This window comes from Colobus angolensis, unplaced genomic scaffold, assembly GCF_000951035.1.
Source record: "Colobus angolensis palliatus isolate OR3802 unplaced genomic scaffold, Cang.pa_1.0 Scaffold150, whole genome shotgun sequence".
Lineage (NCBI taxonomy): Eukaryota > Metazoa > Chordata > Mammalia > Primates > Cercopithecidae > Colobus > Colobus angolensis.
The window spans coordinates 6,220,277-6,292,365 of record NW_012114600.1 but is presented as its reverse complement, the minus strand read 5'-3'; positions in this window follow the sequence as shown (position 1 = coordinate 6,292,365).

Below are 72,089 nucleotides of genomic sequence, written 5' to 3'. Positions count from 1 at the left end.
TCTTCAACCCCGTCTTAAGAAACAAGTTTTGCTACCCTGAAGGTGATATCAACCCCAATGAGAATGCATGCTTTAGAGACATTCTGCCAAATGCTAGAGATATAAAAGTGAATAGGATATGGTTCTCTTTCTAGATAAACTCAATGACTAATGGATAAGAGATGCAAGCAAACAAATCATTTCAATAGAGAGTAGTGAATGCAACAATAGAAGAATGCAGCAGGCACAGAATGCATAAGACATTGCCTTCCACTTTGGCTGAGAGCAGTCAGAGGAGACGTCACAAACTTCCTTAACAAACATACTGCATAACTGCATACTGCATAGCATACTTCATAAACATACTACATGGTTGGGCCTTGCAGTATGGGAATATCACTACTAGGTGGGTTAAAAGAGGACAGCATTGCAGACAGGCAAGAACAGCAGATTAAAAGGCAAAGGTGGTGAAGCAGCTTGGCCAGTTTTGGAGTCTGCAAAGAAGTTAGGAGAGGAGAGGCTGGGAGGTATTGGGCTCATGACATAAATTGTGAGAACAGACTTTGTCATGGATGCAGTAGAGGGGTGACATTATCAGTTTTGTGTTAGAAAAATCACTCGGGTGTTTTGCTTCCTATTCAAAGTGGCTGAGGAAAGCCAACACATTTCACTGTTTTCCCTCCTGCTAAAATGCTGTTGAACTTACACACATACAACAAATCTACTGGATCTTTGGAAATCTGGGTGGATGCCATTAGTAAACCAGAAACAGTGAGAAAACTTGGGAAGACTTGGGAAAACAAGTAGATTAAAACACTTAGAACGGTGCCAAACATGCAATAAGTACTATTAAGTGTTAATTACTTATCTCAATCAACTCAAGTGGCTCTAATAAAATACCATAGACTGGGTAGATTAAACAACTGACATGTATTTCTCACAATGCTGGAGGTAGGGAAGTCCAAGATCAAGCTGCCAGAAGATTCGGTATCTTGTGAGGGCTGCCTTGTAGGTGGGTCCTCATATGGCAAAGGTAGTGAGGGAGAGAGGTCTCTTCATCTTCTTATAAGGGCACTAACCCCACCATGGTCACTCCATCCCCAGGACCTCATCTAAACCTAATTACCTCCCAAAGGCCCTACCTCCAAATATCATCACATTGAAGATTAGGTCTTCAGCATATACATTTGTTTGGGGGGGACATGAGCATTGAATCAATAGCATTCTTCCCCTGGCCCCACAAAATTTGTGCCCTTCTCATTGTAAAATACATTTGTTCCATCCTGACAATGTTAAAACAAAGGTCTTACATTATTCCAGCATCAACTTTTAAGTCTAAAGTCCAGGATCTCATCTAAATATCATCTAAGTCATATATAGTTGAGGCTCAAGGTACAATTCCTTTGGAAGCAGAATTCCTCTCCAGCTATAAACCTGTGAAACTAGCAAGTCATGTGTTCCAAAAACACAATAGTGGGACACGTATAGTGTAGGCGTTCTCATTCCAAATGGGAAAAATCGAAAGGAAGAATGGGTCCCAGATAAACCTGAAACATAACAAGGCAAATTCCATGAGATCCTAAGGATTGAGGACAATCATTATTACAATACTTAACCCCCCAGGCCCACTAGGGTGGCAATATTGTCTCCACAGCTCAGGGAGCTACCCCTCAAGTGGTGGCTCTCTGTGGTGGTCCTGGCTATACCATGGCTCTGCTGGGCAGGGATTAAACCCTCATTGCTCCAGGTAGCCCTTCCCCCATGGCTTTGTCCAGAGACTGTTGGATCTGTTGAAACTGAGGTGGTGACCCTGATGATCTCTGAATTGCCTTTGGGGTCATTCTTTCCTTTTCTTGAAAAATAGCACAAATTTGAAGCTGAATATTTTTATTGCCCTGTACAATCAAAGAAGTCTGACAGCCATCCTTCCATTCCATCTCCCTCCATCCCCTTCAGTTCTAGCTGGCAATGTTTTGACTCGGGTGGGTGATTTGGTCCATAGTTCACAACTATACTAATCTTTGTATCCAACAGTCAGTCAGTCACACCCTTACTATTCTCTTCTGAGCATGCTTTCTCATTTTTTGCAATACAGATAGGCCGAGAATTCTCCAAATGTTTAAGTTCTGGTTCTTCTTTCTTAACAATTTCTTCTTCAATTCATTTCTCTCTTCTTGAGTTTTGCTAGAAGCAGTCAGGAGAAACCAAGCTACTCCTTCAACACTTTCACTCCCACGTTCTGCCTTCCACAAAACACTAGAACACAAAAACAATTCAGCCATGTTCTTTGCCTCCATATAATGAGGATCACCTTTTCTTCATTGTCCACTAAGATGCTCCTCATTTCCATCTGAGACCTCCTCAGAATGGCTTTTACCATTTACATTTCTACCAACATTCTGTACATGATTATTTTCATATTCCCTAATAGATGAAAGCTTTCTCTCCAGCTCTCTCTTTCCTTTCTGAGTCCTCATCAGAATCACCTTTAATAATCCCTTTATGGCAACCCTAACGTTTTCTATCATGCACCTTGAAATGAGTCTGTATTCATTACCTAGTTCCAAAGGTGCTTCAAGATTTTTTTCAGTATTTGTTACAGCAGCACCCTATTTCTCAGTACCAATTCCTATCTTATTCTGCTTGGGTGCCACAGCAAATACCATAGACTATGTGGCCTAAACAAAAGATACTTATTTCTCACAGGTCTGCATGCTGGGAAGTCTGAGATTAGGGTGACAGCATGGTTGAGTTCTGGTGGGGGCTCTCTTCCTGGCGTGCAGATGGCTGCCTTCTCGTTATATATCTGTACACTACCTCTTCCCATGACCTTTCTTTGGTGAGTGCTCAGGGCAAAAGATCTCTGTCTCTCTCTTGTTCTTCTTAAAGGGGACTAATCCCATCACAAGGGCCCTTCCTTCATGGCCTCATTGAAACCTAATTACCTTCCATAGTCCCCACCTCTGAATACCATCACGTTGGAGATTAGAGCTTCAACACAGGCATTTGAGAGGGACACAAATGTTCAGTCCACAGCACTATTGTTTAATGGGCATAGTTAAGAGGCCATAAGTAAAGCAAGAGATGAGGAGATCCTTACATGAGGAAGGACCTTTGGAAATCCAGACTTTTCTTTTTTTTTTTTTTTGGTAAACATTTATTTGTATTATACCATGGCAGTTTCACAAAATCCAGCTGTTTTTCTTATCACATTTCTTCCAGAACAATCTTTCCACTCTTGATTACATGTGAAATCCACTCTTGATTACATATGAAAACATATTTGGTCAATTTGAAATTGTAATACTTTACACATACTGGTACCTTGTGATATGTCAACCATTGGTATAATAGGTATGTTTTATAGGTATTATTTCATCTAATCTATACATCATTTATGTGAGATTATTGCTGTTATTTTGCCCACTTTATATATGGAACAATAAAACAACAACTTTATATATGGAAGAAAACGCAAAAACTAAAGCTTAGGTTAAGTACTTTTCTCAAGTACCTGCAGTTATTAAGTGGTTAAATTTAAAATCATGACTCCATAACCATAGTCTTTTAATATCTGTAATTCTGATTGATATATATATATATTATTATTTTCTAACATTCTAACATAAAAAAAATTTTACTTAAAAATTTATAATGTTTCTATATTATTTTCAGTTATTAACATTTTTCCCTTTATCTTTTATTAAGGTAAAACTAAAAACATACTTTTGGCTTCATGGATAATATACACGTTTTTGAGAAATGGAAAAGGTAAATGCATTAGTATTTATTGTCTGTCACTATGTACAAGACACAGCAGTGGACTCTTTCCTATATCCTCTCATTTAATTTTCACCTTGACTTGTGAAGTGACATTAAGGTCCTTAAATATCAGTTGAGGAACCTGAGATTTGAAGATGTATAATTCTCACTTTTTTATATCACATTATTCATATGTGTAAAACAATGTTTACCTTAGCATTCTATGTTTGAAAAAAGTGAGTCAGTTGTAAACTAGATTATAACACCAGAAGCAAGCAGTATCAGGAAGCAATACCAAAGATGAAATCCTGAGACAATCTCAAATTCCAAACTGAGCACTAGAAATAAATCTCATATTGTCAACTTGATTGTCTTTATAAATGGGAGAAAACAGATGTTTAGACAATGGCAAATGTCAAATAATACAAGAATATATTTATATCTGATTTTAAAAGCTTTGGGGTACATGTTTGTGTTCAAAAAGAGCATGTACTTATATTTGAATACTTAAGTGACAAATATTCTGGAAATTGTTTTTGAGGAAAAGAGTTTACCCAATGTAGTTAGATTCATATTGTTTGTTTTTATACTTTACACAGTATTCCAGGAGTAAAGAATACTATTCATTATTTTCTTCCTAAGAAACCATTATGCAGAATATGATTTATCACACTCATAAATATGTTTATAATAAAAATACCTCAATATATTTTATGTTCACATTTTCATTTGGGAGGAAAAGCTTATATTCCTATTCAAAACTATACATAAAAAAATTTCCAGAAGGATTAAAGACCCAAAATGAGAGACCTAGATTAAAGACCTACAATACTCCCCTCAAAAACAATACTATAAAAGAACTAGAAAATATAGGATCTGATGTTGCATATACTTTCAGCGGGGAAGGCCTTCCTAAGCACCACAAGAAACCTAACTTGAAACCTGAAAATTCTAAAAATAAAAGTAACCGTCTCAGTTGGTTTTATGTTTGCTATAAACAGAATACCATAGACTGGCTAATTTGTAATGATCAGAAATTTATTGACTCACAGTTCTGGAGGCTGGATAGTCTAAAACTGAGGAGCCAGTATCTTGTGAGGCTTTCTTGCTGTTTCATTCCATAGCAGAAGGACAAAGAGAGGGAAAGAAAAAGAGGGAGTGAGAGAAAGAGAAGGGGGCTGAACTTGCCCTTTTATAAGAAACCCTTAAAAAGTCTGTGATAATGGCATTAATTCATTCACTTCACCCTCATGGTCTAATCATCTCTCATCAGGCCCCACCTCCCAATATTGTTGTGTTGGGAAGTAGGTTTTCAACACATGCTTTTTTGGGAGACATAGTCAAACCAGTAACTATAAGTAATATTAAAATTAAAAATATGACTGTTAGAAGATATCTGCATGATAAATAACAGATAAAGTTAATGGCTCTGATATGTAAATACTTGATATAAATAAATAAATAAGAAAAAGTTAAACAATCCAATAGAAAATGAGGCACAGCTAGTAGCATCAGATAATACTGAATAATGGTAAAAAACATTTTTTAAAAATACTTTACACTAATGATCAAATAAATGGAAATTATTGGTTATCAGACTGACAAAAGTTAATAGAATACATACAATATCCAACATGGTTGTAGAAAGAAAAAGCAAGATATCTCTTTTCACTAGTTGAGAGACTGCACTGCATCCTGCTTTTTTTTTTTTTTTTTTTTTTGAGACAGTCTTACTCTGTCACCCAGGCTGGAGTGCAGTGGTGTGATCTCAGCTCACTGTAACCTCCCGGCTTCAAGCGACTCTTGTGTCTCAGCCTCCCGAGTAGCTAGGACTGCAGGGACATACCACCATATCTGTCTAATTTTTGTATTTTTAGTAGAAACAGGGTTTTGCCTTGTTAGCCAGGCTGGTCTTCAACTACTGGCCTCAAGCAATCCACCCACCTTGGCCTCCCAAAGTGCTGGGATTACAGGTGTGAGCCACCACATCTAGCCTTGTGAGGAACTTTCATTTTTGTTTGTATGTGTGTGCATATATTTAAAGTGTTACTAAAATTTGCACATTATCAATGTCCATTGGGGACTAAAAATAATAAAGTGATAGGTTTCACATGTTAACAATCTGTAGAATTTTCTAAAGATCATATCTCACTCATCCTCCCTTTTTTTTCACATTGTGACTTTCAGTATTAAAGAGCTCTATTCAGTTGCTCTTAACCCTTCCACACTCTCAAAGAGGATTTAGCCTGGATCACAGTTTCATTTGCAAGTGCTATCCTCCGGACCTAAGTACCTTATAATTGCATTGATGGTTCCATTATCACAGCTTGACCATGGTAGGCTTTATACTGTTGCTAAGTAATCAGTGTCAATTGTTGTTCTTGAGGATGAAGGACAAAATATTTCTTAAGATGAAAGGAAAGCTGTACAAAAAAGCAAAGGCTACTTTTATTTTTCCCCCACATTATCCTATTTCTAAAACACTACCATGTTGTAATATTTTATTCACGAGACAAATTCTTACAAATATTTTATCACTTTCTTTAGTAACTTTACCTTAGAATCCATTTACATTTAGAGCAAGTGGTTTTAACACACATAAAAGGGTTTTTTGTATGTTCGTAAAGTTCATATAGGATTAAGGGAAATACACAGATCTAAGAGTTAAATCTCATGAGCATATGAAAGTTCTACTACCAGCTTTCTCTGATCTAGAATGTAAATTAGGCCTCCTGCTAATAATGCATTTACTTCAGCATACATAACAACCATTTAAAAATCTTTTTCATATCTGCAAAACTCTTATTGCACCAAATCATCAAAAACAGATGAAAGCATTAAACAATTTGATTATCTTTGTCAACAATTTAGGATTCTATATAATTTTTCTCCCAAACTATCCCTCTGGTACCACATCATTATATAGATTCATTTGGTTTTAATAAATTGTTTAAAAACCACACCAGTCAATAAATATTTATATTGGGTATGATGTCTATGCTATAAGCAATGAGAATTTTTTTTTTTCAGAAAAAAAAAATCCCTGTTAAAGTCTTATATGGGGGAAATTATGCCTTTACCTATAAAAGTTAATCAGCAATGCACAATATAGGAGTTCAGAATGAGGCAGTACGATGTCACATGCTGGATTTTTCAGGATATACGAATACCCATTTCATATCAGTAAGTTCAGGTGGGCCTGAATATCTGTAATTTTAAAGGTCCACAAAGTGATTTTGCTATGTATACTGTGTTGAGAGCTACTGCATTCAGTAATGTTAAGACTGAGATATCAGGAATCATTGTGATGAAATTAGAATGAAAAATTATGTCGTTAGTACTTCAGAGACTTGACTTCCCAAATTTCTGCTTATTCTGACAGAACACAAAATGTCTTCATACAATGTCAAACTTCAGTTGATTATATTCAAATTTAAAAATACATATAAATCATTGACTGTTTTACTTGCTGTATGAGTTACTGATGCTCTGTAGAAACGAATACATTTATATCAGGTGTAAAAATGTGTGCATTTGACAGACTTGATAGGTATTATGTGACTTTTAAAAGAAAGCATGTTAGAAAATTATTACATGTATTACAAAAGAATGCTTAGCTTTATAAAAAAGTTATTGCAGTTTCTTTTAAACATAGTGCATATAAAAATATGTCACTTGAAAAAAAACTTTTTTCTTTTTAAAAATGACATTCTTCGCTGCCAATGATTTGGCATAGTACTTTTTATAGCTACCAGGCAGCTGAGTGAGAGGAAAGCTCGGGTTGCTTCTGCTGCTGAAATCATGTTTTTCTCAGTCAGTGCTAGGGTTCTTTTCCTACCATGCCCAAATACTAAAACTTAAATAGTATTACTTAAAATACATGTGCACACTGCATTCCATTTTGTCCAAAGTGATTTCATGATCATTATATTTCATTTAGGGTTTCTATTTTTTTCTGAGTATTTTTATATTTATGAGCAGCCTTCCCTCTTTGCCAAACTGCTTTTATGGGAAAGAAAAAACACATACACACACACACACACACATACACATTTCAAGTTTCTCTATAGCAAAAAGAGACTTCCAAAATCTTTCCACTGAACTTACAATGTGGCAAATGTTGGGTTTGTTCTTTTAATAAATCCAGGTCTTGTAGTATCTTCATTTGCTCACATGACTTTGCCTATCTGTACATACTCTGCCCCTAAGACTGGGCGTGTGGCCTCTGTATTAGTCTGTTCTCATGCTGCTAATAAAGACATACCCGAGACTGGGTAATTTATAAAGGAAAGAGGTTTAATGGACTCACAGTTCCACATGGCTGGGGAGGCTTCACAACTATGGTGGGAGATGAAGAGCAAAGGGGCGTCTAACATGGCAGCAGGCAAGAGAGAACATGTGCAGGGGAACTCCCCTTTATAAAACCATCAGATCTCGTGAGACTTATTCACTATCACGAGAACAGCATGGGAAAGTCCTGCCCCCCAGATTCAATTACTTCCCAGCAGGTCCTTCTCATGGCACATGGGGATTATTACAATTCAAGGTGAGATCTGGATGTGGACACAGAGCCAAACCATATCACCTTCTTTTCTTCTTTCCCTATGTTCTGTTCCTAGGCAATTTCATTCACTCCTACAGCCCCTAGAGGCTGGCAACTCCTGCGTCCATCATTGCCAAATCACACTGCCCTTCTTAGTGCTATGCCCAGAAATTCTGACTGTCCACCAGGCATCTCCATCTGAATGTCTCATAAGCAACATAAACTCAAGACACTTACTGCCTTATGTCCACACTCTTCATTCCCCCTGTATTATCCATCTATGTGAACCGGAGCATTATCATACTATCCTCCAAACCAGAAATACAAAAATTAGCCCATTGATTTAGAACCCCACTCTTAAATGCCTCTTAAATCACCCATCACATATTCAATACTTACTCCTAACCCTTTTGTATGATTTTATTATTTATTTACTCAAATTAAAGTGTGCCTTACTGCTTTGAAAAATGTTCAAACTCACGAGTTGCTCTTGCTGGCAAACCGAGCTTATCTCCAGTGTACTGGTACTATTGGGAAGACCCATGTGAGTCATTCTGCTGTACCTATGCTCATTTGCCCTGGTGCCAAGAAGGCCCCATCCGATTCACTCTCCCCAGCTTCCCTGAGAACTCCACTTTTCAATCTTCACTAATAGGCACCTCTGTTGAGATGCGTTTCCTGACTCTCCAAGAGAAGGAATTCTTCCTCCTCCTCATTGAGCCCCATCCATGGACATCAGCCATAGCATCTGTCCATCACATTGCTGTGTGAACTTGTCATAAGTCTATCCCTCCCATAGACCAGGTACAACTCAGAGGCAGGGCGGGAGGAAGTGCTACATCTACTTTTTGTTGCCAGGTACAAAGTCAGCATTTAGTGATTTTTGACACAATGAATGATTCTGAACACCTTTAATTTCATTCTACCACCTGTATTCTCCAAATCTTGGTCAATTTTGAAGAGAAAATTGTTGAAGGCTGTGTTTTGTGTGTATCTGTGTGTATAAACAGAGTAATGGGCTTCCAATGCCTTTTGTATTTATATCAGAAGATAAATGTTTATTCATTTTTATGTGTTAGAAAACAAATCCTTTGAGACCACCTATTACATCTTGCCTTGGAAATTACCACCTATTCTTAATAATTTGATGGCTGTATAATCGACAAGCTGCAGAAATGAATTTAGGTTTTATTATTATTGTAAGTATGAACAGCTTTTAGGTGAGGATAACCTGTAGTAAGTAATTGTATTTTCTCAATACCCTCCTCTTCTAGCAGCCCAGATGCTGTCAAGTTCTTTTCACAGGTGATCCCTATAAAGTTAATTTGGTTTTTCATCACAGCAAGTTAAGTTTCTGATCCTCCAACCCTATATTTTTCCCTCCCTTCCTTTCTCACTCACTGAGGATCAGCTAAGTATTAGGCACTCTCCTTAGTGCTCATGATATCAAGATTAGTTCACAGTCCCTATCATAGAGGTGGTCACAGAACAAATACTTTGAATATTACAATACACTGTGACTAGTACAATTTAAAGATGTAGAATATGCTGTGGTAGCATAGTACAAAAAGTGTCTGTAGAGGAGTCTAGAGCCTTCACCAAAGAGGCATTTTAACTGAGTCTTGAGTATTGAGTAGAAACATTGCAAAAGGAAGAAGGAAGAGGGCAATTTCATGCATGAATAAAAATGAAGACATCAAAAAGAATGTGGAACATTTGGGTGAGAGTGGAACATTTGTGTGGCTGAAATGTGAAGGTCTTGTCGTTTGGGTTTGTCTTATTTTGATTATTTATTTTCTTTCTGTAGGATTCTTTTTGCTTTTGTTTTTCCCATTCAGATATTCCCAATATGGAGATATCTAGACTGTTCACTATGTTTTTTTTTACTTTTCCAAGTTTTTTTTAAGTTTCCCTATGGTAAATATCCATTGCAAGTCTTTTTAAACAGAATAAAGAAAGTGCTTCTTGAGATTTCAGAATTCAAATATCCATGTAAAAACTAGATTTAAGTCATCAAGAATGGTAACTCGTGCAGGCAGAGGTCACCTAGGAGAAATTGTGACTCTAGGTGATCTGTTTGCGTGGTATACAGTGGTGTACACTAAGCCAAAACCATATTCCTAAAAGTTCAGGAAAATTCATCTGTCTGCATTTCTTACTGTTTCTGAATTCTACTCGGTTATATTATCCATATTTTCAGTCTGAAAGCTTATGAAGCCAAACCTACAGGAAACAAGTGAGAAGATATTTCATTGTGAAGTGACATTTTATGAACTCTACTTGTCCTTGTTCTCGCATGCCTACTTCATAACAATGAAAACCTCCTCTGCCGACCAGTATATAAAATTCAGTTTAGTTTATTATTTCTACTGTCATGATCACCATAGTGAAAAAGCCAACTGACATTTGATTTTTTTTCCCACTCTTGTTTATTATATTATAAAACTTTGATCCACACCATTGGCATTTGACCTTTGAATTAAATGAAGCTGCATATGAAAGGTATGAGAGCAAATAAACACTATGGCCCCTTTTTTGAGTAAAATATAAGCAATTAAATTAACATGAGCATAAAGATTCCAATATTATTTGTTATCAATATAGTTTGATTTGTAATCTTGGTTAGTCTAAAACAATAATTCTTGTGATTTTCTTTAATAAATTATAAATGACATTTTGATATAAATAAGCGTGTAACACTAGGAAAATGAGGAATGATCCAGCGATAGGATTTCCAACAGTATTATGCAGTACTTGTAAAGTACAGTGATTATTCTAGAACTATGTATAAGTACTATGTAGGTAAATTGCCCTGCCCTTATCCTAATTTATTATACTCGTTTAAATTGCATTGCAAGTTGTTTTTCTTTTGTTGTTGTTCTAGCTTTTTAAATTGGAAAGGTAGAAAGTCCTGGTCAGTACCTAAATTTGCAACCCAACATAAATCAAAGCTCCATTCTTCAGTCTGAAAGCTCCTGCCCCCACCTTCACTCTCAGTGACCCTGTGAATGTAATCTTTTCAGAGTGAACCTTGAAGCTGGTCTAGACAGCGTGTGACTTATGAAGTGAGGTAGGGTGAAGTGTCCAGGGAGAGAGGCAAATCCTTCAGAAATAAGTCTTAAAATAATGTATTTTCTTTCTTGGAACCCTAAAACAGGTAGAACTGTAACCCATTTTCTTTTTTTTAATAGGAAAGCTGTTGATTCCAACTTGAATGCTCTCTCTTCCTCTTGATATTTGTACCTAGTGATCATAATCTGTTATTACAATGTTTCTGTTTTTCATGTATTGACTCCTCTAGTTTAGAAGACATGCCAGTATAAATAAATAATCCTGAGTAAGAGGAAAGCATATATTAAAATCAAGATAGGGAAGCAGAGAGGAAGAGGATCTGCTTTTTTTTCTTAGCAATTGGAATGGTGCTTTCATTGTATGATTAGCATTCACCATGAAGAAATAATCTTGGAAGCATTTCTAATGAGCAGCTCTGCGATCAGTATGATTACTAGAGGAAAAAGGCAAATATGTGTATATGTGTGTGTGTGTGTGTGTGTGTGTGTGTAAAATAAAAAATGTAGCCCAGAACAAGGAATTTCCTACAAGTATAGACATAACTAAATATTTATTATAACCTATGAAAATAATACAAATGTCTATTTCAAGAAGATCCCAATACATGCTATCAATAGATGTTGTATCATGTGTTAGGTACATGTGTTTGTATGGCTTGTAAGATCACTAATAGTCTAACTTGTTAGTACCTTTAAGCAATTTAATCCAATTGCCTCCTATGAAAGAAATTGAAATCTTATTTTGTATGGCATTCATGAATCCAAATTTGATAATATCATTTTAAATTCTGACACTTTCAGTCATGCATTGAGGTTTGTCTAATGTTTGCCAGAAAACCTGGCCTCCACCTCATTGACTCCCCTCAATGTTTCTGTGAGTCTGTTTTCCTATCCATCACATAAAGGCTAAGGCAGGTACAGCAGCTTGCCTTGTAATGGTGGAAAAGCTTTTAATCATCAAGTACGCAATGCCACTTGCTCTTCTGGGGAGTAAGGGGGTGTTATACTGGGGTTCTCCAGAGAATCGTAATTTATATAAAGTGTGTGTGTGTGTATATATATATGTATATATATAATATGTTTGTATACTATATAGAGAATATATATATGAGAAGTATACACATATATTTGTATACTACATATATACGTGTGTGTGTGTATATATATATATATATATATAGAGAGAGAGAGAGAGAGAGAGAGAGAGAGAGAAATAAACATCAATCTACCTAGAAATAAAGAGATACAAATTTATTTTAAGGAATTGACTCACATGGTTGTGGGGCTGGCAAATTCAATATCTGCAGAGCAGGCCAGCATGCTGGAGATGCAAGGAAGAGTTGATGTTGCTCAAGTTGGAAGTCAGTCTGAAAGTAGAATTCTGTCTTCCTAAGGGAAGGTCAGTCTTTTTTCTCTGAAGAACTTCAACTGATTGGATGAGGTCCATCCACAGGGTGGAGAATAATCTGCTCTACTCAGAGTCTACTGATTTAAGTGTTCAGCTCATCTAAAAAATACCTTCAGAGATATCTAGACTGGTATAACCAAATATATGGGAACTGTGACTAGCCAAGTTGACCCATAAAATTAACCATCATGAGATTTTTTTCTTCCTTTGTGAAGCAAAAGCAAAACAAAGAAAGAAACCCTGTGGAGATTATTTTAACTCAAATTTTGCTCAATAATATTATAATTACTATTAATAATTATAAATTATAATGAACATTGTCCCTAGTGCACTAATAGAATTTTTTTCTACTATTTTCAATGTGACACTTTTGGACAGTTATACATGGAGTCTGGGTTCCACCTCCTCCACTGTTCTCCACCTTCACACACTGGGAGAATTGAACACATTAACATCAGGGTAGTAACTCACCACCAGAGTGATTTTCGATCGCTTTCCATTTTTAACCACTGATGTATCCAAATCTGAGAAAAGATAGTAGCAGGTGGTACAAAATGTTCGGGCAGGTTTTGTAAGTTGAAAAAACCACAGGCAGGTGATTTTGATGTTCCCCATGGAGGCATGTGTAGCCTTTCATTCTTCTCATTGCTGTATGCCTTAAACAATAGGTAGTTTACTGATTAATGTACTTTTCATGAAATTGCTTATTTATATTTATTGAATATCCCATTTTAAAAAACAACCCTAAAAGAGAACAGAGCTGCTGGAAAACTTTGTTGCTTAGATAGTTAATTATTACCTAGATTTGAGTCTTGGGATCAGTTTTCAGAAGATAATCAAAATGACCTGGGATTTAGCATATTTTCCTTCACTGTTTTTCCGAGAGACATTTTATTTAAGTACCTATATATAATTATATTTGCTACCTTCTCACTATGACTACCCAATCAAAATCATTTCCATACTATAATAATGCATTAAACTTCAAAATTAACTGAACCCTTAGAAACTACTTTTGTAATTGGAAATGATGCATGCTTATTGTAGAAAACTGGGAAAACAAAGAAGAAAATAAGAATTAACCACAATCCCAACACCCAGAGACCAATAACAAGTTATTAATACATGGTGGTGTCTCACCGAGCTTCTGCATATGCCAGGTCCTTGTGGTAAGTCAACGTGGTGAGATGTAGGGACTCGCTAGCCACATAACACCATCCACCATGCCCACTAGCTGATAGCATTTGTATCATGCTTTACTTTCTGCAGTTGTATAACGAAACCAGCAGATTTATTGGTTGTGCTTTTTAAAACTAAGCACACCAGATTCTAATGATTTTCTCTATCACCTCCCTTCCCTTCCCACTTCTGTTTGAGAAATCTAAGTGTAATGTGAGTGGGGACAGGAAAACAGGAGTAGGAAGTGTTCTCCTGTTCTGACTCTTTCACTTACAACTGTGTAATGATGGATAGATTATTACCTGTCTGAATCTTATTTCAGGGACATTAATAATTATCATTTTATAATTTGGAAAGTGGCCTGTCACAAGGATTAAAAGGAAAGATACATGTAAAGTTCCTTGTACCGTGTTTCTGGAAGAAATAAGTAACTTCTTCAAGCCAGGACCTACCTTAAACCCTATCATGTATGTTGTATAATTAATTTCTCAAAACATCTGTAACCTAAAACAAACATACAAATTTTCACATGCAACTTGAATGCTTCAGACCTCACTAGTACAAATGAGATCATGGTCACATTAATGCCTAAATTCTGACACTTATTTCAACAACAGAGACCTTAACCTCTCTTTGAAGTCTTCCTTGGCCTCCATAAAAGTTCACAGAGGGTTTTTGGAAGGTTTATTCATGTTCTGTTGCTTCAGCTGCCTTTGATGCACCCTGAAAACTGACTTAAGCCTCCAGTAGTGGCTGTAATGATGAATGCCCTGGGTACTGAAGCTGCGGGTGGACTGCTTTGCCGAGGTTGGGAGAGAAGTCTATCACCTGCTCTCACTCTGTCATGAGCTAGGTCATCGGCGGCCTGGGATCTCAGTGTTTGTGGCCAAAGTCTCACAGCCTTACATGAATACAGTTCCTTACTCATCATTCTGCACAAACTGCTTGCTTCAGAGACACTTAAAACCAGCCACCACTCCTCCTCAGTGCCACATCTGCTGTCTCTCCACAGCGCCTTGGCACAAATCTCTTTCCTCCTCCTGTCACTGAAAGGCAAAAGCTCTCAAGCACACAGGGACTCTCATGAATAACCTGCCCACCAATTCCAAAATCAGCCAGGGTTGAAATTTTTTCTTTTCCCAGATAGGACACCTTGGTTCTTTCAGATAATGTGACCGAGGTTGAAAGTCATTATTAAATGTTCCTAGAGGTAAAAAACAACAAAAACGATTTATCTCACCTGCAACCCTGTGGTTACACCCCAGGTGCAATACACCTGCAACCTTCGCAGAAGTATATTGCCTGCCGCCTGCTTTTTAAACACATGGTTGCCCTACCCTTTTCTGCAACAAGAGCCATTCCATCTCTGCTGATTGTCTCGGGCTGGCCCCCTCCTGTTGCTTCCCAGCTGCGGCAGCTGTGCAGCATGGCTTTAGACTGTGCTTCTGCATGTCTTTAGGCATTTATCCTGCCACCGCCGGGTCTTGCAGCTCCCTGCTTGGCCTGTCTTACAGCTGCTGTCCCGGTACCTGCTGTTACGCATCTTTCGCACAGTCCCACCTGGGGGCTGAGGTAGCGAGAACGTTTCAGCACTAGGGCCTTGACTGTGTTCCAGGTAATTGCTGACGGTCTTGCCATCCCACTTGACATTTCCTTGGCTTGGAGGGGTTTCTGAGAATGCTATTGGACTGTTGGACTCGCAGACCTGTGTGGGTGCTACCCGTTTCCTTAGATGGGTCCCGGGAGCAATATTAGATCCCGTGTTGATATTTCATCTCTCCTGATGTGTGCTGACTAGATAGACTCCACTTGTTTTCATTTTGTTTATCAATAAATGTTTGCATTTCTTGCTGCTGAGAACTCAGTTATGGCCATCGGTTTTATATCTTAATTTAGGAAGAGCTTTGTTATCTGGGATGTTGTTAGAACACAGGACAAAACCCTATTCACATTGCCTTGAGGTATCCTCTTATCAGTTCCTCCTTTCTGGCAGTGGACCTGTAACTGAATGGGGAGACTCCGGACACCTGGTCAGAAGGGAGACATGCTTATTTCCAGTTGACCTCAGGCTGTCCTACAATCAGAGACAAGCAGTTGTCAACAGTGAAACAGTTGACTCAGTATGGTTTTAAAAGTCTTAACATGTGAACATTTCGTTGAATGAAGTAGGAAATGACAATACAAAGAAGAAATCTAATCTCTCCTTTTGAATAACAATCTGTGAATTAAAATTCAGCAGAGTACATGAGTAAAGTTAATTAGAATAAATAATCTTATAACTATAAAAATTCAAGAAGAAATCACACCACAAAACTAACACCAGTTATCTCTAGGTGGTAACAATTTTATGTAATTTTTATTTTGTTCTTTTTGTTTGCTTGCACCTTCGAACATTTTCACAGAAGATATATATCACTTCTATAATAAAATATAATTATATATTACAACTTTTACAAGTTTGGATAATCATACCCCTGAAACATTTTAGTATAAAGTAAAATCTTCATTTTTCAGCATAAATTTCTAAAATTTTTCTCACATACTGGGAAGCCTAATAGTGAACTAAACAAAAACTTCTCATATGCACTTTTTAAAAATAAAGTGTCTGCTGTTTATGTCACAAAAGCTGGATTATGCAGATAAACAATAAATTGCCCTGTAGTGTTTTAGTTTTCCATCTGCTCTTTTACTAAATTAGGTCAGTCATGGGAAGTGGTGTGCCTGGACCACACTGCTTCAGTGGCACAGAAATGCCTTCATTGAGTTAAGATTTAGTGCTATATTCCCTGTTTCTAATATTAGGATCATTTGAACATTATTTCTGGGTCTGTTTTTAATGCTGTAATTTATAATATTGCCAAGATTTCATTGATCTTTACACAGAGCCTGACAGAGAAATTTCCTTTGTGACATTATTCCTAGTAAACAATGTGTTTCTATATACAGATTCTGTGTGCTCTCTCATGGAAGAATAAAAACTAACCCAATATAATTTCGTTTGCCTTAGTTCCTAGAAATTCAAGTCAACATCACTGTTCGTTTTGTTCGTAACCTATTTATTCAGTTCACTTGTAGCATCTACTCCTTTGCTTTGTTTGTTTGTTTTGGTTTTGGTTTTTTGGATGGAGTCTGATAGGTCTTAATCACTGTTTTTTAAATAAATAGGCTGTCTCATATTGCCTTAGGAAATGAAGACATGATAAGATGATGATCGCCTGTGTAAATGTGACAAACTAACCTTTAATTTCCTTGAACAGAGATGCTATCATCAAGGATATTTTGGAATTATTATAACTTTCTAATTTGAATAATTATATTTTGATTTACGGTTGGAAAACTTAGTGTTTTCTCCTTCATTTAGGTGGATATGTTTACAAACCAATCAAACTACCTATCCAGCCAGAAAGCGTATTAGAAATTATAGATTTAAAACTGGTTCTTAACACACCTCTGGGTGGGTCCACCTAAGATTTCCTCAATTTTTTTATTTTTTTTTTCTGAGATGCAGTCTTGCTCTTCACCCAGGCTGCAGTGCAATGGCGTGATTTTGGCTTACTGCAACCTCTGCCCCTGGGTTCAAGCAGTCCTCTTACCTCAACCTCCCAAGTAGCTGGGACTACAGGCACATGCCACCACACCCAGCTATTTTTTTTTGTTTTTACTAGAGTCAGGGTTTCACCATGTTGGCTAGGCTGGTCTCAAACTCCTGACCTCAGGCAATCCATCCACCTCGGCCTCCCAAGTGCTTGGATTATAGGCGTTAACCACTGTGCCCAGCTCCTCAAACTTTTTGTAGGCAGACTTTGAGAATTCCTACTGGGTAATTTTGGATCTCATACTAGGAAAGTACTCCAGACTGTATAGCTGGATCTCATTTTATACGATGAGTGTATTATGAAATGTTGTATAAAATGAACTCTGGAAACTTTGATTTTCTTAAAGTTATTGGAAATATCTTCATTTAAAGGAATCTGAATTATGATCTCTTTATTTGTTTCCTTTTTGTTTCTTTCTTTCATTTTCTTTTCTGTCTCATAAATCTTGAAAAAAAACAGATTGTTTTAAAATTTTGAAAATGGTGTCTACTGGATTGCTAGGATAATGAAAAATGTGGCAAGAGGGCAAATAAGGCCAGTCCAGTAAAGAAATGTGTTTACTCATCCCACACTGGCTGGCTGGTGATGAAGGCAGCTAGATTAGTGGTTGCATTACTTTTCTTTAGTACTTTCTGGATCTTATCAAAATATTGCATTTCCTTTACACCAAGCAGGATAAAGTTCTCTGCTTCACTCCTAAGGTTAACATCTCAGTTGCAGCTTCAAATTGACAGGAGGACTATGCTGGAACAGTACTATGGCAAGGACATGCCTTAAAGGAAATAGCTAAATAAAGTAATTATTCATGTGTATTGAAATGAAAGATCAAAGTCAGTTTTAAAAATACAAATATTTTAGCTTCTTAGTAATATATGAAAATATTGACCTCATTCTTACATTTACATGAGACCTTTAGTTGAATTTGATAGACATCTAAAAAAAAATAAAAGAATAATAAGATAGAATAAAGCACAAAAGCAATGAAGTTATTGAAACTGATTGCTTGCAAGATAAACAGAAGATGAAAAAGTAATATTTTTGCCAAATGAAAAGATTGATCTTCTTATTGTATTGTTCAGGCAAATAAAAGCAAAAATAATCATAACCAAGTTGTAGAATAAGAAGAGTATAATACATTTTATATAATTTGAAATACATGCTTTAAATCAGTCATAAAATTATTTATATTATCCAAAAAGTATGTCACTAATACAGTAACAAATGCCGTAGTTTGAACATCTAAATTTTTCTTTTCTAATAATGAATTATGAAACATCTAAACATTTTCTGCACATTTATATAGTAATACACATTAGTTTTATTTTATTAATAAGTCTGGTTATAAAATTTCTCATAGAGATGTGATTTATATTAATTTTTTAAAATGACAGGTTAACCTGAGTTAATATATTATTATTAAGCTCAAACAGAAAGCGTGTTATAAAGATATAATCAAAACTTTAGCTGTGTGGCCCTTGAAAATAAACAACTGTTTAGGTTTATTTCTTTCGAATTCTAGGTACTTAGCTATTATAAGACATTCATATTCTTACAATTGAACTTCCAAAACCCCAGTTGTAGTAATATATGAAATAGGATGTTGTCTGTTACAGTGAGTGTTTTCAATATGATGCTGTGATTCATTATGATATGGAATGATTGCTTAAATAAAACTCATATCTAAATAAAAAGGGTCTGATTTTTCCTTCTTTCTTTCCTCCATGTGAGATTTTGCAGACACTACCAGCAAGTTATTAAATGTCTCCTTAAACATTCCATTTATATTTTACTTTACAACAAAATATATCTGTGCAAATTTCTAAGTAAAACAAGTATTTGAAGATTAGGCCATATTTTAAAATCAGGAAAGAGATTACTGTTTTAATCAGTAGTTCAGCTTGTTGAGCTATTGAAACAACTGCATATTCTAGTACTTTTTGCAAAACATTATGAAACAGCAGAAATTATACAATTTATATGAAAAACACATTTTAATTGAAAAACTGTCTATCCGTTAACTACGTATTTTCTCTTGTGTCTTTGGGACAATAGCAATATTTTTCCTTTAGACACAGAACTCTACAATCCAACAACTGGTTTATTATATATGTGTCATCAAGAATAAGTGATTTAAAAGAACATTATGGTGCATATTTCTCTAAATCCAGATAGGTATTAGGTTAGTGCAAAACTAATTGTGGTGTTTGTCATATATTCTAGATCTGTGTGCTTTCCAACATAGGAGTCAATAGTCACAGATGGCTTTTGAACAATTAAAACATGACAAGTGTGAATTGAAAAGGGCTGGATTTCAAAGGCTTGGTATAAAAATATAAAAACACCTTATCAATTTTTATATTGAGTACATGTTGATGTCAGAATATTTGGAGTTAAATAAGATATATTAGAATTAACTCCACCTGTTCCCTGCTACTTTTTAAAAAGGTAGACACTAGGACATTTAACATTTGAAATTACATATGTGGCTCTCATCTGTGCTCACATTATATTGCTATTAGATAGCACGGGTCCAGATACCTCCAGTCTATCTATCTTATCAATTACTATAGTAGAGCAAATATCCGTCTTAAACTGTGGACCAGCTATGGAGATATTTAAATGTGTATAATTAATGTTTGTGAAATAATAAGTATAATACCATGATTATTACCTTTTCTCTATAATATAGTATCCTTGATAATAAATATTCCAGTGTCCGGGGTTTTAACTTTAGGTCATATCACTATGTAACAATTCAGTGGCATTTGAATCCTTACTTTAAAAAATTAGCAAACTTTATGTTAAAAGTTAACATTTCTATGAAAGTTGTTTGTACCAATGTGTTTAGTTTGGCATAATTTGAGGATTTTTCTGAAAATGGAATGAACCAAGATTCATTTGTATGCATTTGTGATTACAGTATCTTCATGCTTATTGTCCTCTTTAACTAAATTATCAGAAATAGTATAATAATCAATTTTAAAAACATGTAACCAGCCATCTCTGAGGAAATAAGATAAGACAGATTATACTAGGGAGGAGGAGACCAAGTCTTGGAAACTCAACAAGCTCAAGTCAACAGCAAGGAGGTTGAGAGCTATGGGAAGCCAGAGAGGCCCTTCTAGAGAAGGTCAACTAAGGGTTAGTTAAGAACAACACTCAAAGCCCAGAATTTAGAGTTTCTGTCAAAGATCATTTACTAGAGAGTTTAACTATTGATCTGTCTCAGTTAATGTGATTTTCAAACCTTAGATATGGTGAAATTAAAAAGTCAGAGTGAATAAAAAAGATATGTATTTTAGCAAAAAAGCTATTATTCCCAATATGGAACATACACTGTGATAAGAAATAAATTGGTTTAAAGTGCGTGTCTTGGAAAGATTGAGTACAATAAATATATTATCAAATACATTGAAAAGGCCTTCCAATAATTCCATTGGGGCTGTTTTTGACTCTTTAGTTTCATGGATAAGTGCTCTTCTTCCACCACAGTGCTTTTAGTGTTTTTTTTCTCTTTTTCTCTTTCTTTTTTTTTTTTTTTTTGAGGCAAGGGCTCATTCTGTTGTCTTGGGAGTACAGTGGCATGATATTATGGCTCACAAGAACCTCAACTTCCCAGGTTCAAGCAATCCTCCCACCTCGGCCTCCTGAATAGCTGGGACTGTAAGCATGTGCCACCACACTCGGCTAACTTTTGTATTTTTTTGTAGAGATGGGGTCTCAACACATTGCCCAGGGTGGTCTCAACTTTCTGGGCTCAAGCGATTGGCCCACCTTGGCCTTCCACAGTCCTGGGATTACAGGCTTGAGTCACCATGCCCAGCCTCTTTCAGTGTTTCTTGACCATAACCAGTAGCAATGCACTTACATGACAACATCACACACAGTTTACCTAACCATATTGCAGCTGGTGGACTTTGATCGTTTCTATCCTATTTGCTTTTATTTTCTGGTTATTATCCACTAAATGAACTTCAAAATCCATTAATTAAAAACACATCTTGATATTTTTTAAAATCACAGAAATTGTTCTATGCGGATATCGGGTGACAGGAGTCACAGAGCAAGGTTGAAGATTGAGCAGCAAAGGATTAAAAAGCGAGTAGAAAATTTGTCCCACGTGGGATCAGGATACCCTGGTCTCAGCAAGGGTGAGAGGATCAGGAAGCTCTAAGCAACCAACAGCGGTTATTAGCATCAAGCATAATTCTGGTACAGGCAGTTATCTTTGACCCAGTATATTTTCCTCCATGAAACTACAAGAGTCCTAACTAGATACACATGATAAGGTAAAATGTATTCCTGCTTAGAGTTGGAAAATGAGGAAGCAAACAATTGCCACAAGAGCAGAGTATAATTGAAACATCTAAAGAAAAAGTAAAATATCATTAGCTAAAGTGAATTTCATATATAACAGGTTAACCTGGTGTTAATAAAGTACATGGACAAATAAGTTCAATTAAAATGAAAAGAAATAATACTGAATGACATATTATTTGCTCCTGAATGTCTGAACTGAATTATTTCTCTCCCCATTTTTTCCAATCAGTTTCTCTCCAGGGGAATATAGTCATTGACAATCTCTATTTCTCTTGAAGATGCAATTCCTCTTTCTTGCTGTTTTCTCCGAGGCTTTGTTTCTTTCTAATTTGAGTACATATTCTCCATTGCTAATTTGGGATGGTAAGTGCAGCCTCAAGCTTACATTGTTCAGGCCTTTTTTTGTTTTTGTTTTTGTTTTTTCTCTCTCCCCCTAATAGCCCTTTCTTTCTTTCAGCTGTTAGCTATTGGCAGCAAGCTTGAGCATATCCTCCTGTGGGTTTGCTCCTTAGGGGACTTTCCTTTTGCAGTTAATCCACAGTGCTAAAGCACAAGCCTCTCTCTGTACTTTTGATGTTACTTCTCTGCAAAATCTTTTCCCTCCGTACCTAAGACACCTAAGCTGTAGCACATTGTTTGGAATTTACAGAGCAACTGTTATCACTGCTAGAGTATGCACCTTGATTTCTGCTGCTTTAATTTTGGGGAAGTGGTTATAGCTGTGAACATCAAACAAACGGAGAGTCCTGTTCAATTTGAATAAAACCTATGTGTAGCTTGTGCAGTAGAGGATAAATAGCAAAAAGCATGTGAGCTCTCAGCGCACCCTTGAAACAGTGCAGAAGGCCAGGGGCTTAAGGCTGAAATGGCTACTAACACTTTTAACTTTCTCTTGTTAGAGAACGCACAATCACCAAGTCACTACAACCTCTCCAGTGGTTCCTCTTTAAAAATGAACACACATGGTATTTAACTGGGATATAAAATAATGTTAAACTGCTCTCTCTGTATGTTGGCATATGTGTATGTATATATATAAATATACAGATATACATATATATTTGAGATACTTTACATAGCCACTCCTCTATACATACTTATGCATTCAAATATATTTGTTTTAGTCTCACTGAAGCCATTAAAATATTTTTAATTTTTTGTTTATTCTGGGACATGGCTGATATTAGCAAAACTACACTAATGAAGTCAAATATGAAAAAATATAGTATATATGATTAGGAATTCAAACTATATTTAATGGGGCTCAGAAGGCAAGAGATGGTTTACCCAACAATTGACTATGCACTATAAAAGAACAGTGAAAGATAAAACTGAAAACAAAATCTAAATTTTAATCATAAATATACTTGTTTTTAATCTTTGATCTGAGTCATTGACATTATACAGAAAGCAGATTAAGATTGTTTGGGGGTTCTTTGACATTTGATGGCTACGTACTAGATAAAAGGTGTCCAAAAATATATATTGTGCATATAATACCGAAAAATATAGAACAACAGCCTGGACAACATAGCCAGATCCCCATCTCTACAAATAATAAAAAATAAATAAAATAGCCCAGTTTGGTGTCACATACCTGTAATCCCAATTACATGAGAGACTTAGGAAGCAAGATGGCTTAAACCAGACCCAGGAGTTCATGGCTACAGTGAGCTATGATAATGCCACTGCACTCAAGCCTGGGCAGCAGAGTGACACTCTGTATCTAAAACAAATCGAATATATATTCAACTGCAGATTTGGCAAGTTTGCTTATAAAACAGCTCAACTTTTTAAAAAAACATAGGTTTTTAAAAATCTGTTTATATCTGTCTGGATCTCCACTAAAAATGAGGTGCCTAAGTTCTTTCTAAGAGCCCATCAGCATGGAGGATGTTACTGCTTTCACTGATAGACTTAATATTTCCATATAGCAATCTTCTTTCTGGAGAAAGATAACATGTATCTGTGACTCAAAACAAAGAAATCTTACCAATTTTACCAGACTCAGGAAGACAGGGGAAAGACATTTAAGCATAGTTGAGTGGGTTTTATTTTGTGACTGGGAGTGAGGCTTTTCCGATTTGTTACTTTGTTTATTGGCCAGGAGGAGAAGATTTAGAGTACAGTATTATCAACAGTACTCCAGGAAGCAACTTCACACACTTCACTAATGCCTTTTGTAACTTAAACAAAATTGGGCACTATAAAGCAGAATGGAAGTAAACTTGAGCTTGAGGTGATTGTCTTCTCTTTAGGGTTTGGACTTATTCTTCACCTCTATTTCAACTTTAAAGTTCTTCCTCTGCAAGTAAATTCACAGGTAAGGTTAGAATCATATTGCATCTTCTTGACAGCATCCGCTGCCAGTTATTCGGTATTATAGCTTGATGTTCATTTGTTTGGGAAGCCTCAGAGATGAAAACCTCCTTTGAAGCATTCTCAGTTGCTTGTATTACACCTACTCATTCTTCTAAAGTAGGTGAGACTGTGTTTAATATAGGAATGTGTTTTCAATATGTTCTTCCATGGCTGAAGCGAACTTTAATACCTACACATTCTATGCTGATACTTTCCATATGTTAATGCACTATGTTTTCTCCATGTCGTATTTTTGAAAAGCAAAGTTCATCAAAGAGTAAATATTTGTCAAAGCATGTGTTTATAAATCCCATGGTAGCTGGTGAAATTTTCTTCTGCTTAGTTAATTCAGCCATCTTAGTCACTTTTAATCAGTTCCCTAATTATGTTTTCAAGTCAGTTCAGCATATTGTTTATGACAATAAATTTATCTGTTGTCATTTTTGGTGTGAGTGTATGTGTAGTAATGTAATGTTAATATGCATTGTTTTCTTTAATATAATTGTAGAATAATGCTAAAATAATGACTACTAAGAATAGGCAAAATGAGATTCTTAATTGCTGTTTAAATTCCTTTTCTAGGTTTTTTTAATGAATGTTGTTTCATCTGACATTGTTTATACAAATTCAACTCCATTATATTTATGAGAAAACATATCAAATCATCATGCAAAGAAAGTATTTCTGTAGAGTAAACCATCATTCAAGCCAAGTACTGTTTTTACTCAAGTTGATCAGACCTGACTCCTAAAGATGGATCCTCAATCCTCCCGTATAATCTTTTATACCTGATTCTCTCATGATAGCCACTGGACATTCCTCATCTGAAGGCTGGATTTTGATTAGTCTGAGAATTATGGCATACAGAAATAATGTGCTTTTTCATGTTTCCTCAAGGGAAAAGCAAAATCATTTAAAAATCCTTTGTTATGTGATTTTCCATAACAATAAATAATTTAGGATTATCATGTGTTGTTTAAACAATTTTATGTTACTTTTATGCTTCCAAAATTAGCATAGTGAGTGCTACCCTGGAGGACAAAGTATTTTTTATAAAATATGAACAAGTTAAACCATTGATAACCCATGCTGCAGAACTCACTAGTTGTCATTGATCAAACTTCTCCATTGGAAGAAAGAGTTATCTTGACATTCCAAGTGTTGCTAAGACACCATTCTGGGTTTTAAGTCTTTCCAGCTCTTGAACCACCTGACCTGGCTGTGACATAAGTCTTGAGCAATCAGTTTTACCTGTCTGTATCTCAGTATCCTCATCTGTAAAATGAGGATATTGAAATCAGTTTAAATCATATAAATTACAGTTCTGTAGGTCTAATATGGTCAAAAACAGACAATTTCCTATGATCTTCCTTAATAGTACCTATTCCATAAAGCTCATGAGAAAATTAAAACATCTAATGTGTCTAAGCTCTTAGCACAATATAAATATGCTGGAATAAGCTTCTATAAATTTTAGTTGTTATTCTTACTGTTATTACAAAAAGAAAAACCAAAAAGTATTAGGTCAACATGCGAGTGAAGAAATACAGTCAAAGTAATACCATCCAGCAGCCAAAGTGATTCAGAATAAATTATTTTTTAAGTTTCTTAAAGTAAGAATAATTAGTCTTTATTTGCCTTTCTGGAAAAAAAATGTTGTTGAAACAATACACATGACTTTGTATGCATTTAATGCAATAATCTTTCAAGAAATCACCTCAGAAATATTTTGATACTTAATTTAGTTCATGTCATTAAAAGGTTTTCAGTATCCAGCTTTAAAGTATAATATATTGTACAATTTTAATATAGTTATTTTGTTCCATAACAATTGAGACCAAAAGGCTGAGAGTATTACTGAAGGGGATTCAGACTCAAACTGTCTAAAATCTGAATAGACTTTGGGGAAGACTAATTAACATCACAAATTGCAAATTACTCCAATTTATTTTAGAAGTATCATCTATTCAATGAAGCAATCATAATAAATTCAGAGGATATTTAATCTCTGAGAACTTTAATTTTATGACTGTGAAAAGCTGAGAAGTAGCAGGTATATTTGGACAATATTTCACTTATTCTACTTAATTAAGACTTGTCTTATGGTTTTAAAGATGTTAAATAAATTCTTAATCATTGTCTATATTTCAGTAGGTTTATCTGACCATTTACAGATGAGCATGCCTGTATACAGATATGTCAATGACCACATAAACCTGGAAACAGTTACATCTCTCATAATGTAAATGGATATGAAGGGCTAAAACTATTGGATTTAACTTAGAAATGGGAAAAAAAAGAGCTTGAAAGAGAAACTGAAAAGGACTCTAAGCACCTGTCAAGAGATTGGCATTTACATTTCTTAGATGTGAAAGGAGGGGAAAAAAAGAAGCCCTGTGGATATATACGTAAGTTTTAGATTTGGCTATGAGGAAGCTGGCATTCAAGAATTTCTATTTTCACAGTAAAATACAAGAATGGAACTGTATTAGTCCATTTTCACATTGCAGTGATGAAATATCTGAGACTAGGTAATTTACAAAGAAAAGAGATTTAATTGACTCATAGTTCCACATGACTGGAGAGACCTCAGGAAACTTACAATCATGGTGAAAGGCACCTCTTCATAGGGCGGCAGAAGAGAGAATGAGAACTGAGCAAAGCAAGAAAAGCCCCTTATAAAACTTGTGATTCGATTACTTCCCATCCAGTCCCTCCCATAACATATGGGGATTATGGGAGCTACAATTCAATGTAAGATTTGGATGAGGACACAATGAAATCTATCAGGAACATTAGCTAAGAATGAGTCAGAGAGCTAGGGTAGGAAATGAGTGAAAATAATATTTGAAATAGTCATCTGTGGTAGGAAATGAGAGACGATAATACTTGAAATAGTCATCTCAGATATCGGGAAGTGAGTTTAATTGAGAAAGAGAATTTCTGGTTAGTACTGAGAGCCCATTTGACATATAAGGTCATGAAGTGAAAACAGTTTGCCAGGCTGTATAATTTTCTCCAGTTACACTAAAGTACTTGGGAAGGAGCATTAAGACAGCAGATGGTTATGTTCACCTGGAATGTGTTTTCTTCAAGGAGAGTACAAAGGAGCAGGAGAGAAACTGTGTATCTGATATGATTCTAATAATGAACTTTTGCCTGTAATTTGGAGAGGTAAAGATAGGAGGAAGGTGAAGGAAGGTTAAAACTCAATGGTTTAAATGTCTTCAGGACCATAATACTGTAAGGAGAGAACTTAATTGAATCAGGAAGAGAAAAGGAGAGGAAATGTGGTCCCAAGGGAGAATGATTTTTTTCAGGATTTGGAGATGGTACCAATTCTGATGATGATGAAGAGTAATCAGGTGATCAGGAGAAAGGATATAGGAGATACTGTGATGGGAAATATCCTCTAAAATAAGAAGGTTAAGAATCTTGGGGTCTTGTGATTGCATGGATCAGCCTACTGGCTGAATTTTGTATGGTAAGGAAGAGTGGGTCCAAAGCAGAACTCATTTGTGAATCAAGAGCAATGACAAGAACTGAGTACAAACTACTCCAAAGGGGGTAGTTTGGAGGGCAGAATCACAAGTTTTACAAGAGGATTAAAAAAAAAAATCTGGAAGTGGCAATAAGAAGGAGGGGGCATAACAAAAACAGTTTCTCCCCCTCCTTGATCTGAAGTATGTGGAACCACAAAGACAATAACAACAAAATAGCTATTACAAGTTCAGTGGGAGCCAAGTTACTATTTTAAATGCCTTGCATGGATCCACACATTCCATCATTACAGTAACCTACTGAGAAGTAAGAACTACTGACACTATCCACAGTTCAGTAAACTAAGGCAACAAAATTTAAGTATCTTTGCCATAGTCACACACACTAGTGAGCGATGGAGCTAGGGTTCAAACCTGGCAGCCTGACTCCAAAGCTTGCACCTGTACACCACTGTGCAGCACCTTAAACCTTAATTGGAAATTGAGAAAATCACTAACTCTGTAGGAGAGTATGTTCACTGAGTTTCAGATTGCTCTGGGACTATTTTGGTGGCAATGAGCTAAAGTTCTGAGACAGGTCGTCGTGGGTCTCTGGGATTTATGCTGCAGACATGGAGAGGCAGTTCAGGTCTCCCTGTAAAGCTTCTTACTCAGCAGCTGTGTGCTCCAGCACAGCAGCTTCTCACTACTCCTCACGACCACCACCCCCACCTTGAACCTGAGTAAAGTCCTATCTGCTTTGTGTGGTGAAATGCAAAATAATGGAACAGACTGCTTGCTCCATGAATGGGGAGGGCTTGGTTCCTCAGTGGTCTGACAGCAGGTTCTGCCGTGTGCTTCAGACCGGGGTCATTGCTTATTGCCTGCGTGTTTGATTCTGAATTCCAGTCTCGAGTTCTACCTCCTGTCCAATCTTCAGCTGATCCAGGTCTTGGACACTCCTTCATTGTGCCTTCACTCCATTCTCCATAGCCAGTCCCCAGAATGACATGCAATTTGACAAAAGAAAAATACATTCTGGAATATGTTGTTAAGCCCAAAGCATTCCACCAGAAAATTTCCTCAGTTCTCATAGACTATTGAGCATTAACTGTTTCCAAATACTATCAAAGAGTGCATTTTTGTGAAGAGCTATGCAAAGGCAAGCACATCATGATTTGTACGGTTTATCATATTTAACTTTGCTTTTATCTGAGTATCAGAGTTCCTGAAGAATCTGTGTTGGCTCAACCAAGATATTTTTCATACTTAGCTATTTTGGGGTGCACAAACATACCGAGAATTTGAACAATTAAACATTCTACAGTCCTGGGCCAAAGCAAAATTTTTCTCTCTTTCTAATTCCACTGGGCTTTTAAGTTGCTGACAGGGATCCTTATTACCAGCAGACTACCACTCTATTGGCAGTATTTTTGTTATTGTTTTTATTTATGCACACCTCTTGGGCAAAGGCCACCCTTCTCTCTGCAAGACTCCAGTAAACCTTTGCCTCTTTATTAGCATTTGAATCTCTGAGCTCCTATCACAAGGTCTTTGCTAGCCTCACACCAGTCTGAGTCCCTCAGAACAGAATTTTTCACAGGCTTGCTTGCTTCTGCCTTTCAATATTCTCAGATCTTTTCGGTGTTTTTGTTTAGTTTGGTTTTGTTTGCTCTTGAATATCAAGAGTCCATCTTTGGTAGCATACTAAATATAATGAAGCTTTAGAAGTATTCAGTGGGGGACATTAATGAAAAGTTAAAAAAAAAAAAGAAGAAAGAAAGAAGCCAAATTGATGACTGTTTTTCTAAATGCAGATGGCACTGATTAGTTTGCTGAGATCCTTCTCTGAAATAAGCTCAGCACCATCACCTCCTTATCTCCACATCAGCTTTCCTGCCAGACATGATGGCTGGGACAATGCAGATGGCTCTGGAGCAGGAGCTTCTCTCAGAACCCAGTCCTTATCACGGCTTTGACTGGCAAAGGCTGTCATTCATTCTGTCACTCACAGTGGGGGACACAATGGATCATGTCTGCCTTGCACATCATAGATAACTAGACTAACTGGGGCAGGATTTAATTCCTTGGTTAAAATAGAGGAGAAGAGATAAATCATTGATTATAGAATATCTGATTTTCCTTTAATTCACTTGTCACCGAAACTGTAACCTTGTGTTCTAGATTGGTTAAATTTGTCAGCATCCCTAATAGAAACCACCATTGTAATAAGATTTTTTTTTCAAACTGCTATATATTTAAAAGTCAGACTGAAATATATGTGAGTCTTTCAACTCTGTCTGTGACAGTCTTTTCTTCGAAAAGCAGAAGTATGGTTTTGATGTGCTTTGGAATTCTTATCCTAACATTTCAAAGTAAAATGGGCATTAATTACCTTGATAGAGCATCCTTGAAAAAATAGCGTAGGTGAAAATGAAACTATAAACATATTAAATATAAAGGTATTTTAGGTGAAATTCTACTGTTTATGCAATATTCTAAATGGTGAAAAGGGGAGATTCATTTACACATCTAAAGCAGCTTGGTATATTGACAAAGAAAGTGTTTGAAACAGAATCATAATAATAATCACTATTTGCCTATTTGCTGTGATTCCTTTTTTCTTTTTATTTATTTATTTTTATTATTATACGTAAGCTCTAGGGTACATGTGCATAATGTTCAGGTTTGTTACATACGCATACATGTGCCATGTTGGTGTGTTGCACCCATTAACTCATCATTTACATTAGGTATTTGCTATCATTCTATGTTATTGCACATCACAAATGTTGTACTTCTTCTTATATATTAAAATAATCAGATAGAAGGAGCAATAAGTCTTAGCTAGGTTAATTATTGAGTTTTCGAAAAACTAATTAATGATGTCAGACCTGATTTGCTTTGTTGTTGAAGGAAGGTATTGAAGATTTTAAGATATGCAAACACTCCATAGTATACAATAAAACATATTTATAATGTTTGCCCAGGATATTAGTTTTCCACTAGTTTACAGCACTGAGAATGAAGAGGCTAATATTACTTTGTGGACCTTTGCTCAGTAGTGGGAAAATAGTCACAATATTCAGGAAAAAACAGATAGAGTTAATATGTTTGAGATGTATACTTGTGAATTTTACTGGAGCAGCAAACTGAAATGTAACTCTTGATCTCCTAACAAAATCAACGTATAGCTTTACCTCGTTATTTAATGTTGTGTCATATTTTATGCTTTTGTTGTAATATAATTTATCCAAATAATTTTAACTATAAAAGGTCAGTGCACTAAAATGAGAGTTTCTTTGAGAAATAGCATTCTGGTGCACAGAGCAACTCCTTTTAGATTAAGGCATATAAAAAAGTTTTCTTTTAGCAATAATCATAGCCCTTTCTAGGTTTATGTATCTATATGCAAATTAAGGAGGCATTCCTCCTCATTTAACAATTCTCATTCAAAAGTTTTTATTGCATGTGGAGGCAACACAATCCATTATCCTTACTATTCAGCAAATCTGGCCAATAATATGCCAAATCTTATTATGTATCCTCTATAATAATGTATGTATTAATGAATGGCTAATTCATCCTGGCATATACGATTCAAACGGAAGGAATAAAGAGAGGTTGCTAAGTATATGTTCTGGGAAAGAGAATAATGCACTGCTTTTGTAGTGACCGTTGTAAGTCACTGGCCAGCTCAGTTGCTGAGCTAATTGCTGAAGTTGATTACTGCTGAGTCAGATACTCATCTCTGGTCCAATCAGTGGCCAACTCCATGTAAACACCAGACCGACATTTCTTCCCAGAATATAGTTCTCCATATAAGGAAGTGTCAACCTAAAGAAGAATTTTAACGTGGTAACCATGTGACTGATGTGTTCAGAACATCAATTTTCTCTGTACATGCAATGTCATAACCACCCAGTGGGTTCACCTCGCCCACTGCCTAGGCAGAGCCGATTTATCAAGACAGGGGAATTGTAATGGAGAAAGAGTAATTCACGCAGAGTGGGCTGTGCGGGAGACTGGAGTTTTTTTATTACTCAAATCTGTCTCCCTGAGCATTCAGGGATCAAAGTTTTTAAAGACAATTTGGCAGGTAGGGGATTGGAAAGTGGGGCGTGCTGATTGGTCATGTTGGGGATGGAATCATGGGGGTCGCAGTGAGTTTTTCTCGCTGTCTTCTGTTCCCGGATGGGCTGGCAGAACTGGTTGGGCCAGATTACCAGTATGTGTGGTACCAGCTGATCCATCCAGGGCAGGGGCTGCCAAATCTCTCCAGCACTGATCTTAGGTTTCACAATAGTGATGTTATCCCAGGAGCAATTTGGGGCTGTTCAGACTCTTGAAGTCAGAGACTACATGACCCCTAAACTGTAATTTCTAATCTCATAGCTAATTTGTTAGTCCTGCAAAGGCAGACTGGCCGCTAGACAAGAAGGGGGTCTTTTCGGGAAAGGGCTGTTATCAATATTGTTTCAGAGTCACACTATGAACTGAATCCCTTCCCAAAGTTAGTTCAGCCTATGCCCAGGAATGAACAAGAACAGCTTAAAAGTTAGAAGCAAGATGGAGTTGGTTAGGTCTGATTTTTTTCACTGTCATAGTTTCCTCAGTTATAATTTTGCAAAAGTGGTTTCAGTGTGACTGAGAGGATTTGAGAATTTTAAACTTTTCTCCACTCGAGAAATGAGACCAGTGCTCTGCTTTCCTATACCTGTCATGTCTTTCTAGTTTCTCAAATGGTACCCACAGTAAACGCTGTCCAGGTCAGAGCTTTGACCCTAAAAGAAGAAGAACAGTACCACCAAAAAAGGGGAAAGTAAATGGACAACCAGATGCAAAGAGGATGGGACCTCCAACCTTGTCCTGAATATTGCTCTCGACTGTTAATTTAGGAAGGGGAAATAAAATTCAGAATTCTGAGAGACAGACTGGAGGCGCAATGGAGCTTGCTCTCAGATTTTGGTTTTATATGTGTGTTGGTTCTTCAGAGAAGCCCAGTGGAATTTCATAGACTTCCAGTTTGTTATACAATAATTATCACCTGATCTCAGTTTTTATAATCCCTGCTATTCTTTGTCTGAGCCATTCCTTGATTCTCATGAAAACTTATGAGATGACCTTGATCCCAGGCTTCAGCTTCCTTGATCACCTGCAAAGATAAGGATGAATTCATTCCTTGGCATCTTACAGAGATTAACCATCTTTGACACCAATCCTCCTCTTAAATGGACCAAAGCAATACTAGGAAATGAAGGATGCTGGGCCATCAACATAGATGACCTCATAGAGGCCACAAGATCCATTCTCTTCCTGTGTGCTGTCTTTTTTTCTGTTTTTGTTTTAAGAGCTGGGGCACTTACTATGCTGTCTAGGCTTGACTCAAACTGCTGGACTCAAGCAATCCTCCTGCCTCAACCTTCCAAGCAGCTGGGACTACATGTGCATGCCACTGTGCCTAACCCCTATGTTCTGTCTTTATTGTTGCTTGCTAATATGGTCTAGATGACTATTTATAATTAGAAAATCAATGGATGGAACATTTTCTACATCATGTCTAAATATACGTAAGTATGTAACTATAGTATGTAATTTTGTTATTTCAAAAGGATTGATTGATATCTATTCTGATCTTTTAATGTTCTATTTCAGTAATAAAATGTAACCTGAAAGTACAATTAATTAATTCGTTCATATAGTATTTATCCAGTGCCAACTATTCCAATCCTTATACTTCTTCATATTAGTGAAATTTCTAAGCAATGCATGAAGAATAGCATTAAGAATTTTTAACAGAATGTCAATATTAAGGTAAAATGCTTATGGCCTTATTTTTTCATTTTGAACAGTATTCAAAGGATTCATTATAATGTATATGCAGTCAACATGCTGTAGGTCACAATAGATGCGTCATTTTGTTTTGTTTTTGCTTGGTTTTGATTATATAGAGTACATAGGAATATATGCACTAAGAAAAGGTGGAAATTGGCCATATCTATAGTTAAATAATTGCTATAGTAATTAGGTTGAACCAGTTCCAGTTCCTAAGATAAAGAACATGTCTATTGGTAATGGAAATATAACACACTTTTTAGCATTGTGTTTATTCTTCCTCATTACAGAAAAATAGTAGAAATTTAGTTATCAATTACTACATAACTATCTCAAACTGAGCAATTTAAAGCAATAAACACTCATTATCTTACATAACTTCTTAGAGTCAGGAATCCAGGAGAAGTTTAGCAGGGTAACACTGGTTTATTGTCTATCACGAGGTTGTAGCCATGATGTAGGGCAAGACTGCTGTCATCTGAAGACTTGACTGGGGCTAGAGAATCCATTTTCTTTCTCATTCATATGGATCTTGGCAAAAGGCTTCAGTTTCTTGCTGGCTATTGATTGAAAGCCTTCGTTCCTTGCCACATGGGCTTCTTCAGGGCTGCTCATAACAGGAAGCTTGCTTCTCTCAGAGTAAATGATCCAAGGGAGAAAGAGCAAGTGAACAACTGAAGCAACAGGCTCATCTCAAACTCACATATCATCTCTTCTTCCATTTTCTATTGTTAACACAGATATCTCTAGTATTGTGTGGAGGGGGATTAAACAAGAGATGAATATTAAGAGACAGGGACCACTAAGAGATAGGGGACCACTAAGAGACAGCCCACCCTGTTGGAGGCAAGGATCAAAGGCTTCTGATCTAATTCCCAGAAGTATTCTGGAGAATTCTGATCCAGATAGGTCTCTCTTTAAAGCAGTGATTCTGAAAAGAGGATGAGGAGATATAGAGCTGGAAAAGCATATCCAATATTACAGTGTAATTGTGTATTTTGAAGTAGGAAAACACACTGTTTTGAGTAAGGACTACAGAAAATTAAACTTAACCATTGTTTCTTCACTTGTGGAGACACACAATAGATAAATATTTGTTCTTCTTTTTTAACGAAATAAGTCAACTGGCAATCTTGGTGTATGTATGGAATTTTAATTTTTGTTGCAAAGAGTATGATGATTTTTAATGTTGAAAGTAAAACTACTTTAAAACAAAAACTAGGCCTGGGAAATATAGAAAGACCTTGACTCTATTAAAGAAATTTTAAAGTTAGCCAGGTGAAGGGGTGCATACTTTAGTCCCAGTTACTGCGCGGGGACAGTAGGTGGCAAGAGGATTACTTGAGCCCAGGAGCTTGAGGCCGCACTGAACCATGATCACACCACTCCAGCCTGGGCAACAGAGACAAACCTTGGGAAAAAAATGAAAGCAAAACGAAAAAAAAACCTAGAAACTTGTGATAACAATATAGATGCAATTGTTGGACCCATTATCAAAATTACTCCTCTTAATCTCGATGAGATCAGAGCACATTTCATAGTTTTCTTTATTAATAAAGGTATTATTCAGATTTAAGAAATAAATACTTAAAATAGTTGCATTGGATATTAGCAAGGTGGCCTGCTAGAATTGCCTTGCACTCATTCCTCCCAATAATGAACAACTGTATTTTAACTAGAGTGACTGCAGAAGTATGCTGGAGAGCATAGGAACCCAAGATAGCACTATAGAGAGGCAAGTGAGACATACTACCTGCACTCCACTGTCTCTCCCCCTGCCCGCTAGCCAAGCATCAGTTTGGAGACAGGGTGGACTTTTTCTTACAGAGAAAAGGTAAGCTGAACCTCTGGTTCCCATCACCCCCACAAACACTAGCAATCATTGCTGCAGGAGGATGCCTGGTACTCAAAGTCTTCAAATACAGTATGGGCAGTTGCTGAGACTACACATAGCTGCATTGCCCCAGACTAAGAACCCTATTGGCATCACCTACATGCATGACCTGCTATGGCATGGTGCCATCTTGAAACTGGAGGCCCACTGTAATTTCATTACATTCACATGGGTACCTATAGTACCAATGCCCTGGTTGAGGAATGGTCTGAGCTTAGGCCTGAGAGAATGACCAAGACTCTGACATCTTAACCAATGAGGCACCCTATCCCCCAAGCAGAGCTGCCCAGCAGGAAAGCCCCATGAAGCTTCCTGGCTTACATGGACCCACTTCCAGCACAACAGCTGGCCCAGAAGTGACCTGACCCCACCAAAGGGGGTGCCACACAGCCACCCAGCCTACTGCACCCATGCTTGGATCAACAGCCAGCCAGGTAGCAGCCCCACCCTCCTGGAGAGTCTACCATACAAGCTATTGTTCCCCTTCACCCAAACATGTCTCACCCAACAATAAACTCAGTACCCTCATGCCCAGCAAAAACATGCCAACACCATCACAAACTCCCACAGCCTAGGCCACTGAGACAATCACCAATGTCACAGATGAGGATTACAGCTGAAGAATCTGTATGGAGACCACACTGCTGAGTCCACTCAGAATCAAAACCAATCAACAATTCCCAATTAATATCCTAGGACCAATCTATAGGAAAAACCTCTTGCTACAAAAACTACTCCATAAAAATTGAAAAAAATCACTATTCCACTAGATGTGCAGATATCAATGTAGGGACATAAGAAATATGAGAAAGCAAGGAAACATGACATTCCCAAAGGAATACAATAAACTTCTAGTTACAGACTTAACAGAAAAGGCAATTTACAACATGCTTAAAAAAGAATTTAAAACAATCATCATAAGGAAACTCAGTGAGATACAAAAGAATATATAAACAATTCAATAAAATCAGGAAAATAATTATCTGAATGAGAAATTCAAAAACATAGATAAATATTAGGGAAACCAAACAGAACTCTTGGCACTGAAGAATTCAATGAATGACATAAAATTACAATGGAGAACTCCAACAGCAGTCTAGAACAAGTAGAAGAAAAAATTTCCAAACCTGAAGACAGGTCTTTTAAAATAACCCATCAGAGGGGAGGGGGAAGAAAAAAGAAAAGTAAATAAGAATAAAGAAGAATGAAGAAAATGTACAAGACTTATGGGACACAAGTAAGCAAAAAAAAAAAAAAATTATTATCAGACAGAAGAAATGAGAAAGGCCCAGAAAATCTATTTAATGAAGTAATAGTTGAAAACTTCTCTCAAGTTTGGAGTATAGACATTCAAATCTTGGAAGCTCTAAGATCCTCAATAAGATTTAGCCCTCAAAATCCTCTCTGATGCACATCATAAGCAAATTGTCAAAAGTAAAATACACAGAAAAAATTCTGAAAACTTCGAGAGTAAAACATCAAGTCAAATATAAATAAATTCATATTAGACTATCAGCAGATTTCTTAGTAGAAACCTAGCAGACCAGAAAAGAATGGGATGATATATTCAAAGTACTGAAAGAAAAAAATATCTATCAGTCAAGAATACTGCATCCAGCAAACCTATTTTTTAGAAATGAAGGAGAAATAAAGACCTTCTCAGACAAGCAAAAACTGAGGGAGTTCATTCACTATTAGACTAGCCTTATAAGAAATGCTTAAGGGAGCACTATAACTGGAATCAAAGGGACAATAATTACTATCATAATAACACATGAAGTTATACAACTCACCAGTATATGTAAATCCAAATCATACTCAGAATATCTCAGTGGTATAATGGTTCCATATAAATCTTTCAGTCCTGTATTATGAAAGTTAAAGTCAAAAACATGAAAAACATCAACAGTTACAATTAGTGGCTAAGAAACACACAAAAGATAAGGATGTAAATATTTTTATGTGACCCTATTAGTTGTTATTGGCTTGAAAAAGCCTGTTATAACCATGAGACTCTTCACATTAGTTCCATGGTAACCACAAAGAAAGAAATTACAGCAGATACACAAATGAGAAATGAGAAAGAGAAAAGAAACAAAACAGAACCACAGAAAACCACAAAACTCAGAGAAAAACAAAAAGAGAGGAAGAAAGGAACAAATAATCTAAAAAACAACCAGAAAACAGTTAATAAAATGGCAGGAATAACACCTTACCTATCAATAATAACCTTGAGTGTAAATGGATTAAATGCTCTAATTAAAAGTCATAATGTGTTTAAATGAATAATAATAAAAGGGACCCAACTATATGTTACCAACAAGAGACTAACCTCACCATTAAAGACAAACATTGGCTGAAAGTGATGGATAGATATTCCATGCAAACAGAAACCAAAAGCAAGTGGGAGTAGCCATACTTATAGCAGACAAAATAGAATTTAAGTCAAAAACTGTAAAAATACACTGAGAAGGTTACTACATAATGATAAAGGAATAAATTCAACAAGAGGATATAACAATTCTATATATATATGAACCCAGCACTGGAACAACCAAATATATGAAGCAAATATTATTAGATCTGAAGGGAGAGATAGAATAAAATACAACAATTATAGGTAACTTCAGCACACTGCTTCCAATGACAGATATATCATCTAGATAGAAAATTATCGAAGAAATAGCAGACTTAAAGTACACCAAATGGAAATAACAGACATTTAAAGAATATTCAATTCAGCAACTACAAAATATACATTCTTTGCAATTTCACGTGGATTATTCTCCAAAATAGATAATATATTAGGCTACAAAACAAGTCTTAACAAATCCAAGGAAATGGAGATTATATTAAGTATCTTTTCAGATCATGTTGGTATAAAGCTAGAAACCAACAACAATAAAAACTTCAGAAACCTTAAAAACATGGAAATTAAACATGCTTCTTAATAACCAATGGGTCAATGAAGAAATTAAGAGGAAAATTAGAAAATTCCTTGAGGCAAACAAGAATGGAAGCACATCATACCAACACCTATAGGACACAGGATAAACAATCCTAAGAGGGATGTTTGTAGCAGTAAATGTCTGCAGCAAAAAAGAAGAAAGATTTCTAATAACTTAACCATGCACTTTAAGGAACTAGGAAAACAAGAACAAACTAAACCCAAAATTGGTAGAAGGAAGGAAAAAATAAATCTCAGAGATGAAACAAATGAAAAAGTTATTTTTAAAAATGATTCAAAAGATCAACCAACCAAAGTATTGGTGTTTTGAAAAGATAAAGAAAATCAACAAACCTTCAACTAGACTAAGAAAAAAAGAGAAGACTCAAATAAATAAAATTAGAGATTAAAATGGAGACATGATAACTGACATCACAGAAATACAAAGGATCATAAGAGATTATTAAGAACAAGTATAAGCCAACAAATTTGAGAACATAGAAAAAATTTGTAAATACTTAAGACATATACAAGCTACCAACATTAAATTATAAAGAAATAAATATTCTAGGCTGGGCACGGTGGCTCACATCTGTAATCCCAGCACTTTGGTAGGCCAAGGAGGGCGGATCATGAGGTCAAGAGATCGAGACCATCCTGGCTAACACGGTGACACCCTGTCTTTACTAAAAATTCAAAAAATTAGCCAGGCGTCGTGGCACATGGCTGTAGACCCAGATATTCGGGAGGCTGAGGCAAAGGAATGGCATGAACCTGGGAGGTGGAGCTGGCAGTGAACTGAGATCATGCCACTGCACTCTAGCCTGGGTGACAGAGCAAGACTGTGTCTCAAAAAAGCAAACAAAAAACCTTTCATCAAAAAAAATTCCAGGAAATATCTAGGATTACATATAACCAAAGAAGTGAAAGACGTCTACAAAGAAAACTAAAACATTAATGTAAGAAATCGAAGAAGGCACAAAAAAATGGAAAGATATTCTATTGATTGGAAAACTCAATATTGGTAAAATGTCAATACTACCAAAAGCATTCTACAGATTCAATATAATTTCTATCAAAATACCAATGATACTCTTCATAGAAATAAAAAAAGTTTCCTAAAATGTATATGGAACCACAGAAGACTCAAAGCAGCCAAAGTCATTCTGAGCAAAAAGAATAAAATGGGAGGAATCACATTACCTGACTTCAAATTATACTACAGAGGTATAGTGACCAAAACATCACAGCCCTGGCATTAGAAACAAACACATAGACCAATAGAACAGAATAGAGAACACAGAAATAAATACATCTATTTACAGTGCATGCAGTTTTGACAAAGATGCCAAGAACATATATTGGGGAAAGAATAATCTTTTCAATAAATGGTGCTGGGAAACCTGGATATCCATATGCGAAAGAATAAAGTTAGACTCTTCTCACAATATACAAACATCAAATCAAAATGAAGTAAAGATTTAAATCCAAGTCCTGAAATTAATGAAACGACTACAAGGAAACATTGGAGAATCTCTCCAGGACATTGGACTGGGCAAAGATTTTTTGAGTAATACTCAAAAAGCATCAGCAACAAAACAACAAAGCAAAATGGACAAACAGGACCACATCAAGTTAAAAAGCTTCTATACAGTGAAAGAAACAATCAACAAAGTGAACAGACAACGCGCAGAATGGAGGTCATGAACTCTCCATCTGACAAGGAATTAATAGCCAGAATATGTAACGTAGTCAAACAACTCAATAGAAAAATATCTAACAACCCAATTTAAAAATGGGCAAAAGAGCTGAATACAGATTTCTCAAAAGAAGACATAGAAGTGGCAAACAGGTATATGAAAAGGAGATCAACATCACTGATCATCAGAGAAATACAAATCAAAACTAAAATGAGATATTATTTCATCCCAGTTAACATGACTTGTATCCAAAAGATGAGTAGTAATGAATGCTGGTGAGGATATGAAGAAAGAGGAACCCTTGTATGCTGTTGGTGGTTACACTATAAATTAGTACAGCCCCTGTGAAGAACATTATGAAAGTTCCTCAAAAAAACTAGAAATAGAACTCCCATATGATCCAGCAATTTCACTGCTGAGTTTATACCCAAAAGAAAGGAAATAAGTATATCAAAGCAATATCTGCACTCCTGTGTTTACTGTAGCTCTATTTACAATAGCCAAGATTTGGAAGCAACCTAAGTGTCCATCAACAGATGAATGGATAAAGAAAATGTGGCACATGTACAGAATAGAATATGATTCAGCCATGAAAAATAATGAGATTCTATCATTTGCAAAAACATGAATGGAACTGGGGGACATTATGTTAAGTGAAGTAAGCCTGGCACAGAAAGACAAACTTCACATGTCCTCACCCACTTGTGGAATCTAAAACTGAAAGCAATTGAACTTATGGAGATAGAGAGTAGAATAATGGTTCCCAGAGGTGGGAAGGGTAGTGAGGTTGGGGGTGAGGAAGTAGGGATGGGTAATGAGAACAAAAAATAGAATTCGATAGAATGAATAAGATCTAGTATTTGATAGCACAACAGGGTTACTATAGTCAACATTAATTTACTGTACATTTTTAAATAGCCAGAGTATAATCAGAATGTTCATAACACAAAGAAATGATAAATGCTTTAGATCAAGGATACCCCCTTTATCCTGATATGATTATTATATATTGAATCCCTGTATCAAAATATCTCATGTACCCTTTAAATATATGTTGCTACAACATACCCAGCAATGTTTTAATTTTAAAAAAAAGGCCCAGGACCCATTGGCTTCACTGCTGAATTATTCCATGCATTTAAAGAAGAACTAATATTAAGTCCCCTCAAACATTTCAAGAAAATTGAAGAGGGGGAAGTACTTCAAAACTCATATTACGAGGCCATATTACTCTTATTCCAAAACCAGATAAGGATACAACAGAAAAATAAACTACAGGCCAATATTACTGATAAACATAGATACAAAAATTCTCACCAAGATACTGGCAAACTAGCAAGCAGCACATTAAAAACATAATTCATTATCATTGAGGGAGATTTATCCAGGCATGCAAGGATAGTTCAACATGTAGAAATCAATAAATGCATTAAAACACATTAATAAAGAGACAAAAACATATGATCATTTCAATAGATGCAGAGAAAGCTTTGACAACATTCAACATCCTTTCATGATAAAAACTCTTAACAAATTGGGTATGAAGAATATGCACCTCAACGCAATGAAGGCCATATAGGACAAACACATAGCTAACATCATACTGAATGGGGAAAAGCTGAAAACCTCTAAGATCAGAAACATTACAAAGGTGCCAACTTTTACCACTCCTATTCAATGTGATATTGAGAGTTCTAGCCAGAGCAATTAGGCAATAAAAGAAATAAAAGGCATCCATATTAAAAAATAAGAATTTAAATTGTCCCTATTTGCAGAAGATGTGATCTTGTATATAAAATACCCCAAAACACTGAAAAACTGTTTGGACTATTAAATGAATCCAGTAAAGTTATAAGATACAAAATCAACATATAAAAATCCGTAGCATTTTTATGCACTAATAGTGAACTACCTGAAGAGGAAATCAATGAAACTATTATATTTATAATAGCTACCAAAAAAAAAAAAAGCTAGGAACAAACTTAAACAAGAAGGTGAAAAATCTCTACATTGAAAACTATAAAACATTGATGGAAGAAATTGAAGAAAACACAGATAGATGAAAAGATAGATTTTGTTCATGGATTTAAAGAATTAACATTGTTAAAATAGTCATACTACCCAAAGTGATCTACAAGTTTAATGCAATCACTGTCAAAATACCAATGACATTTTTCACAGGAATAGAGACAAAAATTCTAAACTTAATGTGGAAACACAAAAGACTCTGAGCAGCCAAAGCAATCCTAAGCAAAAATTAAACAGCTGAGGGCATCACACTACTTGACTCCAAAATGTACTACAAAGCTATAGTAACCAAAACAGCATGGTACTGGCATAAAAATAAACATATTAATGGAACACAATAAAAATCTCAGAAAAAAATTTACGCACAGCCAACTGATTTTTGACAATGGTGGCAAGAACGTATGTTGGGAAAAAGATAGTTTATTCAATAAATGGTGCTGGGGTAATTAGATATTCACATTCAGTAGAATGCTACTCAACCCCTACATCTCACCATGTACAAAAATCAACCCAAAATGAGATTAAAGACTTAAATATAAAAATCCCAAACTATGAAACTACTATAAAATAGCATAGGGGAAATACTTTATAACACTGGGCTGGGCAAGGATTTTTAAAATAAGGCCCCAAAAGCACAGGCAACAAAAGCAAAATAGGCATACGGGATTACATCAAACTAAAACGCTTTTGCACAGCAAAGGAAACCCTTAACAGATAACCTACAGAATGGAAAAAAATATTTACAAACTGTAGCAAACTATACATCTGACAAGGAGTTAATATCCAGAATATATAAAGAACTTAGCTCCACAAAAAAAAATGTAATAATCAAATTTTAAAATGAGAAAATGATCTTCATAGACATTTCCCAAAAGAAGACAAACAAATGACTGACAGGTATATTTTAAAAAATGTTAAACCAACAGGTATATTAAAAAGATGTTCAACATAACTAATCAGGAAAATGCAGATTAAAAACCACAATGAGATATCACCTCAATCCTGTTAAAATGGCTACAATACCAAAGAAAATAAATATTAGCAAATATATGGAGAAAAGGGAACACTTACACATCATTGGTGGGATTGTAAATTAGTACAGTCATTACGAAAAAGAGATGGAGTTTTCTCAAAAAATTAAAAAAATAGAACTACCATATGCTCCAGCAATCCAACTACTAGGTATTTATCCAATGGAAATGAAATCAGTATGTAGAAGAGACAACTACACTCCCATGTTTATTGTGGCACTACCTACAATAGTGAAAATATGGAATTTACCTAATTATCCAACAGTTAATGAATGGAAAAGCAATAAATGGATAAAGGATATGTGGTTTATATATACAGTAAAATCCTATTCAGCCATGAAAAAGAATAAAATACTCTCATTTGTGACAACATAGATAGGCCTGAAGGATATAATGTTAAGTGGAAATAAGCCAGACACAGAAAGACAGATACTGTTCAGAGTTTCTATTTCCTCCTGATTTGATCTGGGAGGCTTGTATGTTTCCAGGAATTTGTTCATTTCCTCTAGATTGTCTAGTTTGTGTGCATAAAGATTTTCATCATAGCCTTAAATGGTATTTTGTATTTCTGTGGTATTGGTTGTAATATCTCCAGTTTCATTTCTAATTGAGTTTACTTGAAACTTCTCTCTTCTTTTCTTGGTTAATCTCGTTAATGGTCTTTCAATTTTGTTTATCTTTTCAAGGAACTAGCTTTTTGTTTCATTTACATTTTGTTTTCTTTTGTTTCCATTTCTTTTAGTTCTGCTCTGAATTCACCACTAAAGAACTCATCCATGTAACCAATAACTACCTGTATGCCCAAAACTATTAAAATTTTTAAGTTTATATCATGGAAGAAGAGAATAAAGCAGTTGTTACCAGAGACTAGAGAGGAGAAGTGGGGTAGGGGAGGATAGAGAGAGTTGTATACCGGATACAATGTTACAATTAGATAGGAGGAATAAGTTCTGGTGTTCTACTGCACAGTAGGGTAACCATTGTTGTCAGTAAGTATTGCATATTACAAAAAGGCTAGGAGAGAGGGTTTTGAATGGTCTCACTACAAATGAATGATAAATGCACGAGGTGATGAGTATGTTAAGTACCCTGATTTGATCATTATACAACATATATATATGTGAAAACATCAAATTGTACCCTGTAAATATGTGTAAGTACAATGTGCCAATAAAAACAAGAAAGATGGCCGGGCGCGGCGGCTCAAGCCTGTAATCCCAGCACTTTGGGAGGCCGAGACGGGCGGATCACGAGGTCAGGAGATCGAGACCATCCTGGCTAACACGGTGAAACCCTGTCTCTACTAAAAAAAAAAAAAAAAAAAAAAAAAAAAAGAAAGTTAAAAAAAGCATTTCAATTTATGTAAAGATATCATAGATTTCTGGCAGCCTTATGGTATATTAATCTCAAAATAATTTTATCATAAAATACAATTATTTTAGGTCTAATAAAATGCAATGCATATTATAAAATTATATACTTCAGGTTTCTACTCATTTTTAACACAGACATTTTTTGTTTCTTTCTTCATGTTAAAGCAGATTCCCTGAGTTAGAATCTGTACTGGTGATCAAATAAGCTGATTATATCATTCTGTTGCAGTAGAATAGCAGGCAGAGTTCAATGAGGCTTTTATCTTAAATTATATTTTCAACTTGACCTCATTAAATTTTTTTTCTCCTGTTTGTCATTGTTAGGCTTACTATTTTTCATATTTCCTCTCAGCCCCTTTACCATTTTAAAAGTGTCTTTGGAAATAACTCTTGCCTGGACAGTTCATTATTTCTAATAGTGACAACATATCGAATGCCCTAGTGAACTGATTTCATTGTGCCTCATGACCCACTCTTAGACAAGCTCAGGTAGATTTCCTAGTTGCTGATTATTATTTTTTAGAAAATCATTAAATGTCAAAAGCTATTTTCATGTTCATGTTTGTTTTCAAATGTATTCTTAAACTATCTCTAGGAGAGAAAAACTACTACTGTCTAACAAATGAAAAAAAAAAAACTTTTTTGCCTAGCCTTTGTTTTTTAGAGTAGAGAAATGATTAGGAAACTGGTTTTCCCTAACATTGGACCTATATTGCTGTTGCAGTGAAGCTGATCTGTTTTTAAATATAATGTCAGTTTTGTGCACTTTTATAATAATTAATTTTTTATTTATTATATGTGCAATGTGGATATAAATATATTTAAAATTTTACATAATTATCAATAGGGATATAATTTTGATTTAAAATAAAATAAAATTAGTTATTATAAAGTGCAGCTTTTCAAACATGTTTCAAGAAAAAACTACTGAAATGTAATCAGATGAGCAATGGTATTAGACACAACCACTGGAGAGTCTAAAGCAACTCATAATGAACTAAAAGAAAAGGGCCATTAAACTGGAGAATCCCAACAATCAAGTGGAGACATTTCAGGCTCTTAGGCATCACTGCTGGAATAAATATGTTATCACACTAAGCTTTTATGAAAGGCTGTTACATTTTTACCAACTTTAATCTGTTTCATTTTTGTGTTTAAAGGATGGGAGTTGCATTAAAATAAAAATTCCATTTGGGTTATTATCTCCCCAGCTGTCTTTACAGACCATGGGGTTGGCCAGAGAATATTCTCATTATGTGTGGCGAGCAGTTAGTCAGCGATTGATGCTGCATTAATGCACGGCACAGACGCGTTCCTTTTGTTACTGAATATTAGACAAATTAGTTCTTACAAATGCATGACCCACCCTCCCTCTCTCCTCGGTGTGTCTTCCTCCTCCCTCTTCTCACTTCTTTACTGACTCGACTACTGCGGATGGTTAATATTGCTAATAATCTTCGGTGAGAATGAACTGAGGCATCAGGAGGAAATGGACAAAGGAAAGGGCAGAAAACAGACATTGATTCTTACAGGCAAACAGTATACAAAGGGTTCTAGTCATTTTCTGGGATCCCTCAGCTCAGTAATGACAAATTAATGTTTTGTTGTCCCAGTTCCAAATTAATTTTCCCTCCCACTTTTGGTGAGGAATCATTTATCTTCTCAATTGCTTTATATCTACTTATGTTAGGCTAGCGAGAGATGAGTTGCAAAAAAATTTAATCCAGTGTTTTTATCCAGGAAGCAAAGTGTGGGGATGCACACACCTTTCTTCCTCTTGCCCCCAGTTTTTGTATTGGAATTTTTCATTGAACTTTTGAAATTACAGTACAGCTATTAAAATTGAAAGATAAACTTCTGCAAATGATCACTGTTTTCCAATTGGATTGTGTGTCATATATCTTTATTTTGAAAGGTCATGACAGTGAATATCAAGTATTTAGCACTCTGATAATATATTTCATGCCTTTTATTACCAATAATAATATTAGTTATTAGTCTTATTAAAACTAGCATTTTTAGTGTTTACTGGAGGATATTTAGTTGGTATTAAACTTTATATTTTCTCATTTAATCTTGAAATGGCCAGTTTCCAATTGTACAGATGATGAAAGTGAACACGAGATTAAGCCCCTTGTCCAATGTTTCCTAGTTTATAAGCAGATCTTGTGTGCATCACCTGAAAAGGTACAATATGAACTATATTTGGTTTATAAATTAAATTAAAATTGATTTTGTTGTCAAATGCTATAATATTAGACTTCCTTGAAGTTTCCTTTAATCATTAATTTTTAGTGTTCTAAATTTTAATTTTTAATATAGTAAATACAGATATACAAGTATTGCCATATTTATTGGGCATTGATATAAACAATCTAACTGAAAACTTGATGGTGGATGGTACTAAACAATTTTTTTAAGTATACAATTCAATGGTTTTGGATATGTTTTGTTTCTTGTTTTATTACAGCAATCTAGTTTTAGAACATTTTTGTCCTTCCTAAAGAAACTCCATACTGTTAGCTGCCATTCTCCATTCCTCTAACCTCTCACTAATATACATTTTGTCCCTATAGGTTTACCTATTCTGGGCATTTCATATAAATAGAATCATACAGTATATGGTTGTTTGTGTCTGTTTTCTTTCACTTAGCATAATGTTTTAAAGGTGCATTGATTTTCTTGCATGTATTTGGTACTTCATTGGTTTTTATTGCTAAATAATATTACATTGCACGGATAAATCATATTTAGTTTATCTATCAGTTGATAGACATTCCCGGTTGTTTCCACATGTGACTATTATGGATAATGCTGCTGTGAAATTCACCTATGAATTTTTGTGTGGATATTTGCTTGCATTTTCCTTGAGTATATACCTAGGAGTGGAATTGCTGGGTCATGAGGTTAAACTCTATGTTTAACCCTTTGAAAAACTGCCAAATTGTTTTTCACAGCTCCATCATTTTACATTCCCACCAGCAATGTACTGGGACTCTAGTTTCACTACATTTTCTTCAGCACTTGCTATTTTCTTTTTTATTATACCTATATTTATGGGTATGAAGTGGTATCTTATTGTGGATTTGATTTGCACTTGCTAATGACTAATAACACTAATCATCTTTTTCTGTGCTTGTTTGCTATTTACCTATCTTCTTTGGAGAAATGTCTACTCAAATCCTTAGCCTATTTTTAAATTGGGTTATTTGTCTTTTTGTTGTTGACATGTAAGAGTTCTTTAGATATTTTGGGTACAAGTTCCTTACCAGATATGTGCTTTGGAAAATATTTTTTCTTATTCTATGGGTTGCCTTTTCAGTTTCTGATGATATTTTTACTGCACACATTTTTAAATTTTGACAGTCTAATCTGTATTTTCTTTTGTTACTTATGCTTTACGTGTCATATCTAAGAAAGCATTTACTTACCTCAAGGTTACAAGGACTTACTCCTAGGTTTTCTTCTGAGAATTTTGTAGCTTTAGCTTTAAAATTTAAACATTTAAACATTTAAAACATTTATAAATGGCATATAATGGCATAGACCAAATTCTTTTTGGTTTGGTCAGATATATTAGTTAAGTGAACAAAGCAAATATTTGTAAGTAACTGTTATATAGTCATGATCGTTTCCTAAAACCTGATGCTAAATTTGCCCCTGAGGAATTTTGCCTAATAGAGGAACAAACATGACACAAAGAACTAAGATGTAAAGTAAAATATGAAAGGGACCACATGAAAGGTAATGACCATGTGTATTGGAAATTCAAAGGAGAAAGATTAGTCCTGGTTTTAGGAAGTGAAATTATTCATGATATTTATTATAAATTAAAAACAAAGGTAAAGTTTTGGGAGATTTTCCCTTTTCTAGTAAAGTTCAAGTAAACCACTGACTAGTCCCACTTGTATTTAGGTTTCTGGAGCGTACAGCATTGCTGATCTTAACTGTTCTGTGCTGTAGGGCAGCAGTTCTAAAAGTGTGGCTAGGAAAACTCTGGGGGTCCCTGGGATTCTGACAGGGTATCTGCTAAGTCAAGACAATTTTTATAATAAAATTCGGACATTATTTGCCTTTTTCATTGCATGAGTATTTTGCTGATTATGCAGAAGCAATGATGGATAAAACTGCTATGCCTTAGGTTGAATTAAGGCAGTGGCACCAAACTGTGCTAGTAGTTGTATGTTCTTACTGCTACAGACTTGCTGTAAAAGTTAAAAAAGTAAAATGAATGAATGAATGAATAAATGCCAGTTTCATTTAAGCATGTCCTTGATGAAGTAGTAAAGTTATTAATTTTATTAGAACTCAACCCTTAAATACATGTCTTTTTAATAGTTTGATTAAATGAGAAACATACAGAAAGCACTCTGCTGCATACTTAAGTGATAATGGTGGTCTCAAGGAAAAGCACTTGTGTGATTGAGTTGCAGGCTGAATTACTCACTTTTTTAATGAAACACCATTTTTATATAAAAGATTGACAGACACACCATGGATATTGACAGAAAAGCTACTGGGTTCAGATTTCACATCACAGCTCACTTTTAATAAATTTCCATTTGTCAAGTTTTGGTGTAGTATCAAAGAATATCCACAGTTATCTGTAAAAGCTATTAAAATTCCCTTTGTGTTCCACCTATGTACCTATATGAATCTAAATATTTTTCATATACATATTTTTCATATAAATATTTTATTCTTGTCATGATTTCGGGTTTGGTGACATATATTTATTTTTTGTTAAAATATTATTTATGTTAGCCTGTGAAAAGGTTATTAGGGTCATTTAAATAAGTATTTATAAATTTTAATTTTTTACACTTTTTTTTACACAATTACTATCAAGAGCTGTCACCTGTATTAACAAAAAGCTCTTTGGAATCTTCAGTACCCTTTTAACCGTGTAAAGGATGTTCTGTAAATAGAAGTTTGAGAACCACTGTTGTAGATTAGCTTCTTTTCACTGTATTATTTAAGAGTAGTCTTTGAGACTACAAGAAAGGGAATTTCCACTGCAATTTAGTCAAGTGAAATACTTTATATATACTAGATTAAGACATGTAAATTGAACAAAAGAGAAGACTGGGTTTAGGATATTCTTTGTATTGTCTATAGTTAAAGTGTATAGTCAAATTTGAGATTATAATAGGCACCCATTTTACCATCCATGTTTATTTTTATCTGTATATTTTGTGCTATATTTCTATGTCTCCATTATAAAACAGGTTATTGAGATAAATAAATATTAATTTATCAGGCTTTATGTAACTGGAAAGACTCACTATTTATTTGCCCTTGCATTTCTACCTCCTCTAATAATCCATGTGTCCTTCTTTGTAAACGTTAATGAACCCTGTATTTATCACCTATTGACTTCCTAATATGTAACCAGCACCACAAGAGAATCTTGTAATATAATAATGAATAAGGAGCTTTCTTGCTTGGGAGGAGACTTATTGTATTTGTGTATTAAATACATAATTACAATGAGGCATTTCACAACAGAGGTATATATACATGGTATGGGGAAGCAGTAACAAAAATGCAGTGGTCATTTCTTCCTGCAGAAGTCAAAAAGGGCCTCTTAAAGGGAGTGTCCTTGAGCTAATTATCGAAAAATGCATACATGCTTGCAAGGAACACTCCATGGCAAGAAAGAAAGGAAATAAACAGCATAATATATATGAGGAATTGCAAGTAACACCACATAGTTGGAGTAAAGGGTATAGGAGCAACACAATAAAAAATGAATAGTTTAGATTTTATCCTATCGGTAGTGGAAAGTTGTTGATAAAGCTTGAGCAGATATAATTTATATTTTATGTAGGTGACTCTTCCATCAGTTTGGTGAACATATCGTTCCTTCATTCTGTAAATATTTCTTTAATTTATCCTATGTGACAGGTACTGTGTTCAATGCTGGGATTATAAAAACAAACAAGACATATCCCCTGCTATCAAATGGCTCTAATGCGCTGTTAGATTATCAAGTGTGCTCCCATGGCTTACTGATATAATTAGTATTAGTTCCTAGTACCTTGGGTAAGTGAAGCAATTTCAGAGTTTAGTGTTTTTCATTAACCTGTAATGCCTGTGACTTTGGTGCCTAGACAAGATGGCACTGGGAATTAACAACTGTTTGTAATTAATCTTGATGAATGTCTATAGGAAACTAGATTTTAAAAGTCCTTAAAGCACTCAAGGTATCAAACAAAAAACATGTCCTCAAGGATTCAAAATAACCTCATTATTTATGAAATCTCTCAAATTTGATACATGTTAGTAAAAAAATGCAAACAATGGTAAAATAATATAAACAAATACAAATGCATTCTCAAGGGGATTGTATTCTAGTTTAAGTTGAATATGAGTGCCTGATTTTCAGCTTAATAAATTTCTGCCAAAATGTAATATAAAGCATAGTTTCTTGCAAAGCATGCAGAAAACAATAGATACAACTTTCAAAAATATAGTAATAGTAGCTTAGAAAGTTACATGTTTTGAATATATGCCCCCAGTCATGTTGGACATGTTCTTATACCCACTTTATGAATGTAGAAACTGAAGATGACATCAATCCAAAATTGGGCTTGAGTTTGTCTGACCCAGAAGCAGCCTCCCTATCAGGGTAGAAACAGCAGTCAATACCTCCCTACCTTCATCTGCAACACACCTGAGAGGGACCTATGCATCACAGTGTAATTTGATTGGAGAGTATTGAATCTTTGATTCTAGATAGGCTTCAATATCTGACAAAAGTCTAATCAACCGGAAGTGGAATAAATGCATTTCTTCTGGAGTTTTGGGTTATGGACACGATTCTGGTTGTTAGAAGCATCTTAAATTTTTAACCAAAACTCAATGAAATATATGACTTGAGTTTTCCATAGAGAAATCTAGCATGAAGACATAGATTAGAGTCATTACCTTCTAGGTGATAATCACTCTAGACATCACATGATGTCGGAAATTCCAGAGGAATATTGTTATCCATTTTATTAAAACTAAGCAAAGCAAAACCAAGGAGGAGTCCTCTTTATTAGGTAGTAGTATGGTGTTGTAGGTAAAACAGCTTATTCTGTAAAGAGACTGAAAGTCAGTGGGGGATTCAGACATATAAATAGATGAAAAGGTAAGAGAAGTGTATTCATTTGTTCTTGCACTGCTATAAAGACATACTTGAGACTGGGTAATTTATAAAGAAAAGAGGTTTAATTGGCTTATGGTTCTATAGGCTGTATAGGCTTCTGCTTCTGGTGAGGCCTCAGGAAACACAGTCATGGTGGAAGATGAAGGGGAAGCAAGCACGTCTTCACCTGGCCAGAAGGAGAGAGAGAGAAGGGGAAGGTGCTACCCACTTTCAAACAACCAAATCTCATGAGAACTCTGTCACAAGAACAGCAAGGGGGAAGTTCACCCTCATGATTCAATCACCTCCCACCAGGCCCCTCCTCCAAAACTAGAAATTACAATTCAACATGAGATTTGGGTGGGGACACAGAACCAAACCATATCAAAGAGAATAAGGCTAAGGACAGTAATTTGGAGAACACTCAATATTAAACAGGTGGAGTTAAGGAGGAGAGGTATTTTTTAAAATCTCAAGAGAATAAACTGGGCATGGTGATACGTGCCTGTAATCCCAGCTACTCAAAAGGTTGAGGTGGGAGGATTACTTGAGCCCAGGAGTGTGAGATCAGTCTGGGCAACAAAGAGAGACAGTTGTCTCAAAATAAATAAATAAATAAATAAATAAAATACAATTTTCAAATGAATAAAAATGAGAAAGTAGAGCTCGGAAGTAAATAGTATGAAAACTAAGGAGGTAACTATTTGAAAAAAGTGGGGGTGTATTGGATTACACTTTGTGGTCATGTAGGATACATCTGACAAAGGTGCACTGGATTTGGCAAATGAAAGTTACCTGGTGAACTCAGTATTAACAGATTAAATGGAGTGATGGTGCCAGCTTGGAGAGTAAGCACGGGCTACACTTTTAAGAAGCATGGCTGTGAAAAGAAAGAGAGAAAAGGAGGGTGTCATCCTGCAAAGGACAGACTGTCAAGAAAGTGCTTTTGTTGATTTAGATGGACTAGACTTAAGCATGTCAGATGCTAACAGTATGAGCCAGTGGCAAGGGAGTAGTGGGTGATTTATTTGGATGACTGGCAGTTCCTGTTCTAGTCAGGATAAGAGACCTTGAGTTCTTTTCATTTATCATGGCATTTCTGTCCCTGATAAACTTATTGTTGTCAATTCTTTCACTCTATGTATTCCAAAACTTCTTTTACATGCTTTAAAGTGAAACAAAAAAATTATATGAGAGTAGAATTATTCTAGAAGCTTATTATGAGAAGGCCTTGGCTAATAGGAAATCAGCTCACTTATTAACCCAATTTTTTTCTGCACTTTTCTTTTTATTTGAGTGAGAAAGTATGTGGAGGTGGGTCATTCAGAATTTAATTTAAAACCAGCTCTCGGGCTGAACAGGCAATCAGTAAGCATTTCTTATGTGCTTGCTTTCCCAAAGATATAATGATAGGTGTGAGCATTGATACAAAGAATTATAGCACATAGTCTTTATTGTCATGAAGGTTGCAATCTGAGGATATAAAACTACACACATGAAAAGATAGCTACTAGTATGACAATGTAAATGACAAATACCATAATGAATAATATGGATTAAATGCAACAGGAATTTAGAAGAGATGAATAACACTAAGTTGGAATGTTCTAAGATAACTTCTTGGACAAGATAGTTGGCAAGCAAATCCTTAGGTCAGGTAGATCTGGGAAAACGAAGAGAGAAAGGTGTTTCATCTAGAATGGAAGAAATGTTTGTTATTTAGGTACTACTATTTGTTGGTCATATACTAGATATTTTAATATGCATATTCATAATTATTTTAATTATTTGTGAAGATGAGACAAAATAGGATTTTTTTTTCAACAACTCAATGCACCATAACTTAATGGGTTGATGGTTTCATTAGTTAATCCTAGAATTCCACTCTCTCACTTGCTCACCCATTCACTTTCTCTTTTAATTTTGATTTATTTTCTGTTTTTCCTGGCATTTGAATTCCTTTCCAGTGTTTGCAGAATTTCCTCCTATACGAGCATGGGTAGGAGCCCAACCTTACTGCTTTTGAACTTGTCAAGTCCGGATGCATGCTTACACAGTGTCTTTATAACAAAAGATAGGGCACAGACTTAAGCTCAACTGAAGTAGATGACTTGTCTGGGAACTTGGAATCACAACCCAGTTGTAATGAGACATGAATTTGGAGAGTGAGGGCACCTACATCCAGTCTGTGTGGTAGTGATGGTAATGCATTTGGTGTCGACCTCTAGCAAGCAGTATTGGTGAGGAGGTGTGGCACACTGTGGCAGTGGTGGAGGCAGAAGTATTCTCTCCAGAATGGCTCAAGGGCTGCCTGGCCTCTCTTGTTTCATGTCCATTTTCTAAATCAATTCTCTTGCCTCCCTAACAATTCTGTAAGCAACCCAGTAATTCTTCCAACAATTACCTTTTCTGCTTTAATCAGTTAGAATATTCTGTTGTCTTCATTTAAGAATTATAACAAGTGCAAGAATTTAGGATGAGGTTATGAGGGCTTTTCATATCAGCCTAAGGAGTTTGAACTTTCATTTATAGGAATTATCCCAATATTAAGGCATTTGGAGTAGTAGGATGGCATTACCTAAGGGATACTTTATGAAGATTAACATCAGTGTTATGTAGGATAAATAATTTGAGAGACAGCAACTAGAATGATCACATAGGAGAAGTGGGCCATATTAACAAGGCAGCTGGCTTGCAAGGGAAAAGGTTAGACAGGTTGAGTTTGAGTAGATGCAACAAATACATGATTAAGTAATAGCAATATCAGATTGATCACAGATTAGAGAAGTGATAATCAAAATCTTAATAGTAATAAGGTATGTGTCAGTTACTTTTCTAAGCAAATGGGTTATTGCACTGATGAAGAATTATAGAATATTGATCCTCTCCATAATCTTCCCTGACATGCCTCAAGGCTAACATATAGACCACACATGGAAACTGTGGTTTAACAATTATTCTCTGTTTTCAACCTTGCCTCACTTATAATATGTATTTGCATTAGAGAGAAGGAAGCAAGTGTCCATTGAGAACAACCCAAAGATTATTAAATAAGCCTCTTCCTCTTCACTCCCGTACTGAATTCATATGAATTTACCTATCCTATGAGTCTCTTTTTTTTTTTTTTTTTTTTTTTTTTGGAAAGTGAAAAAAGAAGGACAGAAACAAATACTGGCTACATTTATATTATGGGCTGATAGAAAGAAATTGAATTCATAAATGAAGAGCAACAAGAATTATCCAAGAAGTATCAGAATTGCCAGAACTCTTGGCAGCTGAACTTCACATCCCTATTTTAATCTCTGGAGGCCTACCCATAAGTGAAGAAGGCTATCACAAGAAGCTGAAAATACCAGGCTTAGATAAAATGATTCCTTTATTTTACATCTAAGATCCTTGCACTGCTGAATAAGAGTTTTAACCCCATTCAATTAGGATATTAAAGGTTGGTATTGCTCACACAGGACACTCCTCCATTACATTCCTGTAGAATAATTTAAAAATACAACTTTCTAGACCTTCTGGAACAAAGGGCAAGTAATATCATACATACCATTAGAAAGATAACCGAAGACTTCAATGTATATTTCCATGTTACTGTAATGCAGTGGAATTGAGCAAGGTAAACTCCATGTTGGTAGATGCAAAGAAGAGAGAATAGTGGGGAAAGCACCACACTGTTTAATCAAGAGTCTTGTTTTGCCACTGACTAATTGTTTGCTTTGAAGATATTCTTGCCCTCTGTTGGCCTCTGTTTTCTTAAGTGAAGAGATCACTGAGGGCTCTTGGGAAAAGGACTGAGAAATTGGAACTCTGGTTCAGGAAAATAAAATTGGCTACCAGAGGGAGTGAACAGATGATACTGCAGGATGAAATTGCAGCCTTCATAGCAGAAGTTGAGAACAGTTGCTATTTTCCTTAAAGGTCATCGTTCATATTCCAATACGAGTGGGGTGGTCATGACACATTGAGAACCTGTTGTCTTTGTTAGGATGGGCCCTGCCCTTTTCTAGCAGTTATCTGTTTACCTTTTAATATAATTAGGCAGACCAGATTGGTATTTAGTCTTGTTCTGACAACAGCAAATTAGGCTTAACTCTTTAATTACAATGAGAAGGAAATCACCTTTCTGATATCCTTCAATTAGCTCAAGCAGCTGTTAAGTTATAATTAAAATTTCACATGGATCATTTGAGTTCTTGGAATGTTTCCATTTAATAACAAAACATTTGCATATATGCATTCAGTTTTTAACAACCTTTTCAAATCTGTCAATGGTAAACCAAGAATATTGATACTGTATTAAACAAAATCTTTGTAGTCTTGCAAGCAGACAGATGGGTCCCACAACATGAAAAATGGAAATAGAAGAAGGTGATCAAAAAGTATTAGTGTCTCCAAGTTTTCTGGAGCTTGTTCAGAGAATTAAACTTTTGCTTCATGCATAGTTATCTAACAGGAAGGAAAAAAAAAAAAACCACTAACCAGGAGAGAGTGTTTTTTTGGTGCTTGACAAATGAATGCATGCATTATGTGCATACCATTACTCAGTACAATGACAATCACCCCCACTGTTTTTTACAAGTGGGTTCTTGCCTCTATAGACTTTCAAAAGTATAAATGTGAAAGGAAAAATTATACTTGAACATTCAAAGATCCTCTTTTGTTTTTATTTAGTTCTGAGAATTGAACTGACTAAAAAAATTACTCTCTTTGAAGTTGATCTGGCCAATATCTCTCTGATATAGCAATGGATTCAATAATCTATGTAGGACCAAGATGTAAGAATAAACATAAACTAAGTACACTTTCAATTTAGAAACTAAGAATCTTTGAAACACTGCATGCTGGCTAAATTAAACTGCACCCAATTGAAGAATCATAAAGAATATTTTAAAAATTATATTTAAAAGTCTGAATTAATGGCAATTGGATTCAACATCAGAAAACTGATTAAAACCAGGAGAAGTTAAATGATTGTTTCCTCTTTTTACATATAATTTATGTTTTCTATTCTTTAACATTGGTAGGAGGAAGTGATAAAAAATAACAATGTTGGAAGGTGGTAGGTTTTAGAATCTGTACTGGAGGCCTTAAGCAGGAGTGTATTCATGCTTATTCCTTGAGAGTCTACATTGACAAGAAGAATTCTATATTGGCTAAGAACCTAATGATGTCTTCCCAGTCATCAATCTGTATTGTATGTTATTGAATTTCAACCACCAAGATAATTGTATCTCCTGGAATTAAAGAAGCACGTAGAGAAAAGAGATGAAAGAGCAGTATCTGATACCATAATTATACCAGTGTGCACACTTTTGGGTGTACCAGCTGTTATCAGCACATTTTCCATCTGCCTTTCCTAATTTTACTATGACCTTTTAGAACTGATTTCATCTGGTAGAGAGTTGGATCTCACACCATCACTGAGTCAATTTTATCTTTGAACAATTAAAGGGAAGAATGAGTAACAAGTGGCATTCTGTTCGGAAAAATGTTCCAAATAAGTATTTCATTATTCTTTTGTTGGGAGACCTCATCATTGAGTGATTTTAAGATTCATTTCGGCCGGGCGCGGTGGCTCAAGCCTGTAATCCCAGCACTTTGGGAGGCTGAGACGGGCGGATCACGAGGTCAGGAGATCGAGACCATCCTGGCTAACACAGTGAAACCCCGTCTCTACTAAAAATACAAAAAACTAGCCGGGCGAGGTGGCGGGCGCCTGTAGTCCCAGCTACTCGGGAGGCTGAGGCAGGAGAATGGCGTAAACCCGGGAGGCGGAGCTTGCAGTGAGCTGAGATCTGGCCACTGCACTCCAGCCTGGGCGACAGAGCGAGACTCCGTCTCAACAACAACAACAAAAAAAAGATTCATTTCAAGTACTTAGGTTTACTAATCTACAAGTCCATAGTTTACCTCAGGGAATCAGGGTTAGAATAATAAACTCTCAAGCTGTTTTCAGTAGAGAATTATTTTGGAATGTTTGTTTAAAGGTTTTTAATTTTTTATGCAGATGAAAAACAGAACTCTAAAAGGGTGATTTTATTAATTCTGGCTCCAAAATCTAGAAAGATTTACATTAACTTCCCCTCTCTCTGTCTCTGCCTCTGTCTCTCTCTTTCTCTCTCTTCTTCTGTCACACCCACACACACAAACACTAACACACACACACCCCTACATGAAGACCATGCTCTAGAATATCATGTTTAGAACACTTATTGTGTGCCCTACGCTACTTACTATCAATAAATAATGTATTCATCCCAACAACCCAACAAGCCCATTTATATTACTATATACATCTACATAAGAGAAAACCGAAGTCATGGAAAGTTAAATAAATAGTGCTTGACATATTCTAAGGCCCATTCTCTTCACCAGTATAGTAGTATTTTCATTTATTCATTAATTAAACCTAGTGTCTTCTAGGTCTCAGACTTATCTAGGAGCTAGGCATACAAACATGAACAAAATGAACATGGTCCCTGGCCTCATGATGTTGACAGCATGAGAGTAATTTTCTCCTTACAAATTGATCTTACATCAATGAGTAATTCCTACATTCATAGGCTTTAGCTTAAGCATATACTGTACCTAGTATTTAATGAGGCCGCTGAGGCCTGCAGTAATGCTCACAACTTTTGAATTTTGTGAGGCAATAGGTTTTGGCTCGTCTCTGATGACCATGTTAGCCTTGGCTGGCTGCTTGAGTTTTAGCAACAGCTATGCAGCCACTAAAATGTTCCAGTACCCAGCTATTAGATACAAGATCAGCCTCTGAATTGTTCCTGGATATCCCTCAGTTTTCTAACAACTTGTATCCCCTCTAGCCTCTCTCTAAGAGAGGAAATCCCTGATAAGTGAGAAACAGGCCATATAAAACCTAAGAGCAAATTTTCATGTCTTTCACTTCAGCCAAGATAATAACTGATATTGTTACTCTGCCTCTTGCTTTGGGGACAATCGTGAGTGAGCAGGGGAAGATATAAAACATGGGGACAACTAGCAGGTCTGAAAAAATTCCATTTTGAACCATGTGAATTTGCAGATTTGTGATAATGCCTCAGAGAAGCTTGTTCCCTTAGTAGGAGTTGATATTCTTCTCAGGAAGATTATGGGAGGTTGACAAAAATCACAACCTCAAAATTGTGGCCCTTTGCGTAGCAGCAACCACACCAACTAGTTATATATGCTGAAATGAAGAATTACATTTAGGTTTGCCAGAACTCTCATATATATTTCCTCAGCATAGAAAGAGAATATTTTTATTAAACTCTATTTTCTTGTATTTAACCAATAAATTTCCCAGTTATTCATTTTATTAATAGCATCATTATTGTTCTGTATTTTCCTGAAATTTTCAATGAGTCAAGAAAAATGTCCTGGGCAATTTCCACACTCTTACTTTCTTATCTGCTTACTTTTTTCCATTGTATAGATGAAACTGAAGCTGAAAAATGTTGATTTGCGCAATGTCACCAGCTAGTAAGTCACAGAGTCAGGGAAGAATTTGAGTCTGTTTGATTTCAAAGCTACTTACCTTGAACTAATATGAGTGACAAGACTGTCCTGCCACAGCTGTAAATCACCCATATGTGAAACTTGAATATATTTAACAACTTTCAATGCATCTCATAAAGGTTTTTCTTTGACTCTAAACCACAGAGCCATGGATGATTTTATTTTGTGTATACACTTTCATCTTCCAGTGGCTTCAGTGATTTGCATGCTCATTTACATATTGTGAGCACATGTCAAAGCTAGGTTATGATTCTTTCTTTTAGCAAAAGCCACTTAGTAGAGATTTTATTTTTTCTACTAGGTTTCATTACTAACATTTCTGAAACAATTGGCCTTTACTTACTAAATTTATTTAAATTATTTAATTTAATGATTAAAGGTCTGGGGTTGATTTGTCTAACAAAGTTTAGAAAATTGTTTAATGATACCACTTCAGCCCATTTCTATTGTTATTTACATTATGTTGTTAACTAGGTGACTTACCACAAGTCCTTCCTTCTCTCTGGCCTTTACATTTCTCATTCAGAATTATTATTCCTGCTACTTTCTTCAAAGGCATTTTCAATCACCAAACTTCTAATATTTTTTTTTATTCTTAGAAGGAAAGAGCTGATTAATTGTATTATGGTTGAGAAGAGTTTGGAATTGAAATTGAAAAAGCTAGAAATCTCTTCAATAGCTAATTTGGGCTAGAAAGGGACACTTCTGTTTTCAAATTACTACATTAATATATCGACTGATTTGCCCACCTCTTAAACACTTTCAGTACTGCATTCTGAAAAGCAATATTCTGTAGGCAATCTTCATTTGGAGTTAAGAAACAGAACCTTTAATTAGCAAGCTAGGACTTACTGCACTGACATGGTTTGGTTGTGTCCCCACCCAAATCTCATCTTGAATTGTAACTCCCATACAGGTGGGAATTATAATTCCCAACTGTAATTGAATCATGGAGGCAGGTCTTTCCCATGCTGTTCTCGTGATGGTAAATAAGTCTCATGAGATCTGATGGTTTTATAAATGGGAGTTCCCCTGCACATGCTCTCTTTTTGCCTGTCTCCACGTGTGACGTGGCTTTGCTCCTCCCTTACCGTCCACCGTGATTGTGAGGCCTCCCCAGGACTGTGGACCTGCGAATCAATTAAACCTCTTTCCTTTGTAAATTACCCAGTCTCGGGTATGTCTTTATTAGCAGCATGAGAACGGACTCATACATGTACAAAACAAGGTACCTTGTCTATTCTATTGTAACTGTTAGTCTGTTAGGTTTCTCCTAGAAGTTTTGTGCGACAGTTTAAAAAATCATTTCTCAGAAGCAGCAGTGGATCTTGCTATTCATAGGAATACTAGGTGAAGTTTTCCATAGGGGAATAATCAACATATGCCTGCACACTCGTCCTTTCTAGTTCAGCTGCCTCTTTGACAATTATTGTAAGCATCATCCAATGTAACAATTATAAGACATTTGGTTAAGATTGTTGTGTGTCTTTTTCCTAAGATGATTAGCTCCATAAACATAGAAACCATGACTTATATTTCCTTTGTATTCCTCCATAATACCTAGCTATTAGCATAGCTATGCTATGCTATGTTCACAGAGCTATTATGTTCATAGAACTGAACATAACTGTAATCTTCCAAGAAATAGTTATAGGATTGGATGAATTTGTGTCAGAAATGTTACTGATTTCTTTTGCTTAACACAGGAAACATCTGTAACCAATAAAATAATTCTAATGGTGCTGGAAATTCAAATATAAAATACTTCTTAGGCAATGTTTAGGATACAAGTCTCTATCTCTCATGGTGCTTTAGCTATTGTCTGGAGAATCTTTCACAAAAGTCTAGGACCCACTCCCAGACATTCAGTTCCAGCATATTTGGGGTGAGTCACTGGCAGCCTTACTTTTAAAAATACCACAAGTAATACTAACATGCAGCTAAGGCTGAAATCCACTGGTTTAGAATGAGCACAACCAATTCTATAGAAATTATGACAGAACACTGCCTAGTGAGTTATATGAATTATTTGGTGCAAAAAAACTAATGAATTTTATACATTAAAATAAACTAAAGGTGTAATTTTTACATTAGTAGACTACCTGAAAGAAACGATTAAAAATTGCCCTTTTTCATATTATAGACCATAACTGACATAGGAAGAGCATGGAAAAGTTGCCATCTGAAATGGCTAATGTCCATATGTCCATTGATGATTATCTGCCTTCTGTTGCATGAGGTTTTCTACCTTATTGCAGGGTTACAAAGTTAGAGCAAAAAATTCCCCAAAACACCTATTTATCATTCCAAATAATAAGTAAAGAGAAAGAGAGAGAGAGAGTGTGTGTGTGTGTATGTGTGTATTATTTGGAACATACACATGTATATACATGCATATACAATATATACAAATATATGCTTACACACATTTATACATCTTACACAGATTTTCCTTTGACTTTAGAGCATGGATTTCCATATTTGGTGTGAGTATTTTTGTCTTCCAGTTACATGAGAGATTAGTGTGCCAGTTTACAGATTACAGTTTTGTCTTTCAAGAATAATCGCTCAGTAGAGACCAAAGTATATAACAAAAGTACATAAATAAATAATCATAGAATTAGCTTTTAGTAACTTATTTCTATTCCATTTAATTTTAAAGGAAAGTCATTGGAAATGCTAATGAAACATATTTGGAAGGTTTCCTCCTAGTACAACATGGTAAAAAGAACAAAATTCCGGCCTAAATTCCACTTTTAATTTTTACTTAAAATATGCAGATAAAGATGCTTGTCCCTGAATTGGTATTGAGCTTGCTTGTTATGAGTTATGAATGTTTTAGCAATAAAATTTGGCTTTCTGGAACAAATGGATGTTCAAACCTGATTTTATTAGTGTGGTTGAACATTGTGGAATTAAAACAAGGAAATTTCTGCATATTGCCACAATTTGAGGCCATATGGATCATAAACTTTTCTATTTATATTTCACTGGTAGACATAAATGACATTATCTCATCACAAAAAAAGAAGCAAGGAATACACAACTGAAGTTTAGAAACGTACATCTTAGCTCCTGAATGTCAGATAAAGGTGAAGCTTTTAAATAGAAGGCCCCTTGATTTAGTACCTTTAATGTGCACAGGAAGGGATCTGCACAGCACATCATTAGTGTGACGGGGTGAAAGGGGCAACACGTTTCTTCTGTTACCGCGGAAAGAGGATGAATCTGGCACAGCTCTGATGTCAGAACCTCCATCACCTTTCTCACAGATGATGTAGATTTTAATTGTACTCGAGGCTGACTCGCGTCGCACCAGCTCCTACGTGACATTGAGATGGATGAAGCCATTTGTTGGCATTATCAGAGCCAGCTGTGTGCTTGGCTGCAGCTACAGTAGGCATTTTATCTCATGCATAATCCTCTCATTGAGAGGGGATCACAAGCATCTGAACCATATGGCAAATAATTTTATTATGATCAAAAAAGGACTCTTGAAGCTAGTTAAACAGAAGAGTCCTTGAAATTCAATCAGAAGAAGTTTTATTTTCATGTCGCACCATCATCCTAAATTAATTGTTAGTACTGCCACAATCATCAAGTAGAGCCCAGACTCCTCTACCACCCTTGCTTGCAAAGTGAAAATAAACTTATAATTACTTTATTTTGCCTGGTTTTTTTTATACTTCTCAATGTGGGCGAATTTATTTTGATCCACATTAGAGAAGAGAATCTGGATTTCAAAGACTGAAACTGGCTTCTGATTAAAAGTAATAATTTTTAAAAACTCTTCAAATATTAGAACCTTATATCAAATGAAATAAGCTTGAATTTATGTCCTAATTGCAGCTCTCTTAAAAGCTACACAAGATGGAGGCGATATATATATATATATTTTTCTTTAGGGGAGGTAAAGTCTTAAAGAAAATCTATTCTTTCAACAGGGTAGCCTAATGATCCTGTAAGTTTAGCATATATCTATCTTCAAAGGAAAGGAGCAAACTTGTCTTTTCCACATGGTGGGCCTTCCTGCACATTGTCAAGGAGATACATAGGTCTCCATAGCAAAGGCGTGTAATCAGCTGCCCTTCTGTGCAGGGAAGTGATGAGAAGCAGCTGCTATGGAACAAGATGCGATCTAGTTAGGAGGAATTGTGTGAGGCTCTGGCAAGCAGTTTAGTTACTGCCTCAAACCAGAATGACTTCTAGCTATCATATACCTACATTGTGACTTTTATTAATTACAAAGGATGTTCCAAAACTCAAGTTCAAATGTTACAAGTCCCTAAAACAGCATCTTGTGTAATCTTAGGTTGTTATGATGTATATGTTCTGTTCTTTTATTATAATTTTTCTTTCCAGAGAAAAGTCCATAAGATTTGGGCCTTACAGCACCTGTCAGTGATATGAAGCTGTAATCAGCAGCTTCCACACCACAGTTTGAGAATGTGAAGTATCACAGGGTCCAAATGGCAACAGCTGCCTTATCTGGAGACTGATCTTTTACTTGGTATTTTATTGACAAATATTAAAGCTAGTAATTGGACTGGGAGAGAATATAGCCACCTAATTTAGAGGAACTTTAATTTTCTACTACTAAATGCCTGAAGCAGCTTTTTGTTCTTATTACCCCCTCATGACTGAAGCAGAGGAGCTGGCTGAATCCTTAAAATGGTTTCAGATGTGCATTTTTATCTTCATTATTTAAGAACATATTTGAAAAAAAATGCTTACTATGAAATATGATAATGATTCCTTAAGAAAAAATAAGCAAACAAACAAAATAAACAACACTGTGGAATTTTGTTTGTAAAATCAAGATGCAATTATTCAGGCTGCATTTGTTCAGGATGTATTTATTCAAGGTGCATTTGTTCAGGTACATTTGTTAAGGATGCATTTATTCAGGATGCAACTGTTTGGGATGCATCTGTTCCGGATGCATCTGTTCAGGATGCATTTGTTCAGGTTGCATTTGCTCAGGATGGATCTGTTAAGGATGCATTTATTCAGATTTCATTTGTTTGGGTTGCATTTGCTCAGCATGCATTTGTTTAGCAGTTCCCTGTTCCCAGCAAAGGCACATGGGGCAGGGCCATGTGTGCTGGTAGAAAGGGTGAGCAGAAAATGGTGACTACCTTCCAGCAACTGCCAGGTGCAGGCTTTCCGCGTTGAGAAAGTGGTTAAACGTGTATAATTCCTCATCTTTGGAACTTCTTCAACTTAGCAATTTAAAAAGAAAGAGGAGAGAATAAAGAAAGAAAATAATGGCACTCGGCCCTTCATTTGCTTGCCTATTATGGAAGTAGATGTTGTTATAAGTTCAGTGTTATAAGTTATAAGTTCACTTTATCATTTTTCCAGTTAATACAATAATAAAAGGAAGAAGATTATGGAGATTTGATTGGCCTCTGACAAAGAAGAGGCATTTGGTGGCGTTATAGTTTCACCCAAGTAAGCTTTGTTAGTATGGAACATCCAGTGTATTGCCCAGCTAAATGAAATGTGTCATGATTTTTTTTTCTGGGATAATCCTGGTGCTTTTTAAATGTACCCTCCCCACAGTAATCATTTACACAGTGTTTAATAATTATTACCCAGTATGCTTTCTAAAAGTTTTTGCTGTGTGGCAGAACCTCAGTGTTCAATGCCATGCTACATTCCTCATAGGGATTTTGCTGGCAATGAAGGTTGTACATAAATAATGGATGAAGTGGGGTGACAGGGCCTGAGCACTTGGGCTTGACAGATTATCTTGTGATGTATTACAATTAGATATGCATCTGTGTCACTTCATTTATTCAACTAGTAAGAGTGCATAACTCTTTGAAGGTAGATTTATTAAGAGCTTTACTCATGTCTTTTCAAAATTTAGAATTGATTTTTGAGCATCTTTAACAGCTTTCTAAATCATCTATCCTTTACATTTTTTTAAGTTGAAATTTTATGAAAATCTCTACTAAATAGATTCCATTTTTGGTTGTGTGTTTTATTTGTGCTCAAGGCAGTTGCTAGATGACAGATCACCTTGTCATCCGCTGGTCAACAGACTGAATTGGCCTTTGGAAAGGGAGAGTATAGGATTTGTAGTACAGGAATCATAGGTACTGGTGGATAGCAAGTAGCAGATATTGTAATAAAGATCGGTTGTTTCCATTAGTAATTTTGTACACATGCATTTCAAGTAGGGATTGTCTTATTCTTTTTGAAGAAAGTGGTGCCAGTGGTGAGAAAAAAATAAATCCTGTATGTTAAGATGCATTTTTCTCTCTTTCTAAATTATACAAATGTAGCCCCCTGGGGTGAGTTACATAAATTAACTGTGACCCACATGCCTAGGACCTAAAACTGCTGGTGCAGTTGCACCTTATCTGAATTTTGCAAAGTCTTACATCTTATCTAAGTTTCAGACTTTTTTTCTTGAAAACTTAATTTGTGTCATGTTTTTCTGTTCTCTTAGAGTTCGGTAAAATGGGAAATAATAGAAGATATTGGGGATGACTAAGAAGAGAAAAAATACTATTTTTATATGTGAATGAAGTCCATATTGATTTACTGCTACGGACCTAAAGTTTCTAGCGAACTGTTTTTCTAGCTTAGCCTCGATCATATTAAATCAAGTAATTGGTTGTCCACATGAGCATATACATCGGTTCAGTAATTATAATGTGTGTGTGTTTTTTTAATTGTATGTTCTATTTAAATAGCTATTTCTAAAATAACACACATGATTGCAAAAGACTCCCAACCTCTCTGGCCAGAGTAAACCTCACCTTACAGTAATTCAATTCTTAATTTGATGACCCTCTCTTGTATAATTAATCATTACAAAATAAATTATTTTGATGCCCATTGAATGTTTACTTTTAGCAAAAGAAAGGGTGTTGTATTGACAGATAGCAAGTAACTACAGAAGCAGAAGAAACCCAGAATTCTCAAGATTATCAACATGTTCCCTTTCCCCTCTTTGAGCCCGCATTCAGACTCTCCAGGGGTCTGAATAAACAAACATGCTTGTCACTGTAGAACAGCTTTTACATTCTTCAGATAAGGACTCAGCTCCGTTTGGGGTCAAATTATACTGGTAGCAAAGCTGATCAGAGCAAACAAGGTTTCAGAAGATTCACTCACTCTTGTAAAAGCTGATTATAATTGATGAACGACCAGCTTGCTAGACCCTGACAGACTGGTTGCCTGGCCTTTGCTCTCTGCCAGTTCAAGCCTTACAAGTGTGAAATAGCCAATTACTGAAATACCTATTGAAAGTAATAGGCCAATGAGCAAATTGCTACTGTGGGACATCGTGGCAGTGGAGATGGAAGGAGGCCAAGATAAAGTTCTGCTCTGAGCAGCTGCTCCCACCACAGATTGCTAATACTATTGGATGACCAAGAGATGAGAGCAAGGTATTTTCCCATTCAAACTGCAAGTGTCCTTCTTTGTATTGACTTAAAGTTTATGATGCATGATACCATCTTGTTACCCTGGTCCTAATTTGCAGAAATAAATCCTCCTTTTAAAAGGTAGTTAAATAGGTAATAAGGATAGTCACGGCCATAGATTTTGTGCAAAAGCATTAAACACAATTTTTGCAGGGAATGAAAAGTCATATAGTGTGCAGAGTGTTAATACTTGCCAGCCATTTGCTATTGACAGAACAATTTATCTTGATAAAGGACAGTGAAAAATTCCAATCTATTCACTGACATCACATTATCAGCAGTAATATATGACTGCATCTAAATATAAGGTTGAGATCTGATACAGCTGAGAAGTTCCTGGTAATTTTCCTGTAAATATATTGTGTACTGGACAATGAACAAATGACACATTTACCATGTAATTGGATAACCTATTTTTATGTGAAATTTAAAGTTTTACTGTGTTTAATGGAATATACCATAATGTTTCCTTTTGGAGGTAACCTGTTTCTTTAGTAAGACTTTAGCAATAAAATGGGTATTAATGGGTTTGAAAGAGAAGAAAGGTTAGACAAAGAAAGGTAAATTCTAAAATTCTGCATAAGGCAATAGATCATCTCGGCATTTACTACATAAGAAAATTACCTTAATATTTACTATAAATTGTAATTATGTTATAGTTATTATAATAGAATATATCTTTTTTATAAGATTAGGAAATTGTGAATTGCATTTCAATTGAAAATGTCTTTGCAAACTGCTCTAGCACAAGTCTGAATTATCCGAAATGTGCCTGAGTGGGCCACAATGCAGTTGGGGGATGAGACGGGGGTGGGGTGGTGATACGGAGCATGGATAGTCCTGTGAGACTGGTAAAGGTGATTTAGACCTAGGGGGAGCTGTTTGAGCCCATTCCTCCCTAGGCTAGGGGGCATGCAACTTCAACTCCATGAGATTACAAGAGGCAAAAATATAGACACACAAATCCCCGGATGTGCAACACCTTTGTCCCTTATATTCCCTAGTACCTGTACTTATATGGCCTCAAATAGGAATCAAGTCTATCATTGCTTAAGATCTGAAACTTGAATTGATTGGTGGACATGTTGTTTCCAGCCAGGTGTGGTGGCTCATGCCTGTAATCCCAGCACTCTGGGAGGCCGAGGTGGGTGGATCACCTGAGGTCAGGATTATGAGACCAATCTGACTAATATGGTGAAACCCTGAGTACTAAAAATACAAAAGTTAGCCAGGCGTGGTGGTGCCACCTGTACTCCCAACCACTCGGGAGGCTGAGGCAGGAGAATTGCTTGAACCTGGGAGGCGGAGGTTGTAGTGAGTCGAGATCACACCATTGCACTCCAGCCTGGGTGACAGAGCAAGAGAAAGAAAGAAAGGAAGAAAGGAGGGAGGGAAGGTGGGGAAGGGAGGGAGGGAGGGAAGGAAGGAAAGAAGGAAGGAAGAAAGGAAGGAAGGAAGGAAGGAAGGAAGGAAGGAAGGAAGGAAGGAAGGAAGGAAGGAAGGAAGGAAAGGAGGAAGGAAGGAAAGAAAGAAAAAAAGTTATGTTTCCTAGCAAATCTGTGTCTAATTGGTGCACATTCTTTCTTTCTATTTGTCTTTCGTGAACACTCACAAGATGAGAGCTTCTTATTATTGACATAAAATAGCTTTGGATAGCTTTGGGGTAATTTGTGTGTTCCATTTTGGATTATAGCTATGAAAAAATTCAAATAGTTTACTATTTTTAACATATTATTCTACCTGCAGAGGATTTGAGGAATCTATGAATTAAATTAATTATAATATAAAATCTCATATTTAATTATTGAAAACAAAAACTAGGAAAAAAAATCCTAGAGCCATATCCAAAAGGAAGAAGGATTATTTGAGAGAAATATCTTGAACTAATTGGCACTGAGTTTAACAATCTGGTTTTGTGACTGCTGAGGCAACAGATGAAACCTGTATGCACCATAGTACAGAGAGGAAAATACTGTGTCCTCTTTTTCCAATACTTACCAAAACCACTTGAGTTACCTTCCTATCTAATAAACAGGGTACTTGGCTTTCCTCTCTATCTCCTCTTGGTCAAAAAGCCCAGTCCTACTTTTAAAATCAAAGTAGAGAAAGATGAAGACATTAGATAGTTCCTCACCATTTGCCTGCCTTTACTTCCATCTGCCACAGGGTGCCACTGTTGAAAATAGGTCCTGCACAGTTTGTTGCCACTCTGTCCATAGCTGTGATTATATCCTTGCTAGTCCAGATCTCTGTGCAGGACAAGATGGCAGTTCCACTCTGTTGAGTATTTCCAGTATTTTCCGCTTTTGACTTTATGCTCCACTTTCAACCATTTCCCCCCTAAGCACATCTAATAGTGCCAGAGAATAAATAGGAAGGTACTTCAAACTCATGCACATGAGAAAGTCATATAGCTGTTCCTCACTGAGTTGTGGAAGGATGAGTATTTGGTGAGATTTAAAGGAATTATATACACACACATGTACACACACTTAAAACAGAGGCTGTCAGCTGTTATTTTTCAGATAAGTCTCAGTCAAGACCACCCTGAGATTGAGCACAGAAGTCCCAGGCTAGTCTTCCCCATTTTCTCTCCCCTAAGTTTTTTGGGGTGGGGGCTTTTGGCATCTTTCTTGCCTGCAGATTTCAGTTGGCATTATCTCACTCCATTCAAAACATTACGGTATTACTAATTCTTTAAGGGAATGTTAGGTGCTCCTGTATACATTAGCTCATCTCCTCCCAAGTGCCGAACAGTCTGGGGAGCCAAGGGGTTGGTGGTCAGTGGCTGCCCTGGATGAAAATGTAAAGCTCTGGCTGCACTTTCCTGCTGGGTGCCTCCTAGGACAATGGAAGTGTACTGTTTCGTATTTACATAAGTAAGAGAGTTACCCAAGATTGAACAAATCTTGAAGGTAACTTTCCATTTTCACTTTAAATAAATCATTTTTAAACTTTTCTTGCTAAAAAGTACTGCCCAGATTGTACTCATTTCCTGTTTTGAAATTTTTTTTTCATAAAGATAATTTTTTTCTGTGTTAAATTCAACTATTAAGTGGTCATATAAAAACAGTATTGAGTAATCTAATGACCTTATCTTTATTATAGTTTATTAAATGAACTTTGCTGGGAAGGGAAGAGAATATTTCTAGGAACTAGAAACAGTGTCTCATTTTACCCACACTACTTTTTTGTCTGTTGTCAGTTTCTAAGAATGAGATGATAAAATCTTACAGTATAATTGTGGATTTGCCAATTCTCCCTTGTAGTTATCTTAATTTTTGTCTTTATGCTTGTAAGAATATGTAGTTAAGTGGATATATGATCAATATGGTTACCTTTTCCTCTTGCACTGTTCATTTCATTTATGAGTAAAATTGTTCTTTGTTGCTAATAACCCCTTAAAACCTATTTTGTTTGCACTTAACATTATATTAATTCTCTTTTTAATTTTCATTTCATTGATATTTTGTAATTTCCTTTTCTGTCAAACTTCTTATGACATTAAGTCTTTAAATGTGTACATTTTCAACGTTAGATTTTAATTGTTTTTAATTGGATTCTCATTTATTTTAAATTAAATTTCAGAATCTCTGTCCTTACTCATTTATATCATTTTTAAAGTATACATGTAAGTCATAGAATATATTTTATTCAAATTAAATACAAATCAGAATAATGTATACTCTTTATAAAGTAGCAGTTAAATTATTACAAGAAATTATTGTCTGAACTTAACATCTTTTTATTTTTTATTTGCCATGTTCTATCTTCCGTTTCACCACCCCACCAATTCCTCTATACCAGATTAATCAAAATGTTTTAATACAGATCTACTCCCATGTTTCAGATATTAAGCATCTCATTTTCATTACTTAGTAATTAGTCTTAAAATTTTTGTATGCATACTTGATTTAAAATCTGGAATAAATATTTCTGTATTTCTCTCAAAGGACCTTAGGATATTTTAATTCTTATCCACCATTTTAAATTACACATTGTTTTTAATCTATTAATTTCCCCCTTGTTTAAAATGCCCCTAAACTAATTATAATTGATGATTTTACAGTCAATGCTATTTGAAATAATCATCGTACTTACCAATTTGCACCCATTGTTGCTTCTTTTATCTCAGTTCTGTTCCTTCCCTCTAGAATCAATTTTCTTCTTAATGAATAAATATCATTAATTCTTTTCACCATGTCTGCGTGGGGCAAATTCTTGTATTTTGTTTTTCTTACTGAAAATTTATTTATCTGATCACTCTCTTATACAATAAATTAGCCAATGATAAAATTTGTAGTTGACAGTTATTTCCCATTGGTCTTTTAAAAATATTTATCCATTATTTCTTATTTCTCACTTTGCTAATGAAAAGTCTTTTATCAGTTAAATAACTAAGTCTGCCTTTTCTCTCTGTTGCTTAAGATATTTCACTTTGTCTCTGATGTTTTACAGTTATACAACAGTATGTCTAGAGTGTGATTTCTTTTTGCTTATCTGCTCAGGGCTTGATATTTTTCTGCAGTGAGGAATCTTATTTTTGTATAAATCTGGTAAACTCATAGCTGTTATCATTCTCCCACATTTTCCCTGTTTTTGTCTTCTAGAACTTCTTTTAGATTTATACTAGATATTTCTAAACCATGCATATCTTTGTCTTCATAATTACCTGCTTTTAGTCACTCCGTATTGCCTTCTCTTTAATTTCCTCATATCTATCTTCCAGTGTATGCATTCCTCACTTTAGCTATTTCTAATGTACTCAAAAAAATTTCATTGACTGTGTTTATTTTTATTATTCTCTTTTAAATATTCCTTTTTATTTTTATGTTATTCTTCTTTTTTCTTATAATTCAGGTTCAATCATTTACTTCTCTGATTGTTTTAGTCATATTCTATACTCTCAGATTCCCCTCTTATATGCACTTTCTGAAATTTTATTTTAGATGATTTTCTGTATCAGCTGGCTCTCCATAAAGTAATTCATCTCTCCATGTGTATTTACAGTTTTTTAGTGAGCGCTTATTTGATGATTTTTATACGTAATTCTAGAGTACTATTATATATTACATATAAATATATATCCTATATATATTATTTATTACTTTAAATTGATTTTTTTTAAGTTGGCATATTTATATCCCAGGACCAATCTTTCACTACTTTTTATGTTAAATTTTTGGTTTGAGATTCTCTAACTATTAATATAAGGTTTACTTCAAATTACAAACTGTATATGGCACTGGCTTGGAATTTTGATTTATCAGAAGAAATTTTATGTTATTGTTTCATTGTTTTCCCCTCAGGATTCCAGGAAAACAGCAGGCTTCTTTCTGCTATTCTGAGTCAGTGAGTGAATTTTTTCTGGTCTTTTTTCAGGAAGAAGACAGTCCTACCAATTTCTGGTTCATGTGAGATTTAAATCTAACTCCTTGTCTCATCTGAGACCAAGGCATTAAAATACTAGGTCCTGGATTCTGTAGTC